The sequence below is a fragment of the Drosophila sechellia genome, unplaced genomic scaffold (genome assembly GCF_004382195.2).
Source record: "Drosophila sechellia strain sech25 unplaced genomic scaffold, ASM438219v1 Y_03, whole genome shotgun sequence".
NCBI classification, from domain to species: domain Eukaryota; kingdom Metazoa; phylum Arthropoda; class Insecta; order Diptera; family Drosophilidae; genus Drosophila; species Drosophila sechellia.
The window spans coordinates 532-72,620 of NW_022611362.1; the positions used below are offsets into that span (position 1 = coordinate 532).

Below are 72,089 nucleotides of genomic sequence, written 5' to 3' on the forward strand. Positions count from 1 at the left end.
TGCTCTCTGTTTCATCGTTCATTTTAGTTCCCTGATCTGGTTCATTTCCCACATAAATATAGGACCCCATTACAATTGTAATGGCCTCCCCGTGGTGTTCCATGTGTACCGATTATGACATATATTACATATAATTAATTATTAACATAAATATAAATATGTAAACGGTAGCTTATTCGAGCGGCGATTTTATCATACGAATTTCAATAACTTTAAAATTATAATAGTCAGGGGGAATTTTTAATTATTATTTTAGATCATCATATTGCTACGAAATTGGCCAAAACTCCAAACATGTAAATTCGTTTCTTAGATCAGAATTGATTTCGGCCCGAAAATGGTCTTCTAGCACAAGTACGCACACATATACACGTTCTCGTCATTTTTTTACTCACACAAACAAGCAAATTATATTTTTAGATTTCTTACGCTCTCAGCATAAGCGAGCGGACAGAGAGCAATTTTGGGCGTAACCAATAATTGCTGTTTCTTATTTAAATAATTAAGATTTTTTAAGAGAGATTGTTGTAAAATATTAATTAGATCAGTATAATGTTATTCAAGTGTACTTGAAAAGATTATTATAACATCCATATAAACATGACCAGTTTTTCAGACTTATTCTCATGTTTTCAGACTTATGATCCATTGCTCTTTGAAAGATCAATGTATTACTGTGCTCGTTAACACTGTTTATCTATTGAGCTTTTTCAATAGCTGTTGCGAATAATAAAAAACCAAAGAAAGATTGTTTTTATGACGACAATCAACATCCTCCCCCGTTGGAAGCTTAGCTTCCAACAGAGTCCTCAAGGGGAAGCAGACACAGCTTGTTCACTGCCCGCCTTATTACTCCAGATGCGGTCCTCAATTCTGCAACTCGAGCGACGCCGTCTCTGCCAGGAATCAACTGCATGACTCTCGCCAAAGGCCATCTCATTGGGGGTAGATTCTCGTCCTTAACAAGAACGACGTTGCCCACGGCTACGCCAGGCTTTGGGGTGCGCAACTTGGAGCGCTGCAGAAGTGAATCAAGATCAACATCAATGCTGTTTCCCTTGCTGGCTGAAGAAGGAATGCGTGAAGCTATTAAGGCGCTACCGCAAGGGCGCGCGCAGCCTCCAGACACGACCCAGCCCAGACGAGTTTTTTGAAGCAGGGGCAGTCCTGGCAACAACTTTATCTGACCTACGCACAGCAGCTCATAAAACAGGCTAGCTCCTATTAACAGGTCAACACGCTGAGCTTTATGAAATTCCGGGTCGGCGAGCTGCAGGTTTTCTGGAATCTTCCAGTCCCCAATGTCCACATTAATCCTTGGCTGGCGATCCGTGATATTGGGAGCGATAACTGCTATTATGCTCGTTGAGAAATCCGAAGTGACAGACCGAATCGAAATTCCTACCGAGAATCAATCAGTCGCGAAATTGGAATCCCCGATTCCAGTGACGGAGCCGGACGACCTCGACCTCTTAAGTTGTAGTTGATTTGCAAACCGAGAGGTGATCAAGTGCCGTTGAGAGCCAGAATCTAACAAGGCCCTGCAGGGAACGAACAGTCCCGACCGATTCTGCACTAGAACGGTTGCAGTGGCTAGTAGCACAGGGTCACTACCGAGATCCTGGGCAATTAGAACAGAAGAAGTCGAAAGCGGGGCAGAAGGCTCAGTGTGGGAGCTTGAAGACACCGGAACATGTGGCTGCGAGGAAGGCGGATCATCTAGATGGAGCAGCGTATGATGCCTGATTCCACAGGTGCGGCAGCGGCTCGAGCTGCATTGCCGTAGCTGATGACCTGTCTTTAGGCAATTTAGGCAAAGTGCTAGTCTCTTTGCCTCGCGCAGACGATCTACTGGCGCTAAGTCTCTAAATTGCGGGCAATAATATATGGCATGCTCTGCACTATGGCAAAGCATGCAACCAAGAGAAATTTGGGTGGTAGCAACTAGTGTCGAACGATCTCTGCCCACCTGAACGCCTGGCGCATAGGTTGCCATGGCGCAATCCACGGCCTCCAAAGTCCTACATCGCTGCTCCAGGAATGCAGCCATCGATTCCCACGACGGAATAAGGTTGGCAAAGACCGGATCCTCCAGGCGCTCCTCCCACTTAGCTTGGCTCGCCGCATCCAGCTTTTGCAGCAGGACTTGCACTATGATGCAGCCAGCGATTTGCTCAGTGGTTCCCAAACCCTTCAACGCACGAATGTGAGCGTTAAATTTGTCCGACAATTCCCGAAGCGATGCCACTGACCCATTCCGTACTACCCTTAAACCCAGAATCTCGGTGATGTGCGCCTGAAAAACGAGACGCCGGTTATCAAACCTTTTTGAAGCAACTCTAAAGCCGCTTCGTAGTTGCTGTTTGAAATCTCCAATGATAGTTTCCAGCGCTGAATCCCTCAAACATGACCGCAGATGTTGAAATTTCTCAATGTTGGAGAGGTCCGGATGGCTGTCGATTATGCTCGTGAACACGGAGTAAAAATCCGCCCAGTTTGCGTAGCCTCCGCCAAACGTCGGCAGCTGGACAGGCGGCAACGGCATCGGCCTCGGCCGCGGCTGCGTTTGAGGACCACTACACCGGTGGGGCACAATACCTTCCGCAAGCGTTGAGTGCGGCGCGAAATGCACATTGCGTTTGGCTATTTCCGCGCGCACACTAGCCTTGAATTCAACGATGAATTCATCGAAAGACTCGCTCATTTCACTGCCAATTTCGTCGAAGTCCAATTCCTCCAGTTCTGTATGCAGAACATTGAAGGCACTTTGCAGCTCATCAATCTGCTCCAGCCTCAGCGTAAGAGTGGGTTCGTCGTATCCGCTTAGCGTCTCATTAGACAGCGACGTTTGTAGCCTCTGAAACCAGCTGAACAGCGCATTGGCTTTGCGCTTTAAAAAGGTCACCCTGTTTTTTTCACCTTCAGCGGGCATAGCAACAAATCGCCTTTGATTCGGTTCAGCGGGAAGATGAGCACAAAATAGATGCCGAAAATGCAAGCGGGGTCAATGCACGCAACGATATATGTAGCAATGTATGTATATATGCAATGCTAGCTCGCTTAAACACAGCCACTATCACCGAAATCTCCACTCACTTGTCCAACCGATTGCGATTTAATGTATTTATATTTATTTATAAACGGGATAAGTGCATTAATTAATGCATGCAAATTAACACGATCACGTCGGGGTCACCAAATGTTTAGCTATTGAGCTTTTTCAATAGCTGTTGAGAATAATAAAAAACCGAAGAAAGCTTGTTTTTATGACGACAGTTTTTATTTTGCGAATTGTTTAAGGCAGCTAAGGCCTAAGCTAAGTCTTTTCCGAAACACGACGAAAGGGCAATTGGCGGGCAGGCAGCCGAAATGCAGCGCACAAGCTTAACGTAGGTAGCTAACAACAACAAACAAGGGATTAGAGCCGTACAGATAAATGCGTGCGAGAGCAGCGGTTTGCACTATGGGCATCGCAACTGCTACCACTGACTAATTTGGCTTAAATATTAACAAGTATGAGATTAGTCTACTGCACAGTTTTGGCGGCTGCATGACCCAACAAACACTTAACGACCAATCGCAGATTTGAAAGAAATAAAAAGCATTTTAGGAATAGGAAGGAGTTAAGGAAATTCAAATTTAAGAAGCATTAATACGATCATAAAAACAAGAGAGAATGCTATATTCGAGTTCCTCGAGTATCAGATACAAGTTACTCAGCTAGTGTGAATGTGAACTCGAAATTTCATCATTGTTGGGTCATGCAGCCGCCAAAACTGTGCAGTAGACTAATCTCATACTTGTTAATATTTAAGCCAAATTAGTCAGTGGTAGCAGTTGCGATGCCCATAGTGCAAACCGCTGCTCTCGCACGCATTTATCTGTACGGCGCTCATCCCTTGTTTGTTGTTGTTAGCTACCTACGTTAAGCTTGGGCGCTGCATTTCGGCTGCCTGCCCGCCAGTTGCCAATACTTCGTGTTTCGGAAAAGACCAAACTTACGCATTCAATTATCGCTATCGTAAAAGAATAAAAATTCACAAAATAAAAACTGTCGTCATAAAAACAAACTTTCTTCGGTTTTTTATTATTCGCAACAGCTATTGAAAAAGCTCAATAGCTAAACAATCATTTTAGAAGACCAGAAAGGTATACTATATATATATGGAATGAACTACGATAAACAGCTATACACCAACGATGAAAAACTAAGCTAATCTTCGCCCCCATATAAAGTAGTAGCTCAACAAATAACAAGGATGATTAAAACTTATATAAGCTTAAGGCATTATAACAGAAAGTAAGACAATAAAATTGTGGATGCGGAACATATAATTTTACCTCAACCCGAAAACATAAAAAAATACTCAAGGGAAATATATATTACCCTATATTTAAATAAAATCGTATACTCCAATCGCTCTGAAGGCTGTTTCCAATGATGCTTGTACAATACAATTGGTTATATAACAGCTAAAGCATAGTCGAAGTACTACATCGATGTCATTATATTTTTTTGGACTAGGATCGCATGCCATTGGTTCTGTGCGTCCGAAAAATAGTACTACAAATGTTATAGCAATAAAAAGTTTTCCTATAAAAATGCAACTTCTTTCCCATTTGCAAAAGGCCAGTCTCTCTGTTCCAAAACGCCATGGTCCAATAATTGGTTGAAATAAGTACCAGTTTCCCATGAAATTTTCCATAGCGTGTAAGAACCGAAGCTTACCGGAATGAATTTTTCCATTATCGGTATTTATCAGAGAAAATGCGTTTGCCGTTTTATAAACTGTTAACACTTTATAACATTGAATCCACTGCTGAATTGAAAATAACTGTCCCTCTTTAGTATGCATATCGCATAGAACAAGATTTCTACAAAAAAAATGTGGATAAACTCCGGAATTATCGTGCCACATAGCAATTCCAGTTGGTATACTGAAATGTATATTTTGTAGTCGGAAAGATATTGTACTATTTCTTTTGAATGTTTTAAAAACTGGGTCTTGATATACTATTATGTCCCGTGTTTGGTTGGAAAATTTGAAGGCAAATATAATATTTGCTGATGTACCAGCGTTATATCTTCCTCCGAAAGTACACATTAAAACAAGATCACCTCGGTAGCATTTTCCTCTTATTGGATAAAGTTCAGTATATAAGTTTTTATCCCAATCAGAAACGGATTGCATGCTATAAAATATATATATTATTACAAATGAAGCTAAAGAGAAAAAGAATATTATTATTTGATAACTTTGGCCCACTATAGGCCGTTCCAGGTGACATTTTAAATTCATTGGGACTACAATTATTGGCATACCATCTGCATCAAAGTCACTAATATAATTACAACGACAATGTATTCCAAAGTATATACTTTTGTTTAATTCAGGCATGCAAGCAAAGTTTTGCCATCTCGGTTCGGGTCGGGCATAGTTCCAAATTCGACAACTACGTATGTCAGTGGTGAAGGCAAAAAAAGCTCCAGAATGGAAAAAGTTATTCCAAGGTTCAGATATATTAGCAGCGCGAAGATAAATATAAACAGGCTGAGATTTATCGCAGCGATTCCTTAATAACAAAGTGGTTGGTTGTAGGACTCCAGCTCTCACTAGACAAGTAGAGCTTTCTCTTTCCATTTCATTTAATTCTGGTATATTAGTCATCCGTATTAGCACGTAATAATCTATATCCGCTTGAGTAAAAGTAACTCCGAGAACTGAATGACCAAATAGTTCAGTTCGATACATACGAACTTCTAAAGGAGTATACACACAATCATGAATGACATTTTCGATATCTTCCTCAGGGTCATCAAAGTCTATACCACGATTAGAGATCTGTCGTGACGGTTCATTTATTGAATCACCTTCCGAAAAATTCATTTTCAATTTTGAAATATATTGAAATGGTTCGGCAACCTCTTGAGATTTTTTCCAAATATTATTTATTGTATATGCATTAACTACGAGTACTTGAGTGTGGGACTCCTGCTCAGGATACCACCAGTATTGACTTTGCTTGTGACTTCGTATAGAAATTAGCACTTCGTCAGTTCGAAGTCGTCGTTTTAATTCATCAAGAAGTTTGTCAGTAAAAATAAGAGTATGCATAGAATCCGCGGATTGAAATTCTATGTTTCTATCTTGGTCTAAGTCAAAACTTTCCATACGCATACTAAAAGTAGATCGCTCTATTAGTTTTGGACCTTCCTCAGGATGAAGACGGCGTGCTGTGCCCATTCCCATATAAAATAGGCAGCTGCTTAACTTCCAATGAGCATGTAACCAGTTATTAATATGCTCTAAACCTTGAGGTCTTAGAACAGACATTTGCTCAAGCCTATTTCTGAAGTTATCAATGTTTAGGCAAGATTCAGATTCTGCACGACATTGAGATTTCGGTATGTACTCCCACTCTGTATTCAATTTGTTAAGAATATCGCACAGTTCGTTCACCATCGTTTCATAATAAATATCCATTAAAGTATTAAGTTCATTACTATTAATTATTAACCTAAAGGTGGAGGAAATTAATTGTAGCATTCTTGCAACTACATTAACTTCCATGTCATCAAGTGGTTCCAAGGACAAAACAACCCTCTTTGTAAGGCGAACGAGGTGAGCGAGCTGGACTGTTGTTTGTGGTTCATAAACGTAAATTGTATCAATAAAGTTAAGAAGCCGTCCTTTTGACTTTATTAGCTTCGCTACTTGATATAATAATAAAAAAGCCTTTTGCCAATCTGCATATTCAAGCCAATGACGTGCCAGAGATAGGGCCTCTTTTACAGTGTTATCTGAATCATCCATTTCCAATCGACGTACCTCTACAGTTACTGTAACGTCGTCACATACAAAAAAATGATCGCATATCTATAAAAAAGTTTACGAAGAATTTTAAAATCTTGTTTAGAAACATATCATTTCGTTGGAATCAGTTAAGAGGAGCTAGAAACTACACACAAAGTCCTACTTGCTGACACATAAGAGGATCTGGAGAACTACAGTTTATAGAAACACTATTTGCGAGCAAATAATAAAACTGAAGTAATAGGAAAAATTTTTGCACACGATCTTTTTTGGTTGCTATAAAGCTGGATCTATTGAATTTTGGTTCCAAAGCTGTCGCAGTCAAGCACACGTGCTGTGACACACTATCGATTTCTTCTCCCTACGAAATAATAAATAATAAATAAATAAATAATAAGTAAGTTATGAATGTTTGCCTTTTCCGGAAGATATTAGGCATATTAACAGCTCTTGATGCGGTCTTCGGCGTTCTTTGCCGTCTACTGTTCAGCGTCGTTCCCTCGTCACCGTTCGTCTTCCTTGATATTCCGAAACTTACCGGCGCAAGCGTAGCTCCAAAACAGTAGTTAGAACACGCGCACAAGTAAGTCGAATAAGAATCAATACGAGAATCAGTTGGTGTCCTGCGATATAATCGGTCCTAACAGACCCCGTTTTCATAGATATGGACAGTGTCTTCCTCATTTCCTAGACTAAGCCGTCCAGCTTTATGAGAAGAGCACTTGCTATGGCGGAAAAGTAACGCATTTGCGGCTTGGCGCGAACTTTTGGTAATGAACTGTTTTTTTTACGTATTACAAACTACAAGTCGATGCGGCTAGCTCAGACATGTTCAAATTAAAAGAATAACATAACCCATCCAGCTTACATACGTCCTCACTAACATCTCGAATGCAACTCCCCCTCCTATTGCTCTTCTTCTTAACACAATAAAAAAAAAATCGAAAAAGAAACGGACGTACGGAAAGACGGGTGAAATGAGAAACAAATTAAAAGGTGTTGAACAGAGTGGGCGTGACTCATACTTGAGTGTTCTTTTTTTGTTTTCGTGTTCAATTTTATTAAAAAAGAATATAAGTTTTTTTATTTGTTGTAGAACGAATGCTCTGATTGAATTCTTTTGCGGCACTAATAAATTTAAATTTCTCTTAATGCGTTTGCTTAAAGTTGCCTATACGCAGAGCTCCTACATTTTTTGAAATTTTCGGTATATAACCGAGTTTATATTCAATTAAAGCCGTTTTGTTGCAGTACTCGATGGTCATATAAATGTAGTAAGTTTATTTTATAGTTTTACTTTATCGTTAAATGACAATTGTTTTTGGTACACTTTATATTGTTTAATGACAATAGTTCTTGCTTATGTAGTAAGTTTATTTTATAGTGTTACTTTATTGTTTAATGACAAGTGTTTTTAGTACACTTTATATTTTTTAATGACAATAGTTCTTGCTTATTATTATTTAATTGTTTGATGACAATTGTTTTGCTCTAGTTGCATAAGTATATAGCGCGATTGAAAAACTCGTGACTGCACTCGTTCACCATTCTACTCCAACTGCTTCTTTTGTTTTTTCCGTTAATAAGCGTTGCCACTGCGCGTTACTCTCTTACTCTCTGTTTCATAGTTCATTTTAGTTCCCTGATCTGGTTCATTTCCCACAATCGGCCGTCCTGATACATAATTCGACCCGAATGAATTTCCCCACGGCTTCATATATTCTGCGACTGTCGATGTCTTAAAAGGTCCATCGCCGTCTCCGAGTTTTTCTACGTCATACCTTCCATGCTTGTTTATCTTAACAACTTTGGAAGTTCCTAGAAATTCTCCTTTCGCTCCAACGTGGAGTTATGCCATCCAGGTGTGGGGAAGTGCCGCCAAATCCCAGCTTAATAGGCTCCGTGTGGTGCAGTCGAGAGCTGCACGTCACGCATCTGGGCTCCCCTGGTACGTGACAAACATGGTCATCGAAAGAGATCTGAAAGTTACCCTTCTTGGGGATCAGATTAATTTCCACACCAGCCGTTATGCCGACAGGCTTATGGCCCACTATCCCAGGGATAGCAACTATCCTAGCTGATCCCATCTCCCTCCGAAGTCTGAAGAGGGTACACCCCAGCGATCTCCTTACCCGGAGGATAATATAACATATTACATTTTAAGTAATTGATAACTAGACTAGATTTTTTTTTCTTTTGTACTTCATAATTAAGATACCACTTGGTCTCATTTATCTTTATCACACATTAGGTTATGTTCAGAGGAATTACTGAACGATTCCTTTTCAAACCTTAATAAATAGAATTAGTTCCCTTTAAAAAAAATTCTCCTTTCAACTTTAACCCAGTTCCGTACTGACTAAATCATCTATTTTATAAATTTTTTCACCTTTGCGCTTTAAATCGAAAACCCTTTTATTTTCTGTCTGCAACTGTTTTATGTTTTCGGATGCTCTCGGAAGCGCACCAGCTCTCTCTCCTCATCCAAATAATTCACTAAGGATTCCATTATCAACAAATTAAGCTCTAGATCATTCGGAAGATGCATTTCAGTGCCAGTCAAGATATTAAAAGGCGACACTAAAGTGCTTCTAGGCGGTGTACTATTGATTATTTGCTGCACTTTACTGACATGCTTATACCAGTCTCCTGCACTCCCATGACTTAACTTCGACAGCATCAACACTACTGTCTTATGAATTCTCTCAACCTGACCATTTCCACGTGGTATACCTGTTGTAATCACTAGATGCTGAATTTTCTGCTCCTGACAATACAACTTAAAAGTCTGTGCAGTGAACGCAGTTCCCCTTTCAGAGATAATACGTAAGGGATTTCCAAAATTAGTAGCCTGACGCTCTAGACAACTTATAACTTCCTTTGCTCCTGTGCTACGGGTGGGATACAACCATACAAATTTAGAAAAACCGTCGACTATTGCTAAAATGTGGTGGTAGCGCTTGCTCGTCATCTCCATTGGCCCAACATGGTCAATGTGATACGTCATCAACGGTCTATCTCCCTTTTCAATCGGGGTCAAGAAACCTTCTTTCTTCCCAGTTTTCGAAATAAATAAAATACACTCCACACAACTGTCCACAGCACGAACAACCTTTTCTTTAAGTTTTGGTATGAAGTAAGATTTCTCAACTAAATCTTGCGTTTTCTTCCCAGCAAAATGTCCATGCCTATGAACAATTGTGATTATTTCATTTTCCATCTGTGACGGTACAACAACAAGCTCGCGATAAGGATCTTTAAAAAGTATTTGGTTTTCTGTATAAAAATCTTCATACCCTTTGTTTTCTACAATGCTTCTCACTACTTTCGTCCATTCATCGAGTAATTGTGCTTGTTTCAAGCGATGTACAAAAGTATCGCTCAGCATAAAACATGATACTCTACTCAACGCATCAACATGTCTCATTCTCGTCCCTGAGCGATGTTCTATTTGATAATCAAAATCTTGAAGGTATAATGCCCAACTAGCTACCCTCAAAGGAACGTCCTTCTTCTTCATGGTCATAGTGAACGCGTTGCAGTCAGTCACAATTTTAAATTTCAAACCTAACACATACACACGCCACTTCATTAATGCACCGATAACTGCAAGAACCTCAAGCTCATAAGAATGATAATTTTCTTCGCATTGATTAGTCTTACGACATGTATTGAACCGGATGAAACAAACAATCTTCTGGGTCTTTTTGTAATAATACGCCACCGAAACAATATTTTGAAGCGTTTGTATGGATTTCCGGTTTTAGAAGTTAGGGCTACTTTTAACTGTTCAAACGCTACCTTCAGCAGCACATCAAATTTTAACTTAGTATTTTGCCTTAACAGGTCCGACAAAGGCTTAGCAGTCACTGCAAAGTCTTTGACAAATCTAGGAAAATACGACGTCAATCCTAAGAATCCTTGAACACCTTTTTTATCATTTGGCAACGGAAATTTAACGATAGCACTTGTCTTCTCTCCAGAAGGCTTAATATTACAACACTCAACTATATACCCCAAAAAGTTAACTTTCTTTTGCAACACGTGACATTTCGACCAATTTATTTTTAATACATTTTTACTGGCAACACTTAACACCTTCTCCAGCTTTACCAATCCTTCATTCACATTTTTACTGGGCACAATCATATCGTCCATTTATACTACTACATCTCCACTGTTGCTTAGTTCCCTTAAGACTGCCATTATGAATCGAGTAAAAACTGCAGGTGAGTTTGTAATACCAAAGGGCACATACAGAAATTCGTACTGTCCCTTTTGTGTTACAAAGGAGGTATATTTTACTTCAAAATAGCAGGCCAAGCAGTAGGTCAGAGTTTATAGTTTTTTGTTCGTGAATTTTTAAACTAAAATCAAATCCAAAATAGTGGCACAAATTGTTAATAGTGACCCTTAAGTCGCTATCTGTGATATTGTAGTGGAACTCAACGTGAATTTGTTTGCACGAAGTGGGGCTCTGCTGCCCAGCGGCCACGCGGTCGCTTGTGTCTTAGACACTCTGCTGCTTGAACTGTAAGCTTTTAGCTGGCAGATTTTGATTATGGATAACGATCCACAGCAAAAATCTATCGATTATGAGTCGATGAAGCTAATTGCTGGCGCTGGCCCTAAAGAGATTCGGAAGGAATTGACAAAGAGCTGGCTGAGTGAAGATCCAGCCTTCGCTACTACCAGTATTTCTAATACCTACTGCAGCTCGACCTTCACACTGACCACCACCAGCTCGACTATCTCGTCTGCGTACATATTCACCTCCTCCTTGAGCGGCAACGTATGCTCTACTACTGCCAGTACAACTCACAACAGTGCATCTGTCAGCTCAATTGCGAAGCCACAATCTGCCTCCGGCTGGCAGGATGTCTCCTTTAAATCTAGGAATAGAGGAAATATAAAGAGAGCAGGTGCGGTCCTCTCCCCTAAAATGGTAAAAAAGGTGGCGTCTGACAAGCCGGCTAAAATCACTGCCAATCGCTTCCAAGCCCTTAGCGACAAGGAAGATATGGTCCTGGGCGTGGAATCTTCGAGTGACAACGACGAGCCATGCTCCTCGAATACCGCCCTCAACCGTGCCGCAAGGAAAGCAGGACAAAAACAACAGCTGAAAGGTGCTCACCAAACTGTACCAGCCCCGAAATCAAGCCGTCACTCTAAGGTACCTAGAATGATGTTTCCCAATGTGGTGAACTTCACATCATTTCGCGACGAGCTGGACGCTCTTGTGGGAGACTCCTATACAATAAAGGCCCTGAATTCGGGAGATTGCGCTGTTCAGTGCAACTCCCCAGAAAGCTACAGGCTGGTGGCCCGTCACTTTCTCGACAAAGGATCCCTTTTCCATCACCATCAGCTACCGGAGGACCGACCCTACAAGATTGTCATGCGCAATATTCACCACGGAGTCCCATCGGTGGATATCATCGCAGCCCTCCAGAACGAAGGACATAACGTTGTACGGATTTATACTCCGCGCAACAAGGCTACCTCTCTTCCTCTTAATATGAGGTTCATTGACCTCAAAAAAGCTGAGAACAACAATCAAGTAAAGGGCATACCGGTTGTCTGTAGGCACAGGGTAACTTGGGAGAAACCCCGTAAACAATCGGAACCGATTCAATGCCACAGGTGCCAAGGCTATGGTCATACCAAGGCATATTGTTCTCGGCACTATATATGCAGAGAATGCGGAGAAAATCACCCCACTGCAGAGTGCAAGCTGGAACAGGACGAGGCCAGATTCTGTTTTCACTGTGGCGGCCCCCATGCAGCAAACTTTAAAGGTTGCAAAAAATACCTGCTAGAGGCTTCTAACCGCAAACATCAACGGAAAGTCAATGAACCCTCTGTTTCTGGTCCTGCAAGAGGAGTACACCAACCCAGTCCACCAGTCCTTATGTCTGGTAAGCCTTCCTTTGCTAGTATAGTCAGAGGAAGTCAGCCCGTCGCCAAGCCTGCCGTTACTGTCCCCCCTGCAAGCGCCAACCTTGAGTCTAAGCTGGAACAACTGTTTTCTAGGCTTGACAGGATGTTGTCACTAGTTGAAACACTAATGCAACTGCTCATGCAAAATCGCACCTTCCCTTCTGCTGCTCAAAATGGGTCCTCTTAAGATAGCAGCTTGGAATGCCAATGGGGCCTCCTCGAAGACCAATGAGATCCTCGCCTTCATCGAGCTTCACGAAATCGACATCCTCCTGCTGTCGGAAACCCACTTCGTTTCCCGGTCCACTTTTAGAATTCCTGGCTTTACCCTCCACACTGCCAACCACCCGGATGACAGCCGTCGCGGAGGTGCGGCGATCCTTATTAGATCACTCATCTCCCATCAACTCTTCTCCACCCTGTCGGAAAATCACATCCAGGCAGCAGTTATCCAGCTGACGGCAAGCAGGGGTACTTTTAACATTGCCTCAGTATACTGCCCTCCTAACCTCAGGTGGACGGAGGCTGACGTTGAGCTTATCATCTCTCAATTTGGCACAAAGTTCCTAGCGGCAGGTGATTGGAACGCAAAGCACAGATGGTGGGGAAACTACAGGATGTGCACTAGAGGCAGGGTGCTGCTCTCCGCTCTGGCGGGCAAAGGTATTGACATTGTTGCAACTGGAGAAGCTACTTGCTATCCCTTTCGAACAAGTGTCACTCCAAGTGCAATTGATTTCGGGATCTCCAAAGGATTCAGACAGCAAGAAATCAACGTGCAAACCCTGACAGAACTGTCGTCTGACCATCTCCCCCTGCTGTTTGTGCTGGATGAAGACGCTCAGCTTTTCAAAGGTGTCACTAAAATGCTGTCACCTACTGCAAATACTGTGGCCTTCAAGGAGCACATCGAGGCCACAGTTGATCTCAACATCCCCATTGACACATGCAGTAGTCTGGAAGCTTATGTAGATTACCTCGTAGCTACAATCGCGGAAGCAGCACGGAGGGCCACACCTCCCCCACATCAAGCTCGTCACACGACCGCAAGGAGGGCTCCCATCTTGAGCTTGGAGGCTAGGGAGCTGCTCTCCCACAAAAGGAGCCTCAGGAGACGGTATATCGCCACAGGAGATCCGAACATCAAGCAGCTATACTCTAGTACCACAAACAGACTGCATCGTTTGCTAGCCAGGACCCGACGAGATAATCTGGATACCCTGCTTGAGGGTATTGGCCCAGATAACAACAGCAACTTCTCGTTATGGAGGCTCACAAGAAATATCAAGAGGCAGCCGATGTTTCAATCTCCCATCCTGAGTCAAAGTGGCCTCTGGCTCAAGACGGACGATGAAAAAGCGAGGGCATTTGCTTTGCACCTGACCTCCACCTTCTTGCCCTTCAACCTAACAGACGACTCAAACCGCGTAGAAATCAATAATTTTCTGGACGCTCCGACTGTACCGGCTCGCCCCATTAGGCATACCACTCCGCAGGAAGTCATGATGCAGCTGAAGGCGCTACACATCAAGAAAACCCCTGGTTACGATATCATCGACAACCGTGCTGCGAAGTCTCTGCCACGCAAAGGAGTCCTAGCCTTAGTAAAAATTTTTAATGCCATGCTAAGGCTAGGGCACTTTCCAAGGCAATGGAAGCGAGCACGTATCATTATGATACCTAAAGCCGGAAAGCCGCCAACGCAGATCGATGCATATCGCCCAATCAGCCTGCTATCAACATTCTCTAAGATTTTTGAGAGAATACTCTTAGCCCGCCTGATGGAACTGCCGCAAGTAGTGAACCATATACCTCCACACCAATTTGGTTTCAGGAAGTCCCACGGCTGCCCTGAACAAATACATCGACTGGTAAACCAGGTGACGCATGGCTTCGAGCACAAACTCTACACGGTCGGCGTCTTTCTAGACGTGAAGCAAGCGTTTGACAAGGTGTGGCATGAGGGCCTTCTATACAAGATGAAAACTCTCCTTCCTGCTCCCTACTATGCCATCCTGAGATCGTTCATCTCTAATCGGACGTTCGACGTTGCAGTGCGTGATGCTCGATCCAGCCTGGAGGAGATTCATGCAGGAGTTCCACAGGGAAGTGTTCTTGGGCCCTTCCTATACACCCTGTACACTGCTGACATGCCATCTCCCGCAAACAACGCCGAAGTCCCCCGGCTCAGCTGCTCCTGGCCACTTACGCCGATGACACTGCCATGCTGGCGTCTCATCCTTCACTGCAAACTGCCTCCAACGCGGTCCAGGATTGGCTGCACGCAATCGAAAAATGGACTGCCAAATGGAATGTGGCCATTAACTCCTCAAAGTCAGCCTGTGTAACTTTTTCCCTGCGACCCGGAACCTGCACAGATCTGACCTTCAATGGAAGCCCTATCACCAATGCTAGATCGCACTGCTACCTAGGAGTTCATCTAGATCGGAGACTGACCTGGGGGGCCCACATCACGTCGGTCAAATCAAAGTCACTGGCGAAGCTAAAAAAGCTCGACTGGCTCTTCCACTCCAGCAAACTTCAAATGAGCTCTAAGGCTCTTTTAATCAAAGCCATTCTCGCTCCAACGTGGAGTTATGCCATCCAGGTGTGGGGAACTGCCGCCAAATCCCAGCTTAATAGGCTCCGTGTGGTCCAGTCAAGAGCTGCACGTCACGCATCTGGGCTCCCCTGGTACGTGACGAACATAGTCATCGAAAGAGATCTGAAAGTTACCCTTCTTGGGGATCAGATTAATTTCCACAGCAGCCGTTATGCCGACAGGCTTATGGCCCACCAGAACCGACTAGCAACTATCCTAGCTGATCCCATCTCTCTCCGAAGACTGAAGAGGGTACACCCCAGCGATCTCCTTACCCGGAGGATAACATAACATATTACATTTTCTTTTGTACTTTATAATTAAGATACCACTTGGTCTCATTTATCTTTATCACACATTAGGTTAAGTTCAGAGGAATTACTGAACGATTCCTTTTGAAATCTTAATAAATAGAATTAGTTACTCCAAAAAAAAAAAAACTGCAAAGTCTTTGACAAATCTACGAAAATACGACGTCAATCCTAAGAATCTTTGAACACCTTTTTTATCATTTGGCAACGGAAATTTAACGATAGCACTTGTCTTCTCTCCAGAAGGCTTAATATTACCACACTCAACTATATACCCCAAAAAGTTAACTTTCTTTTGCAACACGTGACATTTCGACCAATTTATTTTTAATATATTTTTACTGGCAACACTTAACACCTTCTCCAGCTTTACCAATCCTTCATTCACATTTTTACTGGGCACAATCATATCGTCCATTTATACTACTACATCTCCACTGTTGCTTAGTTCCCTTAAGACTGCCATTATGAATCGAGTAAAAACTGCAGGTGAGTTTGTAATACCAAAGGGCACATACAGAAATTCGTACTGTCCCTTTTGTGTTACAAAGGAGGTATATTTCTGGGATTCCAACTCAACGGGCACATGAAAGAAACCGTTAGTTTTATCCAAAGTCGTATACACCAAAGCACTCTGAAGCTTTTCGATAACAACCTGCGGCATTGGAAAGTGATCACGAATTATCTTTTCATTTAATTTCCGATAGTTACAACACAATCGTTTTTTCCCATTCTTTTTCGAAACAAACACCACTGGTGATGCGTATTCAGACACACTCGGCTTTATAATCTTGTCTCGCAACCATTCCTGAACTTGATCATCCACAATCTTTTGTTCACACTATGCCAAACGTCTTGGTTGTTGGAATACTGGTAAATCATCGGTTAAAAGTATTTTCATCTTCACTGGTGTCGAACAATTTCGAATTAGCTTATAATCTCCAACTAGGCTGAAAGCTTTTTTTTTGTACACTACTCAAATGTGATAAATCAACCTCATCAAATATGCCAGCCTGCTCCACCCCCAAAATGCACATACTTTTAAATTCAACAAAAAACTCAGCACATGATCCTTTGTCCAATGGCTGGATTCTCTGACTCTCAACCTTTTTTTGGTTTACAACTCGACTTATAAACTCTGTGCCACCATTGGTTACTTTCATATCCACGCTGTTTAAGATTGTTCTTCCTAAAATCGAATCAAAACCCATATCCTCATCAGGAACTACGTGAAATAAAACTTGCATGTCTATACCATCTACCTCAACCGAAATTACAAAGCTACCGAATGTAAGCACCTGGCTATCACCTATGCCAGTCAAACACTTCGCTAAGCCTGTCAACTTATTTCTGACCAACTTAGTATAAACACTTCTGCGTATAAGCCAAAGGCAGCACCTGTATCAACTAATCCTTGAAACATCATTGACTTATACTGCACAGTTTTCAACTCTAAACCTGAAGGAGTGCTTAATGTCTTTAACTCTTTCTTCGTATCTTGTACGACATTTGTATTTTGATCCACTTAACTTTTCCATATATTTGACCTGGTTGGTTACACTTAAAACAAACAAAATCTTTCTTCCTACAATCTTTTAGCAAATGGGTATCATCACCGCACTTGAAACATTTACGTGTCTTGTTGTCACTGCTAATCTTCTTGGACTCAGAACTCTGTTTATCAACGAATGATCCAGGCCTGTTTGATGACTTGCTTGAACTACAAACTTTTTGTAAACATCCAAACTAAGTTTTAGCTCTTTTATGTTATTGCTTGATACATCACTACTTTGTTTGCAGGGTAATTCTGAATGCCACTAATGAAATAATCTATAATACTCTCATCTTCAAGCTTTACCAATCCTTCATACACATTTTTACTGGGCACAATCATATCGTCCATTTATACTACTACATCTCCACTGTTGCTTAGTTCCCTTAAGACTGCCATTATGAATCGAGTAAAAACTGCAGGTGAGTTTGTAATACCAAAGGGCACATACAGAAATTCGTACTGTCCCTTTTGTGTTACAAAGGAGGTATATTTCTGGGATTCCAACTCAACGGGCACATGAAAGAAACCGTTAGTTTAAGCCAAAGTCGTATACACCAAAGCACTCTGAAGCTTTTCGATAAGTTAATTTCCGATAGTTACAACACAATCGTTTTTTCCCATTCTTTTTCGAAACAAGCACCACTGTTGATGCGTATTCAGACACACTCGGCTTTATAATCTTGTCTCGCAACCATTCCTGAACTTGATCATCCACAATCCTTTGTTCACACTATGCCAAACGTCTTGGTTGTTGGAATACTGGTAAATCATCGGTTAAAAGTATTTTCATCTTCACTGGTGTCGAACAATTTCGAATTGGCTTATAATCTCCAACTAGGCTTAAAGCTTTTTTTTTTTGTACACTACTCAAATGTGATAAATCAACCTCATCAAATATGCCAGCCTGCTCCACCCCCAAAATGCACATACTTTTAAATTCAACAAACAACTCAGCACATGATCCTTTGACCAATGGCTGGATTCTCTGACTCTCAACCATTTTTTGGTTTACAACTCGACTTATAAACTCTGTGCCACCATTGGTTACTTTCATATCCACGCTGTTTAAGATTGTTCTTCCTAAAATCGAATCAAAACCCATATCCTCATCAGGAACTACGTGAAATTCAACTTGCATGTCTATACCATCTACCTCAACCGAAATTACAAAGCTACCGAATGTAAGCACCTGGCTATCACCTATGCCAGTCAAACACTTCGCTAAGCCTGTCAACTTATTTCTGACCAACTTAGTATAAACACTTCTGCGTATAAGCCAAAGGCAGCACCTGTATCAACTAATCCTTGAAACATCATTGACTTATACTGCACAGTTTTCAACTCTAAACCTGAAGGAGTGCTTAATGGCTTTAACTCTTTCTTCCTATCTTGTACGACATTTGTATTTTGATCCTGCTTAACTTTTCCATATATTTTACAGTCTGATGCGCGATGACCTGGTTGGTTACACTTAAAACAAACCAAATCTTTCTTCCTACAATCTTTTAGCAAATGGGTATTATCACCGCACTTGAAACATTTACGTGTCTTGTTGTCACTGCTAATCTTCTTGGACTCAGAACTCTGTTTATCAACGAATGATCCAGGCCTGTTTGATGACTTGCTTGAACTACAAACTTTTTGTAAACATCCAAACTAAGTTTTAGCTCTTTTAATGTTATTGCTTGATACATCACTACTTTGTTTGCATCACTACTTTGAATGCCACTAAATAAATCTATAATACTCTCATCTTCAATCTTTGCTGGCTTAGCTATTTCCAACAGTGCGTACAAGAATTCATGTAAACTCTCATCTTTTTTATTTTGTCGTCAATTTAATCTTAGATGTTTTTCTGCTGATGACATTTTAACTTCGAACTCATCTAGCAATACAGTTTTCAATATTTCCCAACTTCGAATGTTTTGATGACTTTTGACAAACGATCTAGCACCACCTCGTAAAAGCTGCATCGCATAGACAAACATTTGTAATTGGTTCCACTGAACTGTACTCCCACATTCTTCTACCTCATTTATCCACTGATCAACATCAACACTACCTATAGTACCTGAGAATTCAGAAATACTACCTTTGACGTCTTTTAGAGTAAACCATGACCTATTATTTTCATTTGTCATCATTGGTGCAGTTGCTACTGTAGTGAGCAAGGAACCGCTGTTGTAGCATGCTTTTAGTACCACTTGTCTGCAAATTTAACTAAGACAGCTTATTTCGTAGGTCATCAACGCGCGACGCAAGAATTTCAATCCGATCCTCTCTTTAAAGTTTTCAACACTACTCAGCCAACTCTGTTAAGTCTATGTTAACAGCAAGCGAAACACAACTTGCAGCGTCGTTTTCGCCTCTTCGTTGTCCTCGCCTCTTTCGTTCCTCATGCTTCGCTTCTCTCGTCGCTGTTGTTGCTCGTTCGCCTTCGTATATGTGGCGGCGTATTTTGTTCCGCCGTTATTCTTCTACTGCTTTTTTTTTGCTACTGAAGCGACTGTCGTTTTTCTTTTAATTGATGCGGCGTCACATTCTGTCTCGCTCGCACTCATTAACATCGCACTTATGCATACACAACTTGGGCCATCCCAGACGTGCCCACAAAATTGTAGTAAGTTTACTTTATAGTGTTACTTTATTGTTTAATGACAATTGTTTTTAGTACACTTAATATTGTTTAATGACAATAGTTCTTGCTTATGTTCAAATTACGTGGTTTGGACTGTCACCCGCTCTGCGCTCCCTCTCACGCTCTCCACTCCCTCTTGCGCTCCCCCGCTCTTCACCACAGAGTCTCCGAGGAGTCTCCGCTGCGCTTGGGAGAACCCAACTCATTAGAATAAGCTTTAGTGTAAAACTAACCACGAAGAATAAACATACGCCGGTCGCGCCCGCGCATTTACAAAGTCAAGTGTTCGCTTTTCTCCGAGTGGTCTATTTTCAGCAAACTAGGAAATTTCCAGGACCAGCAACCCCATCACCCTAACATTTTGGTCCTTCGAAGACGGATATCCTGGATTTTTCAAGTTTGTCCATCAGCGACCAACTTATAAGATAAGTACGAAATCATCATTCCTTTTAATTGCCGGTCTGCAGCAAAAGGTTCGAAAATCCAATTTCGTTCAATTTGCTGTAAGATTTATTGTCAAATCTAACGGATTTCTCCGACAAAAGGCAATTAAAGGAAATTACTTATCCATTTTCACGGGCGCCGTCATATTACCCACCGTTCTAAATTTCTAGGTCCCATTTTCCGAATATATTTAAATATTCATCCAGTCCGAACAGTGCAAAATTCCAAATGTGAAAAAAGTGAACTTAATTTGTGCCAAGTTCAGTGAAAATTTCTAAAGTCCAAGACTCTGCCAAAAGTGGCAAAAATTCAGTTCTCGTTTCACTGTGTCCAACGCAAGCCCAATTCTTTTCGCAACACATTTTTTTGCTTTAACTCCGCAGTCCGCTTAATATAATTTGCTTTGCTATACATACAAATACAACAACGAAACAAACAACACATACCCTCTGGCCATTCCAAATAAAATATTGATTAAATATTTTACCCGCCAGTTTCATATACATTGCATGCATTACATCTACATATACATCTGCATATACATACATATACATATACATCTCCATATACATTACATATATTATATCCACATATATTACCGACATACATTGCGAATATTATCTTCATTCCTTGTAAGCAAAGTTTACCAAAGTTTCCCGTCGGCAAATCCAAACCACAAATAAAATTTATTCCAAGTGCCGATACGGAAAGGCGTTTTGTTTTCCATCAATTTTTTCCGTAAATTTCCAAATTAATTTCCGAGCAATAAATTAAAATTTTAAATTAAATTAAACATTTTCAATCTTTATTAAATTATTTTTTAAATTTTTTTTGAAAACTTTAAAAAAAAAATAATCATCCATAAATAATACGACCGCCAAATATAAGTCGTTCACCCGACAAATATTATTTTTTCGTATTGCTTGGATATTAGTTTGTGGGTGTTTTAGAAGTATTTACAACGCGGAGAAAAGACTCCAATTCCACCATTCCATTTTCTCCGTTTTCCAGTTGTAAGCAAAAGAATAAAATTGTCTTCGTTCTGATAAACATTTTATATCACCGTGTTCCACATTCCAAGGGTTCCAACCGTAAATAAGGTGGACCCAATTACCATAAATCACAGGTCATTTATACAATTCGCTGTTCACTCCGAGTCACCTGTCCGATTAGTCTAAGCTACGGCGTTTCCACTTCGTAAATTTTACACCACTTAAATTATTAAGTGCAGTCTGAGGAATCTGTCTACTTTTTCAAAAGTGTGACCGGGCTCGAAAACCGCTTCCCTTCCATTTCGTATTTTTTCGATTATGCCCATCGGGGACGATAAGAAGAAATTGTCCGCTGACAAACCCAGGTCTATTTTTTCACCACAAGGGCCCAAGAGTCCAAGAATCCCAAGCATTTCGGTGAGAACGCCTGCGCAGATTTCCGACGACTGTGCTACTCCATCCAAAGCCACAGTACAGCGCACAGCTAAAAAAATGGCTGCTTCCGATCTAGCGCTAGCCAAATTCATTTCGGTTTCTGACCGCTTAAGCGAATTTGAGGCTCAGATCAACACTCCGGAATCCGCAGCTCCAACCGTCACGATGCTTGGCGTCCGTCGTCACGTTGAAAAGGAATTCGACCTCTGCTCAGAGTGCTTTGCTTTCTATTCTCAGGGCTAAATACTGTTATTGCTATTCAGTCTATGAAATGTGTGTTGCCCAGCTCGTTGATAAAATCGAGCAGGGCACGTCTCAGTCCATCCCAACCGCGAACGCTGCGCCCCAGGCCTACATTTCCTCTGGCTGTCGGTTGCCTCCGTGCGATACAGAAGATTTCGCAGGCGACTATCTTCGCTGGCCGACTTTCCGGGATCTTTTCACAGCCATTTATATCAATAATCCACGGCTGACTCCGGTTGAAAAGTGCGCGACGCGCATGCCATAGTTTCGATTTCGCCTCTAACCAACGAGGGTTTCCGCTCTGCGTGGGAAAACCTGATAGAGCGCTTCGAAAATAAACGATTGTTGGTAAATAGTCCATTGAAAATACTGTGCTGCAAAGTACTGTTCAAGGTTGCTTGACTGCCTTAGAACTGTCAGTCATCACTGTGAACTGGGACTGCCTGCTGGTATATCTGTGTTCGTCCAAGCTCCCGAAGATAACTCTCTCCTTATGGGAGCAGTCGCTACATAAGAAAGCCGACATCCCGACATGGGGAGAGCTGAACACCTTCCTCACAGAACGTCATCGAACCCTAGAGGCCATCGATGATGTGAGACCGTCCGTACCAAGTCAGTCGCATTCCAAAGCGATAAACTCAAGTGGGCCCTCTAGAAAATTAAATTCCTATGAGACGAAAGTGGCCCCAAAATCGAAAAGTTGCGACTTGTGCAAGAAGGAGAACCATCCTGTCCGTGTATGTCCGCGTTTTCTCCAAATGTCGGTTGACAACCGGTCAGCCTACATTAAACGGAAGCAGCTATGCTTAAACTGCTTTGCAAAGGGCCATCAGCTTCGTGAGTGCAAAAGCACGCACAATTGTTTTACTTGCCATGGCATCACACGTTGTTGCACCGAAACAACCTATTTTCTAGCAATTCAAGCCCTTCAAATCCTGCTAATCAGGCCAATTTTGTTCCAAATGAGCAAGCCGGTGTTCAAAATTATTTCGCCACGGGCTCAAGAGCTATCCTTCTTGGCACTGCCATAATCAATATTTCCCATCTTGGCACTAACTTTAAGGCACGCGCCCTGATCGACTCCGGATCAGAAGCGACATTCATAACCGAGCGACTGTTCAATCTAATTAGATTGCCATTCCAGGTGGTTAAATCCCAAGTCTCGGGCTTAAACCAAACAGTAGCTGCTCAGTCAAAGAAGCTCTGCAGTTTCACCATCCGATCTCCGACTAGGCCCGCGTTGCAGTTGGAGACGACGGCCTATGTCCTCCCTCAACTAGCCGGAAATCTGCCTTCCTACCCAATTCCGCAAAATTTCCTTCGTGATCTTCCCGATTTTCCACTGGCGGATCCAAAATTCTATGAGAGCGCACAAATAGATGTACTTATCGGACCCGACATCCTGCCTTCGGTGCTTCTGAGTGGAGCAAAAACCAACATCTGTGGTTCTCTCTTGGGGCAAGAGACCATTTTCGGCTGGGTACTAACTGGGCCAGTGTCAGCCTCAGCCCAAAGCAGAATTTCCTCTTTTTCGACAAAGATCTCCCACGCTTACGATAATTCACTGGACAAACTCCTCACAAAATTTTGGGAGGTGGAGGATATACCAACAAAGTTGGTAAAAGAATCCAATTCCATGTGCGAGAAGAATTTCCTTCAAACGACCACGAGAAACGAGTGCGGCAAATATGTCGTTACCCCGCCTTTTCGCGACACACAACATATCGGTTCCGCGCTAGGGCATTCTAGGTCTTTCGCGTTGGCTCAGTTTTTAAGAAATGAGCAGCGTCTAAAAAGAGATGAGGCCTTAAAAGCGAGATACGATTCGGTGATCCAGGAATATCTCGACTTAAAGCACATGCGACAAGTTCTTCCTGCCCATGATTGCAACGCCTATTATATGCCACATCACGCCGTCTTAAAACCGGAGAGCGTAACTACTAAACTCCGTGTAGTATTCAATGCCTCCAGCCCTTCATCGAATTTTACCAGTTTAAATGATATCCTTCATGCTGGCCCTGTCTTACAGTCCGACTTGACCATTCAAATTCTGAAGTGGTGCTATTTCCGATACGTGTTCAACGCCGATACGCCGTTCAAATGTATCGGCAGATCTGGGTAGATCCGAAACACACTCCATTCCAGCGAATACTTCTCCGTAACCATAGAGGGGAAATCAGAGATTTCGAATTGAAAACAGTAACCTTTGGAGTCAATTGCGCGCCTTACCTGGACATCCGAGTACTGCAGCAGCTATCAGCTGACGTAGAACTCAGCCATCCAAAAGCTAGCAATGTCATTCGAAATTTCATGTATGTGGATGATGTTCTAGCCGGAGCGGACTCCACGGATGAAGCTCAGCTCATGGTGCAAGAGCTCCGAGACGCTCTGAATTCCGCCGGATTTCCATTGAGGAAATGGACCTCCAACCAAAAGGAAGTTTTAGCGGCCATTCAGAGCAACCATCTTTTAAATACTCATTTTCTCGAGATCGATGCAGAAAGTACTGCCAAAACCCTCGGTATTCGCTGGAAGGCAACCTCCGACGAATTCTTCTTCGTCCCGCCAGAGTTGGCTATCGAAACGTCCTTTACAAAACGCCAAGTCCTGTCCCAAATTGCCGAATTGTGCGACCCTGCAGACTGGTTAGCGCCGTTTATCGTTCGAGCCAAAATTTTCATGCAGGAGATTTGGAAGATACGCCAGAAGACCCCAACCACCTGGCCATCAATCTGCTAGACAACAGCCAATCCACAAGACGCCTACAGAGAACGCACCCGCTTGACCTCACGCAACATTAATGTATATTTGTAACCCCTACCCAAGTACATTCTAAGTACTCCCCGTATGTCAATGTTCCCCCACATAAAATTTAATTATTGTCCAATAGGACAGATTTTAAATAAATAAAACAGACTATCAAAAAAAAAAAAAAAAAAAAAAGGAGATTTGGCTGCAGGATCTTGGGTGGGACGAAAACATTCCAAATGAGCTTTTTCAGCGATGGCTTAATTTTCTTCAAAGTTATTCAGTGTTAGAGCAGATACGCATTCCACGCTGGCTATTGTTTCGTCCAGATTTCGAGGTCGAGCATCATGGCTTTTGCGATGCGTCGCAAAAGGCTTATGGGGCGGCCATAAATGTCCGCGTAGAAGTGGGCAGCACCATTATGGTGCAACTCCTAACCGCGAAAACCCGGGTAGCACCAGTCAAAACGGTTGTTTTGTAGCAAACTACAGAGGCTGTCCAATCTACAAAGAGCTGAAAATCCGTCTTCACAAAAGAATGAACACGGCGCGGGCACACCAAGGAACAGCTACGCTGATACCATCAGCTGAAAGCAGCAAGTTTCGCTCCCTGGCCTACATCCAACACTAACAAGACAACATTTGCAAACGTTTTAAAATCAGGTATGACGCCTCCAACCCAGATTTCCCGTACTCCACATGAAGTGCACACAAAATTAGACACACAACAAAACTATAACCCAGCTGCGCAGCAGGAAACAAAAACTGAAGCTATGATGCAAGCCTTACAACAGAGCATGATGGAATTTATGACATTTATGAAGACCACCATTCAAGACATGATGCGTAATCAAAACCTTTTGATACAAATGCTTGTAGCCCAACAATCAAATAAATAATGGCTACCTTACGCATAGCTACGTGGAACGCCAATGGCGTTTCAAAGCGCAAACTTGTGCTAGCTCAATTCCTACATGAGAAGCATATCGACGTAATATAGAGAGCTGCACGTGTGCATTGCAATCCATCCTTACTGCAGCAGCTCTTACTGCAACACCCAAAATAACAAATAATACAATTAATTCAAAAAAGACCAACGTACAAATCGAGCAACTCGTCCACGTAAAACGACGCTTACGCAGAGAATGGCAATCTTCCAGATCCCCAACTGCAAAAAAAAAGCTAAAAGTAGCCACACGGAAACTGGCCAACGCTCTGAAACAAGAAGCTGATCCGACTTAATCAAAATCTGATATACCACAATATAATCCCAGCCCACCAATTTGGATTTCGCGAAAGCCATGGAACCATTGAACAGGTGAATCGTATTACAACGGAAATAAGAACTGCATTTGAATATCGCGAATACTGCACAGCAGTATTTTTAGACGTATCCCAAGCATTTGACAGAGTCTGGCTCGACGGCCTAATGTTTAAAATTAAAACATCCCTACCCGAAAGCACACCCTTACAAAGTCTTACCTCTATGACAGAAAGTTTACAGTGCGGTGCAACACTGCCACTTTCACTGATCATACGATTGAGGCTGGAGTCCCCCAAGGCAGCGTTCTTGGGCCAACCTTATACCTCATCTATACAGCCGACATTCCTACAAATAGTCGCTTAACAGTATCCACATTTGCCGACGATACAGCTATCCTTAGCCGTTCAAGGTCCCCTATCCAAGCTACAGCACAGTTGGCACTGTACCTCATCGACATTGAGAAGTGGCTCTCTGACTGGCGAATAAAAGTAAACGAGCAAAAATGCAAGCACGTGACGTTTACGCTAAACAGACAAGACTGTCCTCCGCTCTTGTTGAACAACATACCACTCCCGAAAGCAGATGAGGTAGCGTACCTAGGAGTACACCTTGACAGAAGACTCACATGGCGCAGGCATATTGAAGCCAAAAAAACCCAACTTAAACTCAAAGCCAACAACTTACACTGGCTCATCAACTCTGGTTCTCCGCTCAGCATAGATCACAAGGTCTTGCTCTACAATTCTATATTGAAACCTATCTGGACCTATGGCTCACAGTTATGGGGCAATGCCAGCAACAGCAATATTGACATCATACAGCGAGCACAATCAAAGATCCTGAGAACCATCACTGGGGCACCGTGGTACGTTCGGAGTGAAAACATCCAAAGAGACTTAAATATCCCATCAGTTACCAACGCAATCACGGAACTTAAGGAAAAATACCATAGCAAGCTTTAAACGCACCCCAACCACCTAGCGCGATGTCTAATCCAGCTCAGCAGACGTTCCCGTCTCCGGCGAAAGGACCTACCAACCCAGCGAATAAATTATTAGGGCCGTTTAATCATAGAACAGTTGGAAAAATAATACAACTGTTCAAAAAATACTTTTTATAGTTAAGATTTTTAAACTTATTGTTAGTTCTTATACAAGAAGATTCAATAAATAAAAAGCAAAGTAATAAAAAAAAAAAAAAAACAAGATCTAGCCGATAGCCAGTTATGGTGGCACGGACCGACTTGGTTGCAAAATCCACACAACCAATGGCCAACTCAGGTCGACAACGCTCCGGTGACCGACCTGGAGAAGCGTGCTCTAAAAGTCCATCTCGCAAAAGCTCCTTCTGAAGAGTTGTTGGCACGTTTCTCCAAGCTAGAGAAAGCTCTACGAGTCCTTGCTTATGTTCATCGCTTCATTCAGCGGTGCAGGAAGCAGACATCTCCATCTGATGTGCATTTGCTGGCCACTGAAATCGCCGACGCCGAGCGGTTCCTACTTTCGAACACTCAGCGCAGAGAATTCCCTGTTGAATATCACTGCCTAAGTGAAAAGCGTCCAGTGCCAAGTTCAAGTGCCATACTAAGCATGAACCCGTTTCTAGATCCACAAGGACTGATCAGGGCATGCGGCCGTGTGGCGGCTTCCGAAAGCCTTCAATACAATGAACGTCATCTTGTGATTCTTCCGTATAACTGCCTGCTTTCTCGCCTCCTTGCGAATTTCAGTCATCGCATAACTCTCCATGGTGGTAACCAGTTAATGGTGCGCCTCATCCGGTCGAAATACTGGATTCCGAGAATTGAGAACCTGATGAAAGCAGTAGTAAATTGGTGCAAATAATGTGTGATCCACAAAAAGCGTTTGCAAAGACAACTGATGGGTGTCCTGCCCAAAGAAAGAGCATCGTTCTCCCGACCATTCACGTATACTGGCATGGATTATGCCGGTCCGTTCGATATAAAGAACTATACGGGAAGAGCATGTCTTATTACAAAGGGGTATGTGTTAGTTTTTGTTTGTTTCTCCACCAAGGCCATCCACTTAGAGCCTACATCTGACTTAACGACCGAAAAGTTTCTTGCCGCTTTCTCTCGTTTTGTATCCAGAAGAGGGTGTCCACGTCAAGTCCAGTCAGACAATGGCAAAACCTTTGTTGGCGCTGCCACCCTGCTTTCCCGCGATTTCCTTCAAGCCGTAAAAGAGTCGGTGACGAATGCCTATATTCATCGAGAGATGCAATGGCAATTTATTCCTCCGGGGGCACCCCATATGGGAGGTTTAAGACGCTATTTTACAATGCACTGCCACACGAAAATACACGTTCGAAGAGCTCTCCACGCTCTTGGCAAAAATAGAAGCGTGCCTTAACTCCAGGCCGCTCTCTCCGATGTCTGAGGATACGACAGATTTGCTGGCTCTGACGCCAGGGCATTTCCTTGTCGGGGACCCCTTATGTCCACGGTGGAACCCGAAGTAAAGGGGGAAACGAAATCCCGAACAAAACGCACGCAGTGCTCGTGCCGTGGAGAGCAGACGTACCCGAGGTATTCAATCCTACCGATGCCGAGTCTGCCGCGGTATCCATCCTCTTCGGAAGTGCGCGACGTTCCTAAAGCTCAGCGCTGAAAAGCGTTTGAGAGCAGTCAGCGTCAACTCAGCGTAGGAGTTCACCATCGCTCTCGTCGCTGCTGCAACGACACAGCGTGAACATCCTTCCGACAGCGCTGGTCAAGTTGGAGACCGGGACGAAGACCTTCGAGACCGCAGCACTTATCGATCCGTGCAGCCCCATGAGCTGCATCGACGCTTCGTTGGCGTCAGCCTTTAAGCTTCCGATGACCAATTTTGGCCACGAGAAGGTCTGCACGACGACGATTCGCTACAGGAGCGACGCGAACACGAAGCTGGAGGTCGTGCTCAAGATCGAGCCCAGAGTGCGGATCCGCCTGTCCGGGCATAGAGCGACACCGTAGTGTCCAAGTACCGGGACATTATGCTGGCTGATGACCTGTTCCATCGGCCTGCTACCGTCTCCATGGTCTTAGGAGCAGATATTTATCCTAAGGTTATCCGATCCGCATTCCTGACCTTCGACGAGGGAATGCCGGTCGCTCAAAAGACCGTGTTTGGGTGGATCGTGTCCGGTGCCTGCAGCCTGCCGTAGGATGGCTATGTTGCAACAACAGTGATTGCAAGGGGGGCGGAATGTTCAAGTTACGGGGTTTGGACTGTCTCCCGCTCTCCGCTCCCTCTTACGCTCTCCACTCCCTCTTGCGCTCTTCCGCTCTTCACCACAGAGTCTCCGAGGAGTCTCCGCTGCGCTTGGGAGAACCCAACACATTAGAATAAAGATACGCCCGGTCGCGCCCGCGCATTTACAAAAGTCAAGTGTTCGCTTTTCTCCGAGTGTTCCATTTTCAGCAAACTAGGAATTTTCCAGGACCAGCAACCCCCAGCATCCCAACACTTATGCAGTAAGTTTATTATATAGTGTTACTTTATTATTTACTTGTAAAGTGACCGCCGAAGTGTGAAGACGTTTTTTATCGAGCTCCGCACAAAATCGGTTGTTTTGAGTGAAGTGAACGCCAAATAAAGTAAACTAAAAAAAAAAAACAAAAAAAAAAAAAAAAAAAACCGAAAGAGAAAGAGACGCTCTATGCGATGCAAGATCGCTTAAATATATAGTGATTTGTTATCTTAAATTATAAAACTATGAGTCTGAACGACACTCGCGCTCAGCGACAGCGCGAGCAAGACGAACGCCGGCTCTCAATTCAACGCAACAACGCGTACTTCTCCTACGTCTCACCGATAACCCCAAACGCAGACATCGAGCGGTCAATAACACATAGCCAAAGTAACCTTGTTCTACCAACAAATCAAGAAAGAGCGCGAGTTACCTCCGGGGAGCTTCGCAGGAGGTAGCTACAGTGATCTTCGGAGAGCTTCGTGGGATGTTCAGATGCAGAGAAGAGAGGAGCCGGTCTTGGAAGTAGCTACGGCTGTCAGGGAATTCGATCGGATTCAATATTGGATGCGTCTACAAATGTTTGCTGCTAAAACTCGACTGCTGGTCGTCTTTATTTTTGGTCTTAAATAAGCTAACAGTGAATATGTATATGTGTATTACAATGTTGGAGTTCTTAGAAATAAAGAATCTGATGCAGCAGAAAGTATGTTAACAAGTATGTATATGGGATTGTATGCGCTGCGTTGTCTGTGTGAAGGGAATGCGGTGTCAGCTTTTTGGCGGATGTCGGCGGCTGACTCGTCGTTGATGTTTATGTTGCGACTTTGTATCGCAACGCTTCCCGGTTCGATGTCTTCACTTGTGAAGGCGTGGGGGTTTAGAAGGAGGGGTGGTGTATTGTACCGATGGGTCGGTAACTCCTCCCCCCCCAGTTTGGAGCGACGGCCATAGCGGAGGAATTGGTGGAGCGACGATTGGAAGAATGTGTTCGGACCCGGTATGGAAGATGTGGGTGTCTCTACGAAGTGTCCAGGTGAGTATTACGGCGACTAGGGATACGGTGAAGAGAATGTATAAGGTTGTCGAGTGTCGAAAGTTTCCTGCCGTGACAACCCGTAGTTTGTTGGATGTTATGAGTGTATCCAGGTGAAGTCTTTCCAAGGTGAGTATGTTAATAGTGGCATTTTTTATTAATTTCCGTATTGGTGGTAGGAAGAAGTCGGCGTGTTCTTCTGTTGATACCGCCGTGTTGTCGTAGTTTATTTCATTGATTTGTAATGTGCAATTGTCATACTTTATTATAGCTGATCCATTGATATTAGTTATGGTCCGGTTGGAGGATGTGATTGGGAGGTTGTTCCCGTTAAATACAAATATGAAGCCTTTTTCCGGCTCGAACACATCGGTCGTGAGTCCCGTTTCCTTTATGTCGCAGTAGCTGGTTTTATTCTGGGTAAGGTGTCCCAGGCAAGTATTATTTTTGAGATTATTGATAGAATCGATTTCACAGACGAATTGTTCTTCTATTACAGGGCATTTATACATAGTTGAAAACATACTATTATTTTTGTTATTATATATAAAGTACTTAGGTGCTATTACAAATTGTGTGGAATTTATTGGGAGTGGAATTAATCTTGCCATTTCGTAGTTAGGATTTAGAAAAATAGGAATTTTGACACTGAAAATTATTTTGTCTTGGTAATTAAGTGTGTTCATTTTTAACAGATTATAAATGTGTTGCTCGGATTTTATTGTGTAGTTTTGGGTTTCAAAATTTGTTTGATTTTGTTTATTTCTGTCTTATCTAAAATGAGTTTTGGGATAACATTAATTTTGGCAAGCAGTGTACTTTCTATAATGTCGCTTAGGTGACTAAGTAATAAGTCTATATTATAGTTAAGCCTATTTATATATTGTAGTTTCTTTAGTTCTCCTTCGTAGTTATATATTTTTTTGTAGATTGTATTTTGAGTGTTTTCGAAGAAGTTTTTAATCAAATCTTGTTCATTGTTAATGTGTCTTGTTAAGTTTTTGAACCGTAGTTGAATTTCATCATTGAGCGTGTTCTGTATTTCGAAGTTATCTGAGATGGTGGTGACTTGGCTTTTTAGGTGGTTAATTTCTGTTTCTATATTCTTTGCATCATTGGCGTCCATGTTGCCAGTGACGACTTTGACTAAACTACCTAACCCGTTAATAAGACCTCTTTTGTGGCGTGAAAAGGGTGTTAGTGCGTCTATTTTAGTTTGAGTTTGGGCAAGTTTAGCGTTTAGTATTGATATAGGGTCGGTGAGTGTTTCATCGTGTCTTAGGGTATTGATGGTGTGGTATAATTTTTCAATACAGTTGGTGTATTCGGAAAGATCGATTATGTGGCTAATTTTCTTATAGTTTCCTATCACGAGTGTTTTCCCTAGCGGCACTTTTGCTAAGAGGTTGGTGCTATTGAAGTTGTGGATGAAGATAGATTTGTATGCCCCATGGCAAGATCTGGAATGCAGGTTGAAAGGCTTAAGTCATTTGGGGGTTTGAATGTTTTCTTAACTTTTGATTTGTGGATTTTTTGATTTTTTGTGGTTACTAAGGTTTTTCCTTTGTCTTTTGCTGTTCTGTGTAAGGAGAACCGTGGTGTTAATTTATTGCTCCTGTTTTCTTTTCTGAAAATTGTGCTGTTAGGTTGTAGTGTTGTTGGTTCTACTCTGCTTGTGTTTAGCTTTTCTGTTCTTTGTTGGGCGTTTGTGGACAATTTTTCCTTTATTTCGGAGTAGAGTTTATCTTGGAACATATTTACTTTATTTAAATAGTCATGCTCATTATTGGGTATTATTATTTTGTCAAATAAATGGGTCCTACCATTAAAAAGTTCAAAAGGGGTGTGTTTAGTGGTGGAGTGGATTGCGTTATTATAGGTTATTACAGTTTCTGACATTATTTCTTCGTGGTCTGTAGGTAGTTTGTGTTTTTTTCGTGTGTCTAGTATTATTCTTTAAATCTCTGTCAAAGAGGAGTGTAATCGTTCTACTGGAGAATTACTTGAAGATTGCTGGAAGGATGTGACATGGAGAAGTATATTATATTGAGAGCAAAACTTGCGGAATATGTCGTTGCAGAATTCTACTCCTTGGTCGTGTATTAGTTTTTTGGGTAGTCCGAATTGACTGAAAAGGTTTTTGATTGCTTTGGTGCAATTGATACCGTTTCTATTTGGAATGGGGTAGACAGCTGCGAATTTTGAAAACTTGTCTATGATTGTCAGGCTAAAATTATTGTTAATGGTGTAGATGTCTATGTGTATTATATCGAGGGGTTTCGTTGGGGTTTCTGGAATTTCAAATACAATGTTTTGTGGTTGTCTGTCGTATTTGAGTTTTAGACAGGTTTCGCAATTCCTAATTAGTTCAGAGATTTTGCTTTTCATATTGGGGAAGTAGGTTTCTCGTTTGAGGTGAAGGAATGTTTCATCGATGCCTCTGTGATTGTTATTAGTGTGATATTCCTGAATGAATTTGTTTTGTTCGGGGTTTTCTACAATTTCGTGGAGAAGTGATTTGCATCTGATAATTTTAAAGTGTTTTTTGTGTGCAAAGTACGTTAAGAATGCTTTTTCGATTAATGCGAAATTATTATCGTCTGCCAAGAATGCCCAAATCCTGTTAGGTTTTAGGGTTCCTTTCAAGATTTTAGCAATATTATCGAAATCGAAAGAGGGCTGTGAATATTTTTTCCTAAGCTTTTGTTTGAATGGTGTTGTAGTTTGGCAAGACGTATTTGTATCTATTTCTAGTATGAGTTGCGTGTTAAATTCGTTAATAGGTTTTTCGGATGTGGGACAAGGCTTAACAGTCAGTGTTTCGCTGTGGTTTAAATTTGGGTCTGCTCTACTTAGGGCGTCTGCGATTACATTTTGTGAACCTTTCTTGTGGATTATTTCGAAATTGTATTCCATGAGTTGGAGTCTCCAACGAATTATTTTCGAATTGGGTTCTTTGAAATTCATAAGCCATATTAGTGGCTTGTGATCTGTAACAATAGTAAATTTTACGCCATAAATATATGGTCTGAAGTACTTTACTGCCCATATTATTGCCAACATTTCTTTTTCTATGGTTGAATAGTTAACTTCGGTGTCAGAGAGGGTCCTGCTGGCAAAGCATACAGGTCTATCGTTCTGTAAGGAGCCTTGGGATAGTACGGCCCCTAACGCGAAGTTACTAGCATCCGTAGTAACGATGAATGGTTTTTTGAAGTCTGGGTGTATGAGTATCGGGTCATTGGAAAGAAGAGTTTTGCACTGTTCGAATGCGTCTACAAAATCTTTATCTGTAGTAACTCGTCTTTTTCCTTTCAGCTGTTTAGTCATGGGTTTCGTTATTCGAGCGAAGTCTCTTATAAACTTCCTATAATACCCCAGTAAACCGAGAAAAGATTTGATAGCTTTTCTGTTGGTGGGGCAAGGAAATTCTTTGATCGCACTTATCTTGTTCGGGTTTGGTTTTATTCCGTCTTGTGTGACTATGTGGCCTAGGAATTCTTTCTCTTTCCTCAGGAATTCTGATTTCGAGGGTTGTAGTTTAAAGTTTGCCGCTCTAAGTTTTTCGAATACCATTTTTATGTCCACTAGGTGTTTTTGTAAGGAAGGCGAGAAAATGATAATATCGTCGAGATAGACTAAGCAAATGGTGCCGTTAAGGTCGCCGAGGACGTTGTCCATAACCCGTTGAAAGGTAGCCGGTGCGTTTTTTAAGCCGAAGGGCATCCGTATGAATTCGTAATGGCCCCCTTCGACTGTAAAAGCTGTTTTGGCGATATCTTTTGGTTCCATCTCAATTTGATGGAAACCGCTAGTTAGGTCGAGTGTTGAGAAATATTTTGCTTTGCCTATGCTATCTAATATGTCGTTTATGTTTTTCTAGTTTTTTTTGGGACCACCCATACCGGGCGCTCCAAGGGGAGTGGCTAGATCTAATAATTTGTTGATTTAACATGGAATCAATTTGTTTTTTGACTTCTGTTTTATGGACAAAAGGTATCTGTAGGATTTTGCGTGGATAGGAGTGTTGTCTATGGTGGGGATGGAGTGTGTGATTTTGTTGGTGAAAGTTAATGGTGTTTCTGGGTTGTAGAATATGTCGCGAAATTGTTTACATAGGGTTATTAAGGCTGCTTTTTCTTCTGGATTGAGATGTTCTGTTGGGATTTGTAATGGGGCTTGGAGGTTATCGTTATTAAGGGGTGTAGCTGATATGTTAAAGAATTCGATATAATCGTTTTTGTTGTAGGGGTGGTTTCTAGGGGGTATTCTAGGTATAGGTATATAGTAGTTTATCCGAGTTGGATTTGTTAGAGATTTCGACATTGGCAATATTATTGTTTGCTTTATATAGTCCTTCTGACAAGGTTAACTCATTATTCAGCTGTGTAGCGCAACAATAGAATTCGCCATGATTAGTCTTTACCGGTAGTGGTAAGATAACTTTACTGTAGGCGGGGATGTTAAAAATTTTTGAAGCCTGGTTAGTGTACAAGGATATTGGGAGTGTAGACTTTGAGGTTACTAGTTGTAAGTTTACTAGGTCTATTTTTGCTTCTAGGTGTGATAATAGGTCCATTCCTATGAGGCCGTTAAAATGAGAGTGAAATTTGAATTTAAGTAGGGTAATTTGACCTTCGGTTTTGAACTCGGGTGGCATTGGGAATATTGCTTTTTCCTCAATTTTGAAACTATTTAATGCTGTTGTAATTGAAGTGGATGTTGGTAGAGTTGTGCACTCTAGTTGGTTTGCAGATTCTGGGTCGATGAAGGAGTTATTGGATCCTGTATCGATAAGAAATGACAAGGGGAATTTTTGTTGTAGGTTTAGGGTTATGTATGGAAGGGATGTTGCATGTGTGGTGGGGTTTATGTATCCTGTCGGGTTCCTGAGGCGGGTGCCTGAAAATTTAGGTCGGTAGGGCAGTGTTGGGTGAGTTTTTCTTCTTCTATGTTGTGTAGCCCATAATTTGGTGTTTTATTGTTTTTAAACGGGTTACTATTTCTGTTGCCATTGTTTGATTGACGATATTGGGAGTTGGGGTTTGAATAATGGTATGAGTGGTTTTGGGAGTAAGATGAATTACTGTTGTTGCGGTTGTTGTCGTCTCTGTGATTGTTGCTGTTATTGTTATTGTAATTGTTAGTTCGTCGTTCGGTATTGTTTGGTGTTGGGGGGTATGGGTTTCTGTTCTGGTAACGAGCTCTTTCTCTTTGACATAGCTCGTAAGCTGTTTCGATAGTTTGGGGTCTTTCAATCTGATGACTGTTTTAAGTGGTTCTCTGATTCTTGAAATGAAGGCATTTAGACAGACTTCGTCATATAGTGTTTTCTTGGCTTCGATGATTGTGGCCGACTGTCCACTATTGGAAGTAGTGGATATAAGTTGGCTCCTAATCCTCGATAAGCCGAAGAACAATTGCTCTAGGGTTAGGTTGTCCGGGAGAGATTGGAGCTCGCCTAGGAGGGTAGCTTCGCTTTTCTTGCTAGAATATAAACGTAGTAGGTTGCTTTTGATATCGTCCCATATAAGTTTGGTGTTAGCTAGGTTTAGGGCTTCATCTGCTCTTCCAACTATTTTGTTCCTAATTGCCCTAAGTGTTAGAAGCCCGTACGGTGTTTGGTCGGTACCCCTAATGAGCATGATTATTTCTTCAACGCTAGTTATATATTTGTCGAGTTGGCTTGGAGTACCATCGAAAGTCGGGAGTTCTTTAACGAAGGCTAAAATATCGGTGGCACTAATTGCCGTAGCAATACTGCTGAAGCCACTGACGGTAGGTGTTAAGGGGCGGAATTACCTACGGAGGCGTTGCCTGAATCCATATTTATAGGTTGAAAGGTCGGTGAGAGGGTATTTTCTCTAATTACGGGGAGGGTGTTTGTTTTAGTAACTGAACGTGTGACTCTTTTTGGAAGTGTGTGTGATTCTAATACGGAACGAGTTGTTTGTTTTATAGTTTGTGTTAATTTCTTTGACATTTAAGAGAGAAAGGGAGTATACAATTTATAATGTACTTAGTGGTTCTTAATTATTTGTTTATTGTTGAATGGTGTGTGTTTTTTTTTGTGCGTTAATTTCTGTAATATAGTGGTATTAGTGTATGTATGTAATATTTGAATACTTCATTTGTGTTGAAAGAGTGAGAATATGGGTGCATGTTTCAAAGATTTTTCTTTTTATTAAGGTGTGCAGTTTATATGTGATTTTGTGGTTCTGTGCCAGTCTTAGAAAACATACACTTCACCGTTCGTATAAATTCGTATTTGCATATATATATGTGCACATGAGAGTACTGATGTGGTACTTGGCCTTACTAAGCTTCGGCGGTGATTATCAGCGATTGATTTCACACAAGTACATTACACGTCACTCTTACACATTTGTATATATGGTTTTGTTGTGTATATTTTCGATGTATATATAAGTATTTTGTGGTGTAGTACCGGGCCTTTAATGTTTCGGCAGTGGTTTATCAGCGATTGATGCCACGTAAGTACACTACATCTTCTTTTTTTCCTTATTGCATTTGAAATATTTGTGTGTGTGAATTGTTTTAATTGTTTTTGCATATATATGTACACATGAAAGTAGTGATGTGGTACTTGGCCTTATTAAGTTTCGGCAGTGATTATCAGCGATTGATTTCACACAAGTACATTCCATATCATTTTTCGCGATTTCGCCATTTTTCCTTTTTTTTTTTATTATTTAATTATTTATATATATTATTTTTTTTGAAATTATATATGGGTGTTTTGTATGTTAATTAAGGCGGTTTATGTATTGTAGTAGGACTTTTGTTGTATTCACTTTTAGACATTACTGCACTTCATTCTCACTCTTTTCCTACAACTACTTACAGTAGGACTAATAGAAGGTTTAATAGAATATTTTCCATTCCAGTTTCCGGCTGCGCCAGTTACCTCCGGGGAGCTTCGCGGGGTATTTAAATGCAGGAAAGAGAGGAGCTGGACCAGGAGGTAGCTACAGTGATCTTCGGAGAGCTTCGTGGGATGTTCAGATGCAGAGAAGAGAGGAGCCGGTCTTGGAAGTAGCTACGGCTGTCAGGGAATTCGATCGGATTCAATATTGGATGCGTCTACAATGTTTGCTGCTAAAACTCGACTGCTGGTCGTCTTTATTTTTGGTCTTAAATAAGCTAACAGTGAATATGTATATGTGTATTACAATGTTGGAGTTCTTAGAAATAAAGAATCTGATGCAGCAGAAAGTATGTTAACAAGTATGTATATGGGATTGTATGCGCTGCGTTGTCTGTGTGAAGGGAATGCGGTGTCAGCTTTTTGGCGGATGTCGGCGGCTGACTCGTCGTTGATGTTTATGTTGCGACTTTGTATCGCAACGCTTCCCGGTTCGATGTCTTCACTTGTGAAGGCGTGGGGGTTTAGAAGGAGGGGTGGTGTATTGTACCGATGGGTCGGTAACTCCTCCCCCCCCAGTTTGGAGCGACGGCCATAGCGGTGGAGCGACGATTGGAAGAATGTGTTCGGACCCGGTATGGAAGATGTGGGTGTCTCTACGAAGTGTCCAGGTGAGTATTACGGCGACTAGGGATACGGTGAAGAGAATGTATAAGGTTGTCGAGTGTCGAAAGTTTCCTGCCGTGACAACCCGTAGCTTGTTGGATGTTATGAGTGTATCCAGGTGAAGTCTTTCCAAGGTGAGTATGTTAATAGTGGCATTTTTTATTAATTTCCGTATTGGTGGTAGGAAGAAGTCGGCGTGTTCTTCTGTTGATACCGCCGTGTTGTCGTAGTTTATTTCATTGATTTGTAATGTGCAATTGTCATACTTTATTATAGCTGATCCATTGATATTAGTTATGGTCCGGTTGGAGGATGTGATTGGGAGGTTGTTCCCGTTAAATACAAATATGAAGCCTTTTTCCGGCTCGAACACATCGGTCGTGAGTCCCGTTTCCTTTATGTCGCAGGAGCTGGTTTTATTCTGGGTAAGGTGTCCCAGGCAAGTATTATTTTTGAGATTATTGATAGAATCGATTTCACAGACGAATTGTTCTTCTATTACAGGGCATTTATACATAGTTGAAAACATACTATTATTTTTGTTATTATATATAAAGTACTTAGGTGCTATTACAAATTGTGTGGAATTTATTGGGAGTGGAATTAATCTTGCCATTTCGTAGTTAGGATTTAGAAAAATAGGAATTTTGACACTGAAAATTATTTTGTCTTGGTAATTAAGTGTGTTCATTTTTAACAGATTATAAATGTGTTGCTCGGATTTTATTGTGTAGTTTTGGGTTTCAAAAATTTGTTTGATTTTGTTTATTGCTGTCTTATCTAAAATGAGTTTTGGGATAACATTAATTTTGGCAAGCAGTGTACTTTCTATAATGTCGCTTAGGTGACTAAGTAATAAGTCTATATTATAGTTAAGCCTATTTATATATTGTAGTTTCTTTAGTTCTCCTTCGTAGTTATATATTTTTTTGTAGATTGTATTTTGAGTGTTTTCGAAGAAGTTTTTAATCAAATCTTGTTCATTGTTAATGTGTCTTGTTAAGTTTTTGAACCGTAGTTGAATTTCATCATTGAGCGTGTTCTGTATTTCGAAGTTATCTGAGATGGTGGTGACTTGGCTTTTTAGGTGGTTAATTTCTGTTTCTATATTCTTTGCATCATTGGCGTCCATGTTGCCAGTGACGACTTTGACTAAACTACCTAACCCGTTAATAAGACCTCTTTTGTGGCGTGAAAAGGGTGTTAGTGCGTCTATTTTAGTTTGAGTTTGGGCAAGTTTAGCGTTTAGTATTGATATAGAGTCGGTGAGTGTTTCATCGTGTCTTAGGGTATTGATGGTGTGGTATAATTTTTCAATACAGTTGGTGTATTCGGACAGATCGATTATGTGGCTAATTTTCTTATAGTTTCCTATCATGAGTGTTTTCCCTAGCGGCACTTTTGCTAAGAGGTTGGTGCTATTGAAGTTGTGGATGAAGATAGATTTGTATGCCCCATGGCAAGATCTGGAATGCAGGTTGAAAGGCTTAAGTCATTTGGGGGTTTGAATGTTTTCCTAACTTTTGATTTGTGGATTTTTTGATTTTTTGTGGTTACTAAGGTTTTTCCTTTGTCTTTTGCTGTTCTGTGTAAGGAGAACCGTGGTGTTAGTTTATTCCTCCTGTTTTCTTTTCTGAAAATTGTGCTGTTAGGTTGTAGTGTTGTTGGTTCTACTCTGCTTGTGTTTAGCTTTTCTGTTCTTTGTTGGGCGTTTGTGGACAATTTTTCCTTTATTTCGGAGTAGAGTTTATCTTGGAACATATTTACTTTATTTAAATAGTCATGCTCATTATTGGGTATTATTATTTTGTCAAATAAATGGGTCCTACCATTAAAAAGTTCAAAAGGGGTGTGTTTAGTGGTGGAGTGGATTGCGTTATTATAGGTTATTACAGTTTCTGACATTATTTCTTCGTGGTCTGTAGGTAGTTTGTGTTTTTTTCGTGTGTCTAGTATTATTCTGTAAATCTCTGTCAAAGAGGAGTGTAATCGTTCTACTGGAGAATTACTTGAAGATTGCTGGAAGGATGTGACATGGAGAAGTATATTATATTGAGAGCAAAACTTGCGGAATATGTCGTTGCAGAATTCTACTCCTTGGTCGTATATTAGTTTTTTGGGTAGTCCGAAGTGACTGAAAAAGTTTTTGATTGCTTTGGTGCAATTGATACCGTTTCTATTTGGAATGGGGTAGACAGCTGCGAATTTTGAGAACTTGTCTCTGATTGTCAGGTTAAAATTATTGTTAATGGTGTAGATGTCTATGTGTATTATATCGAGGGGTTTCGATGGGGTTTCTGGAATTTCAAATACAATGTTTTGTGGTTGTCTGTCGTATTTGAGTTTTAGACAGGTTTCGCAATTCCTAATTAGTTCAGAGATTTTGCTTTTCATATTGGGGAAGGTTGGTGGGGAGGTTTCTCGTTTGAGGTGAAGGAATGTTTCATCGATGCCTCTGTGATTGTTATTAGTGTGATATTCCTGAATGAATTTGTTTTGTTCGGGGTTTCTACAATTTCGTGGAGAAGTGATTTGCATCTGATAATTTTAAAGTGTTTTTTGTGTGCAAAGTACGTTAAGAATGCTTTTTCGATTAATGCGGAATTATTATCGTCTGCCAAGAATGCCCAAATCCTGTTAGGTTTTAGGGTTCCTTTCAAGATTTTAGCAATATTATCGAAATCGAAAGAGGGCTGTGAATATTTTTTCCTAAGCTTTTGTTTGAATGGTGTTGTAGTTTGGCAAGACGTATTTGTATCTATTTCTAGTATGAGTTGCGTGTTAAATTCGTTAATAGGTTTTTCGGATGTGGGACAAGGCTTAACAGTCAGTGTTTCGCTGTGGTTTAAATTTGGGTCTGCTCTACTTAGGGCGTCTGCGATTACATTTTGTGAACCTTTCTTGTGGATTATTTCGAAATTGTATTCCATGAGTTGGAGTCTCCAACGAATTATTTTCGAATTGGGTTCTTTGAAATTCATAAGCCATATTAGTGGCTTGTGATCTGTAACAATAGTAAATTTTACGCCATAAATATATGGTCTGAAGTACTTTACTGCCCATATTATTGCCAACATTTCTTTTTCTATGGTTGAATAGTTGACTTCGGTGTCAGAGAGGGTCCTGCTGGCAAAGCATACAGGTCTATCGTTCTGTAAGGAGCCTTGGGATAGTACGGCCCCTAACGCGAAGTTACTAGCATCCGTAGTAACGATGAATGGTTTTTTGAAGTCTGGGTGTATGAGTATCGGGTCATTGGAAAGAAGAGTTTTGCACTGTTCGAATGCGTCTACAAAATCTTTATCTGTAGTAACTTGTCTTTTTCCTTTCAGCTGTTTAGTCATGGGTTTCGTTATTCGAGCGAAGTCTCTTATAAACTTCCTATAATACCCCAGTAAACCGAGAAAAGATTTGATAGCTTTTCTGTTGGTGGGGCAAGGAAATTCTTTGATCGCACTTATCTTGTTCGGGTTTGGTTTTATTCCGTCTTGTGTGACTATGTGGCCTAGGAATTCTTTCTCTTTCCTAAGGAATTCTGATTTCGAGGGTTGTAGTTTAAAGTTTGCCGCTCTAAGTTTTTCGAATACCATTTTTATGTCCACTAGGTGTTTTTGTAAGGAAGGCGAGAAAATGATAATATCGTCGAGATAGACTAAGCAAATGGTGCCGTTAAGGTCGCCGAGGACGTTGTCCATAACCCGTTGAAAGGTAGCCGGTGCGTTTTTTAAGCCGAAGGGCATCCGTATGAATTCGTAATGGCCCCCTTCGACTGTAAAAGCTGTTTTGGCGATATCTTTTGGTTCCATCTCAATTTGATGGAAACCGCTAGTTAGGTCGAGTGTTGAGAAATATTTTGCTTTGCCTATGCTATCTAATATGTCGTTTATGTTTTTCTAGTTTTTTTGGGACCACCCATACCGGGCGCTCCAAGGGGAGTGGCTAGATCTAATAATTTGTTGATTTAACATGGAATCAATTTGTTTTTTGACTTCTGTTTTATGGACAAAAGGGTATCTGTAGGATTTTGCGTGGATAGGAGTGTTGTCTATGGTGGGGATGGAGTGTGTGATTTTGTTGGTGAAAGTTAATGGTGTTTCTGGGTTGTAGAATATGTCGCGAAATTGTTTACATAGGGTTATTAAGGCTGCTTTTTCTTCTGGATTGAGATGTTCTGTTGGGATTTGTAATGGGGCTTGGAGGTTATCGTTATTAAGGGGTGTAGCTGATATGTTAAAGAATTCGATATAATCGTTTTTGTTGTAGGGGTGGTTTCTAGGGGGTATTCTAGGTATAGGTATATAGTAGTTTATCCGAGTTGGATTTGTTAGAGATTTCGACATTGGCAATATTATTGTTTGCTTTATATAGTCCTTCTGACAAGGTTAACTCATTATTCAGCTGTGTAGCGCAACAATAGAATTCGCCATGATTAGTCTTTACCGGTAGTGGTAAGATAACTTTACTGTAGGCGGGGATGTTAAAAATTTTTGAAGCCTGGTTAGTGTACAAGGATATTGGGAGTGTAGACTTTGAGGTTACTAGTTGTAAGTTTACTAGGTCTATTTTTGCTTCTAGGTGTGATAATAGGTCCATTCCTATGAGGCCGTTAAAATGAGAGTGAAATTTGAATTTAAGTAGGGTAATTTGACCTTCGGTTTTGAACTCGGGTGGCATTGGGAATATTGCTTTTTCCTCAATTTTGAAACTATTTAATGCTGTTGTAATTGAAGTGGATGTTGGTAGAGTTGTGCACTCTAGTTGGTTTGCTGATTCTGGGTCGATGAAGGAGTTATTGGATCCTGTATCGATAAGAAATGACAAGGGGAATTTTTGTTGTAGGTTTAGGGTTATGTATGGAAGGGATGTTGCATGTGTGGTGGGGTTTATGTATCCTGTCGGGTTCCTGAGGCGGGTGCCTGAAAATTTAGGTCGGTAGGGCAGTGTTGGGTGAGTTTTTCTTCTTCTATGTTGTGTAGCCCATAATTTGGTGTTTTATTGTTTTTAAACGGGTTACTATTTCTGTTGCCATTGTTTGATTGACGATATTGGGAGTTGGGGTTTGAATAATGGTATGAGTGGTTTTGGGAGTAAGATGAATTACTGTTGTTGCGGTTGTTGTCGTCTCTGTGATTGTTGCTGTTATTGTTATTGTAATTGTTAGTTCGTCGTTCGGTATTGTTTGGTGTTGGGGGGTATGGGTTTCTGTTCTGGTAACGAGCTCTTTCTCTTTGACATAGCTCGTAAGCTGTTTCGATAGTTTTGGGGTCTTTCAATCTGATGACTGTTTTAAGTGGTTCTCTGATTCTTGAAATGAAGGCATTTAGACAGACTTCGTCATATAGAGTTTTCTTGGCTTCGATGATTGTGGCCGACTGTCCACTATTGGAAGTAGTGGATATAAGTTGGCTCCTAATCCTCGATAAGCCGAAGAACAATTGCCCTAGGGTTAGGTTGTCCGGGAGAGATTGGAGCTCGCCTAGGAGGGTAGCTTCGCTTTTCTTGCTAGAATATAAACGTAGTAGGTTGCTTTTGATATCGTCCCATATAAGTTTGGTGTTAGCTAGGTTTAGGGCTTCATCTGCTCTTCCAACTATTTTGTTCCTAATTGCCCTAAGTGTTAGAAGCCCGTACGGTGTTTGGTCGGTACCCCTAATGAGCATGATTATTTCTTCAACGCTAGTTATATATTTGTCGAGTTGGCTTGGAGTACCATCGAAAGTCGGGAGTTCTTTAACGAAGGCTAAAATATCGGTGGCACTAAGTGCCGTAGCAATACTGCTGAAGCCACTGACGGTAGGTGTTAAGGGGGCGGAATTACCTACGGAGGCGTTGCCTGAATCCATATTTATAGGTTGAAAGGTCGGTGAGAGGGTATTTTCTCTAATTACGGGGAGGGTGTTTGTTTTAGTAACTGAACGTGTGACTCTTTTTGGAAGTGTGTGTGATTCTAATACGGAACGAGTTGTTTGTTTTATAGTTTGTGTTAATTTCTTTGACATTTAAGAGAGAAAGGGAGTATACAATTTATAATGTACTTAGTGGTTCTTAATTATTTGTTTATTGTTGAATGGTTTTTTTTTTTTTTTTTTGCTTTTCTTTTATTTATTGAATCTTCTTGTATAAGAACTAACAATAAGTTTAAAAATCTTAACTATAACAAGTATTTTTTGAACAGTTGTATTATTTTTCCAACTGTTCTATGATTAAGCGGCCCTAATAATTTATTCGCTGGGTTGGTAGGTCCTTTCGCCGGAGTCGGGAACGGCTGCTGAGCTGGATTAGACCTCGCGCTAGGTGGTTGGGGTGCGTGTAAAGCTTGCTATGGTATTTTTCCTTAAGTTCCGTGATTGCGTTGGTAACTGATGGGATATTTAAGTCTCTTTGGATGTTTTCACTCCGAACGTACCACGGTGCCCCAGTGATGGTTCTCAGGATCTTTGATTGTGCTCGCTGTATGATGTCAATATTGCTGTTGCTGGCATTGCCCCATAACTGTGAGCCATAGGTCCAGATAGGTTTCAATACAGAATTGTAGAGCAAGACCTTGTGGTCTAGGCTGAGCGGAGAACCAGAGTTGATGAGCCAGTGTAAGTTGTTGGCTTTGAGTTTAAGTTGGGTTTTTTTGGCTTCAATGTGCCTGCGCCATGTGAGTCTTCTGTCAAGGTGTACTCCTAGGTATGCTACCTCATCTGCTTTCGGGAGTGGTATGTTGTTCAACAAGAGCGGAGGACAGTCTTGTCTGTTTAGCGTAAACGTCACGTGCTTGCATTTTTGCTCGTTTACTTTTATTCGCCAGTCAGAGAGCCACTTCTCAATGTCGATGAGGTACAGTGCCAACTGTGCTGTGGCTTGGATAGGGGACCTTGAACGGCTAAGGATAGCTGTGTCGTCGGCAAATGTGGATACCGTTAAGCGACTATTTGTAGGGATGTCGGCTGTATATATGAGGTATAATGTTGGCCCAAGAACGCTGCCTTGGGGGACTCCAGCCTCAATTGTATGATCAGTGGAAGTGGCAGTGTTGCACCGCACTGCAAACTTTCTGTTATAGAGGTAAGACTTTAGAAGTTTGTGTGTGCTTTCGGGTAGGGATGTTTTAATTTTAAACATTAGGCCGTCGAGCCAGACTCTGTCGAATGCTTGGGATACGTCTAAAAATACTGCTGTACAGTATTCGCGATATTCAAATGCAGTTCTTATTTCCGTTGTAATACGATTCACCTGTTCAATGGTTCCATGGCTTTCGCGAAATCCAAATTGGTGGGCTGGGATTATATTGTGGTATATCAGATGTTGATTAAGTCGGATCAGCAGGCATTTTTCAAATAGTTTCGAAATACATGAGAGTAGACTTATTGGTCTGTAAGATGAAGCGACTGTGTGGTTCTTACCAGGCTTTGGAATCATTATGATAATCGACCTCTTCCATCGTTGTGGAAAGTAACCAAGTTTGGTGATGGCATTAAAGAGCTTGGTTATGTAGCGAACTGCAGAATGTGGCAGCTGGATGATCATTTCCGGTGTTATAAGGTCGCAGCCGGGGGATTTTTTCGGGCTGAGATTGTCTTTGATTATTTTAGTTACTTCTTTAGGGCGAAACACAATTGGGGTGTGTTGCTGGTGGCAGTTTACGGGATAGGACGGTAGCGCGAATGTGCTAGTAGCCTGGTTTGGCGTGAACACATTTTGTAGGTGAGCGGCAAATGTGGTGGCTCTGTCTTCATCACTACGGGCCCAGCCACCTGAGGAATTCCTTATCGGCAAAACGGTTTCAGTCGGTGGGCGAAGAGTTGAGAGGGCTCGCCACAGTGACTTTTGTTTTGTGCCTGTTGGTGTGAGTTGCTCTATGTATCGGCGCTGATCGTCGTCCTCTTCTTGTTTCAGAGCGTTGGCCAGTTTCCGTGTGGCTACTTTTAGCTTTTGTTTTGCAGTTGGGGATCTGGAGGATTGCCATTCTCTGCGTAAGCGTCGTTTTACGTGGACGAGTTGCTCGATTTGTACGTTGGTCTTTTTTGAATTAATTGTATTATTTGTTATTTTGGGCGTTGCAGTAAGAGCTGCTGCAGTAAGGATGGATTGCAATGCACACGTGCAGCTCTCTATATCAGATTCAGTATTGAGTTTTGGGTTTAGCTCAATATGTGAACTTATATATTTTTTATACCTGAGCCAGTTTGTTTTGTGGGAAGTCAGTCTGGATGGTGGTTTAACGTTTTCTGCGTGCCGGCGGAGGTGAATTAGTACAGGCGAGTGGTCAGATGACAGATCCGGCAGACATTCAGCTTTAACCAAACTGCGGGAAATATTTTTCGTAACTGCGAAGTCGATCAGGTCAGGCAGCTTATTGAGGTCTGATGGCCAGTATGTAGGACTCCCGGGGGAAACATGGTCGAGTTTATTAGTGGCTTTAATTATAGTCTTATAAAGCTGTTTTCCTTTTGGGTTCACAAGTCGCGATCCCCAGTGAGTGTGTTTAGCGTTGTAGTCGCCTGCTGCAATGAAGTGTGGCCCTAGTGCTTGGAAGAAATCCAGGAATTGATCTTCTAATACTGTGAAACGGGGGGGGCAGTATACGGCCGCTAGTGTAAGGAGAGTGTTGTCTTCCAGCTGAATGTTGATGGATGTGGCCTGAAGATGATTTTCCGCAAATTCTTTGTAAAAGTGGTGCTTCATACGGTTCCTTATGAGTATGGCGGTGCCACCGTGTGCTTTTCCGTCGGGATGATTTGTACCGTAGAATTGTTGAATGGTGTGTGTTTTTTTTTTGTGCGTTAATTTCTGTAATATAGTGGTATTAGTGTATGTATGTAATATTTGAATACTTCATTTGTGTTGAAAGAGTGAGAATATGGGTGCATGTTTCAAAGATTTTTCTTTTTATTAAGGTGTGCAGTTTATATGTGATTTTGTGGTTCTGTGCCAGTCTTAGAAAACATACACTTCACCGTTCGTATAAATTCGTATTTGCATATATATATGTGCACATGAGAGTACTGATGTGGTACTTGGCCTTACTAAGCTTCGGCGGTGATTATCAGCGATTGATTTCACACAAGTACATTACACGTCACTCTTACACATTTGTATATATGGTTTTGTTGTGTATATTTTCGATGTATATATAAGTATTTTGTGGTGTAGTACCGGGCCTTTAATGTTTCGGCAGTGGTTTATCAGCGATTGATGCCACGTAAGTACACTACATCTTCTTTTTTTCCTTATTGCATTTGAAATATTTGTGTGTGTGAATTGTTTTAATTGTTTTTGCATATATATGTACACATGAAAGTAGTGATGTGGTACTTGGCCTTATTAAGTTTCGGCAGTGATTATCAGCGATTGATTTCACACAAGTACATTCCATATCATTTTTCGCGATTTCGCCATTTTTTCCTTTTTTTTTTTTTTTATTATTTAATTATTTATATATATTATTTTTTTTGAAATTATATATGGGTGTTTTGTATGTTAATTAAGGCGGTTTATGTATTGTAGTAGGGCTTTTGTTGTATTCACTTTTAGACATTACTGCACTTCATTCTCACTCTTTTCCTACAACTACTTACAGTAGGACTAATAGAAGGTTTAATAGAATATTTTCTATTCCAGTTTCCGGCTGCGCCAGTTACCTCCGGGGAGCTTCGCGGGGTATTTAAATGCAGGAAAGAGAGGAGCTGGACCAGGAGGTAGCTACAGTGATCTTCGGAGAGCTTCGTGGGATGTTCAGATGCAGAGAAGAGAGGAGCCGGTCTTGGAAGTAGCTACGGCTGTCAGGGAATTCGATCGGATTCAATATTGGATGCGTCTACAAATGTTTGCTGCTAAAACTCGACTGCTGGTCGTCTTTATTTTTGGTCTTAAATAAGCTAACAGTGAATATTTATATGTGTATTACAATGTTGGAGTTCTTAGAAATAAAGAATCTGATGCAGCAGAAAGTATGTTAACAAGTATGTATATGGGATTGTATGCGCTGCGTTGTCTGTGTGAAGGGAATGCGGTGTCAGCTTTTTGGCGGATGTCGGCGGCTGACTCGTCGTTGATGTTTATGTTGCGACTTTGTATCGCAACGCTTCCCGGTTCGATGTCTTCACTTGTGAAGGCGTGGGGGTTTAGAAGGAGGGGTGGTGTATTGTACCGATGGGTCGGTAACTCGCGCTCCTGCTCTCCCGATCTCTTAGCTCCGACAGAAGCCCCGCTACCTCCAACAACAACAGCTGGAGATAGACCGACAGCCCGCTCTACCTCTCTACCTTATTGGAAAAGATAGCTTTCATATAATTCCCCTCGTAAGAGGTACTATCAATGAAATCAAACTTCAGACGAAAACGGAGGACAACTACAGAAAAGTCACAAACTATTTTACCGCACAAAAAATAGGCTTCTACACTTACCAGCTTAAAAGCAGCAAGGGCCTGCAAGTAGTCCTGAAGGGCATTGAGTCTGATGTTACGCCCAAAGAGATAACTGAGGCGCTAAAGGAAAAGGGATTTTACGCCAAAAGCGTGTTTAATATCAAAAACAGAAACAGGCAGCCCCAACCACTCTTCAAGATTGAGCTTGAACCAGAAAACAAGCCTCCTAGAAAAAACGAGGTTCACCCAATTTACAAACTCCAGCTCCTCCTGCACCGTAGGATCACGGTAGAAGAGCCGCACAAACGTAACGCTCCTGTACAATGTACAAACTGCCAAGAGTATGGCCACACGAGGTCGTATTGCACACTTCGCCCGGTGTGCGTAGTCTGTGGAGATCTCCACGACTCCAAACAGTGTCAAACTAACAAAAAAAATGCATGCGAGAAAAAATGCAATAACTGTGGGGGCAATCACACAGCAAACTACAGAGGCTGTCCAATCTACAAAGAGCTGAAAATCCGTCTTCACAAAAGAATGAACACGGCGCGGGCACACCAAGGAACAGCTACGCTGATACCATCAGAGACAAATCCTGAAGTAATGTTCTCGAAAGCAGCAAGTTTCGCTCCCTGGTCTACATCCAACACTAACAAGACAACATTTTAAAATCAGGTATGACGCCTCCAACCCAGAATTCCCGTACTCCACATGAAGTGCACACAAAATTAGACACACAACAAAACTATAACCCAGCTGCGCAGCAGGAAACAAAAACTGAAGCTATGATGCAAGCCTTACAACAGAGCATGATGGAATTTATGACATTTATGAAGACCACCATTCAAGACATGATGCGTAATCAAAACCTTTTGATAAAAATGCTTGTAGCCCAACAATCAAATAAATAATGGCTACCTTACGCATAGCTACGTGGAACGCCAATGGCGTTTCACAGCGCAAACTTGAGCTAGCTCAATTCCTACATGAGAAGCATATCGACGTAATGCTTCTTTCGGAAACTCATCTCACAAGCAAACACAATTTTCAAATAAGAGACTACCATTTCTACGGTACAAATCATCCCGACGGAAAAGCACACGGTGGCACCGCCATACTCATAAGGAACCGTATGAAGCACCACTTTTACAAAGAATTTGCGGAAAATAATCTTCAGGCCACATCTATCAACATTCAGCTGGATGACAACACTCTCCTAACACTGCCCCCCCCCCCCCCCAGTTTCACAGTATTAGAAGCTCAATTCCTGGATTTCTTCCAAGCACTAGGGCCACACTTCATTGCAGCAGGCGACTACAACGCTAAACATACTCACTGGGGATCGCGACTTGTGAACCCAAAAGGAAAACAGCTTTATAAGACTATAATAAAAGCCACTAATAAACTTGACCATGTTTCCCCCGGGAGTCCTACATACTGGCCATCAGACCTCAATAAGCTGCCTGACCTGATCGACTTCGCAGTTACGAAAAATATTTCCCGCAGTTTGGTTAAAGCTGAATGTCTGCCGGATCTGTCATCTGATCACTCGCCTGTACTAATTCACCTCCGCCGGTACGCAGAAAACGTGAAACCACCATTCAGATTAACTTCTCACAAAACAAACTGGCTCAGGTATAAAAAATATATAAGTTCACATATTGAGCTAAGCCCAAAACTTAATACTGAATCTGATATAGAGAGCTGCACGTGTGCATTGCAATCCATCCTTACTGCAGCAGCTCTTACTGCAACACCCAAAATAACAAATAATACAATTAATTCAAAAAAGACCAACGTACAAATCGAGCAACTCGTCCACGTAAAACGACGCTTACGCAGAGAATGGCAATCTTCCAGATCCCCAACTGCAAAAAAAAAGCTAAAAGTAGCCACACGGAAACTGGCCAACGCTCTGAAACAAGAAGCTGATCCGACTTAATCAAAATCTGATATACCACAATATAATCCCAGCCCACCAATTTGGATTTCGCGAAAGCCATGGAACCATTGAACAGGTGAATCGTATTACAACGGAAATAAGAACTGCATTTGAATATCGCGAATACTGCACAGCAGTATTTTTACACGTATCCCAAGCATTTGACAGAGTCTGGCTCGACGGCCTAATGTTTAAAATTAAAACATCCCTACCCGAAAGCACACCCTTCCAAAGTCTTACCTCTATGACAGAAAGTTTACAGTGCGGTGCAACACTGCCACTTTCACTGATCATACGATTGAGGCTGGAGTCCCCCAAGGCAGCGTTCTTGGGCCAACCTTATACCTCATCTATACAGCCGACATCCCTACAAATAGTCGCTTAACAGTATCCACATTTGCCGACGATACAGCTATCCTTAGCCGTTCAAGGTCCCCTATCCAAGCTACAGCACAGTTGGCACTGTACCTCATCGACATTGAGAAGTGGCTCTCTGACTGGCGAATAAAAGTAAACGAGCAAAAATGCAAGCACGTGACGTTTACGCTAAACAGACAAGACTGTCCTCCGCTCTTGTTGAACAACATACCACTCCCGAAAGCAGATGAGGTGGCGTACCTAGGAGTACACCTTGACAGAAGACTCACATGGCGCAGGCACATTGAAGCCAAAAAAACCCAACTTAAACTCAAAGCCAACAACTTACACTGGCTCATCAACTCTGGTTCTCCGCTCAGCCTAGATCACAAGGTTTTGCTCTACAATTCTATATTGAAACCTATCTGGACCTATGGCTCACAGTTATGGGGCAATGCCAGCAACAGCAATATTGACATCATACAGCGAGCACAATCAAAGATCCTGAGAACCATCACTGGGGCACCGTGGTACGTTCGGAGTGAAAACATCCAAAGAGACTTAAATATCCCATCAGTTACCAACGCAATCACGGAACTTAAGCAAAAATTCCATAGCAAGCTTTACACGCACCCCAACCACCTAGCGCGAGGTCTAATCCAGCTCAGCAGCCGTTCCCGTCTCCGTCGAAAGGATCTACCAACCCAGCGAATAAATTATTAGGGCCGTTTAATCATAGAACAGTTGGAAAAATAATACAACTGTTCAAAAAATACTTGTTATAGTTAAGATTTTTAAACTAATTGTTAGTTCTTATACAAGAAGATTCAATAAATAAAAAGCAAAGTAAAAAAAAAAAACTTTATTATTTAATGACAATGGTTGTCAGTACACTTAATATTGTTTAATGACAATAGTTCTTGCTTATTATTATTTAATTGGTTGATGACAATTGTTTAGCTATAGTTGCATAAGTATATAGCGTGATTGAAAAACTCGTGACTGCACTCGTTCACCATTCTACTCCAACTGCTTCTTTTGTCTTTTCCGTTAATAAGCGTTGCCACTGCGCGTTACTCTCTTGCTCTCTGTTTAATCGTTTTTAGTTTTAGTTCCCTGATCTGGTTCATTTCCCACATAAATATAGGACCCCTTTACAATTGTAATTGCCTCCCCGTGGTGTTCCATGTGTACCGATTATGACATATATTACATATAATTAATTATTAACATAAATATAAATATGTAAACGGTAGCTTATTCGAGCGGCGATTTTATCATACGAATTTCAAAAACTTTAAAATTATAATAGTCAGGGGGGAATTTTTAATTATTATTTTAGTTCATCATATTGCTACGAAATTGGCAAAAACTCCAAACATGTAAATTCGTTTCCTTGATCAGAATTGATTTCGGCCCGAAAATGGTCTTCTAGCACAAGTACGCACACAGATACACGTTCTCTTGTTTTTTTTACTCACACAAACAAGCAAATTATATTTTTGGATTTCTTACGCTCTCAGCATAAGCGAGCGGAGATAGAGCAATTTTGGGCGTAACCAATAATTGCTGTTTCTTATTTAAATAATTAAGATTTTTTAAGAGAGATTGTTGTAAAATATGAATTATTTGAATTAGATCAGTATAATGTTATTCAAGTGTACTTGAAAAGAGAAGAGAAGAGAAGAGAAGAGAAGAGAAGAGAAGAGAAGAGAAGAGAAGAGAAGAGAAGAGAAGAGACGAGACGAGACGAGACGAGACCGAGACGAGACGAGACGAGACGAGACGAGACGAGACGAGACGAGACGAGACGAGACGAGACGAGACGAGACGAGACGAGACGAGACGAGACGAGACGGAGACGAGACGAGACGAGACGAGACGAGACGAGACGAGACGAGACGAGACGAGACGAGACGAGACGAGACGAGACGAGACGAGAAACGAGACGAGACGAGACGAGACGAGACGAGACGAGACGAGACGAGACGAGACGAGACGAGACGAGACGAGACGAGACGAGACGAGACGAGACGAAGAACGAGACGAGACGAGAACGAGACGAGACGAGACGAGACGAGACGAGACGAGACGAGACGAGACGAGACGAGACGAGAAAAACGAGACGAAGACGAGAAAGAACGAAAAGACGAGACGAACAAAAAAAGAGACGAGACGAGACGAGACGAGACGAAGAACGAGACGAGACGAGACGAGACGAGAAAAAAAAAAAAAAAAGACGAGACGAGACGAGACGAGACGAAAGACGAGACGAGACGAGACGAGACGAGACGAGACGAGACGAGACGAGACCGAGACGAGACGAGACGAGACGAGACGAGACGAGACGAGACGAGACGAGACGAGACGAGACGAGACGAGACGAGACGAAGACGAGACGAGACGAGACGAGACGAGACGAGACGAGACGAGACGAGACGAGACGAGACGAGACGAGACGAGAGAACGAGACGAGACGAGACGAGACGGAGGACGAGACGAGACGAGACGAGACGAGACGAGACGAGACGAGACGAGACGAGACGACGAGACGAGACGAGACGAAAGACGAGACGAAAGACGAGACGAGACGAGAACGAGACGAGACGAGACGAGACGAAGAACGAGACGAGACGAGACGAGACGAGACGAACGAGACGAGACAGAAAACGAGACGAGACGAAAAAAAAAAAGACGAGACGAGACGAACGAGACGAGACGAGACGAGACGAGACGAGACGAGACGAGACGAGACGAGACGAGACGAGGACGAGACGAGACGAGACGAGACGAGACGAGACGAGACGAGACGAGACGAGACGAGACGAGACGAGACGAGACGAGACGAGACGAGACGAGACGAGACGAGACGAGACGAGACGAGACGAGACGAGACGAGACGAGACGAGACGAGACGAGACGAGACGAGACGAGACGAGACCGAGACGAGACGAGACGAGACGAGACGAGACGAGACGAGACGAGACGAGACGAGACGAGACGAGACGAGACGAGACGAGACGAGACGAGACGAGACGAAAGACGAGACGAACGAAAGACGAGACGAGACGAGACGAGACGAGACGAGACGAGACGAGACGAGACGAGACGAGACGAGACGAGACGAGACCGAGACGAGACGAGACGAGACGAGACGAGACGAGACCGAGACGAGACGAGACGAGACGAGACGAGACGAGACGAGACGAGACGAGACGAGAAGACGAGACGAGACGAGACGAGACGAGACGAGACGAGACGAGACGAGACGAGACGAGACCGAGACGAGACGAGACGAGACGAGACGAGACGAGACGAGACGAGACCGAGACGAGACGAGACGAGACGAGACGAGACGAGACGAGACGAGACGAGACGAGACGAGACGAGACGAGACGAGACGAGACGAGACGAGACGAGACGAAGAACGAGACGAGACGAGACGAGACGAGACGAGACGAGACCGAGACGAGACGAGACGAGACGAGACGAGACGAGACGAGACGAGACGAGACGAGACGAAGAACGAGACGAGACGAGACGAGACGAGACGAGACGAGACGAGACGAGACGAGACGAGACGAGACGAGAACGAGACGAGACGAGACGAGACGAGACGAGACGAGACGAGACGAGACGAGACGAGACGAGACGAGACGAGACGAGACGAGACGAGACGAGACGAGACGAGACGAGACGAGACGAGACGAGACGAGACGAGACGAGACGAGACGAGACGAGACGAGACGAGACGAGACGAGACGAGACGAGACGAGACGAGACGAGACGAGACGAGACGAGACGAGACGAGACGAGACGAGACGAGACGAGACGAGACGAGACGAGACGAGACGAGACGAGACGAGACGAGACGAGACGAGACGAGACGAGACGAGACGAGACGAGACGAGACGAGACGAGACGAGACGAGACGAGACGAGACGAGACGAGACGAGACGAGACCGAGACGAGACGAAAGACGAGACGAGACGAGACGAAGACGAGACGAGACGAGACGAGACGAGACGAGACGAGACGAGACGAGAACGAGACGAGACGAGACGAGACGAGACGAGACGAGACGAGACGAGACGAGACGAGACGAGACGAGACGAGACGAGACGAGACGAGACGAAAGACGAGACGAGACGAGACGAGACGAGACGAGACGAGACGAGACGAGACGAAGAACGAGACGAGACGAGACGAGACGAAGAACGAGACGAGACGAGACGAGACGAGACGAGACGAGACGAGACGAGACGAGACGAGAAACGAGACGAGACGAGACGAGACGAGACGAGACGAGACGAGACGAGACGAGACGAGACGAGACCGAGACGAGACGAGACGAGACGAGACGAGACGAGACGAGACGAGACGAGACGAGACGAGACGAGACGAGACGAGAACGAAAGACGAGACGAGACGAGACGAGACGAGACGAGAAACGAGACGAAAACAAGAACGAAGAACAAAAGAACGAGACGAAAAAAGAACAAAGAGACGAGACGAAGAACGAGACGAGACGAAAAAAAAAAAGACGAAGAAAACGAGACGAAGAAGAACGAGACGAGACGAAGAACGAGACGAGACGAGACGAAAGACGAGAGAACGAACGAGACGAACAGAGAACGAGACGAACGAGACGAGACGAGACGAAGAACGAGACGAGACGAAGAAAAAAAAACGAGACGAGACGAAAGACGAGACGAGACGAGACGAGACGAGACGAGACGAGACGAGACCGAGACGAGACGAGACGAGACGAGACGAGACGAGAATTATAGAATTAAAAAATAAGTTCAAAATTTGAAGCCTCGCAGGTTTGTCCGCTTTATAAGGAGAAGAAAGCAGTACATTATTACTTACCATAACAACTACGTGTTCTGTGGGGGGAAGACGGACTTGTATATCTTCGTCGGATTTGCATTCATCGACTAAAAAATTTTCTACTCCAATACAGTACTGTAGTGGCTTAAATCTTGCTTGACTTTGATTGCATTGTAATAAAAATTGGGTCTCGTGCGCGTTTCCTACCCTAGGACTAATGGTGCACATAGTATCAGCAGGTCCCATGTTTTTTTCCAAGAAGACCCAAGATGTGCCGTAATAACTAAATTTTGAGTTATACCGATTCACAGCCTCTACATTAAGATGTATTCCAAGCAAGCGCTTTTTGGTTTCTTTAACATCAAATATTAGTCTTTTTGAGGCTCCTTCCACAGGTAAACCCTCAACGCGCCAGATCCACTTCGTAATTTTTTTATTTTGGCAACGCAAACATTGTCCCTTTAGATGAATTGGCATCTGTATAGTGTATTTGTTGCCATTGCAATTGCTCACGCATGCAATATTTACATTTATTAGGTGACGAGATGAAGAAAACACTATACTTTGTTTTGTAGTGGCAGTACGAAGAGGATCGAACGTAGACCTTACTAACAGCATGACGCGTAATGTCTGGTTATTAGGTTGACTATATGCAGGTATAATTACCCTATTACCTGTAGAGTAAGCCCTATTAAAACTCATGCATTGAAAACGTATACATAACTTACATGTGCCCATATTTTGTTGACATACTCTTGTATTTTGTTTTTGATTTGAAGTGCAAGACCATTTATATCCCAAGTGTTGCGAACTCGACCGAGTCAAAGATAAATCTCTACTGGGACCAGCACTTACAGAGATACTTTTTCCGCGAAATACTTTACGATAATTTCCACCTCGAATAGAAGCGAATAGGCGTTGAGAAGCCAAAGCCAAGTAACACTAAAAATAAATTAAATTAAATTAATTTGACGGACATCGACAGATCAATTTGGATCATCAAGAATATATATATGTACGAATTCAGACCGAGAGTGGTTTATCGGTAAATCTATTGATCCGGTTTGAAAGATTAGGTAGACGTTTTTGGCCTGGGTAGGGGTTACTTCAAGGTATTGTGTGTTAATTGTCGATAGGAGGCAGAACAAGAGTATCCTGTTTGGGAGTAGGCCATCGTTATTATATTTACTTTTACTAATTTTCTTTTTCTTTTTAAAATTAGACTTATAGTGTATTATCTTTCTACCTCTATTTGTTTCTTTAAAATGTTTATCATCTATTTGTCTTAAATTTCCTGTCTTTTTGCATGGGTTAGTCGTTTTTGATCTAACTAGAGGGGATTCTTTGAAGGTTGTGTCTATATTAAAGTCGTGTCTATTTTCATTGAGTTTGTCAATTTTGTTTACTTTATTTTGTTGAGTGTTAGAGGCATTGGTTCCTGCAAAAATTAAGATGTCTGCTGGGGTTCGACCAGTTGTGTTTTGTTTTGTAATGGTAAATGTAAAGTATTTTTTCAAATTTTGTGAATTGGTTTTCATGTTCATTTTCGCTTGTTATTATTCTTAATTTTTCATTAATGGTTTTATGAAATCGCTCTATGTCAGATATTCCATTTTTACTTGTTGTTATTAAAGTTACTCCTTCTGATTCTAACCAAAGTTTAAGTGCAATGCACACTAAGACGGAGTCCTTGTCGGCTTTTATTTCTATAGGTTTACAGATCTCGTAGAATATGCGTAAAATAGCTCTTTTAGTTTCAAGCCAATTTCTACTGCTTACTTCTATCAGGGAGGCGTATTTAGAATAAATGTCAATACATGATAGGAATTGTTTATTGTTTACAAAGTAAAAATCCATGACATACTTGTCTCTGGGACTAAAGGTTTCTGGGGTCGTTTCAAGGGTTAATTTTGTGTTTCTATGTTCAGTTTTAGCGATGTTACAGATTTCACATTTGTTTATGATGTTTTGGATAACTTTTTGATAATCAGGGTAATAGTAAAGTTCTTTGAACTGAAGTGTGAGTTTTTCTATACCAGGGTGTAACAATTCTTTATGTGCTTTGAGAATGATTTCCTTGAATTGGGCGTATGTTTGAATGTCTATTAGTTTTCTGCTGGTTTTCATAGTTTTAGTGAAACTGTCGGGATTTATGATTTGAATATACGCATTTTGAAATATTTGAAAGTCGATCTCATCAGGAAAGTAAATAACACTTTTCTTAGTGCAAATGTGTTCTTTAATGATATCTTTAGCAAGGGTATCAGTCATTTCTTTATAACTGATTTTAATTCTGGTTTTATGGAAATCTTTTATCAATTCGAATTGTTGCTAAATGTGTGCTTTAATTTAAAAATATATCGAAATTATGAGCCATGAGCCAGAAGGACATTGGCAAAGGTCATTGTTGACATAAAGGAGGCAGCATAGTTAAAAGCTTTTAATTAGATCGCAATTTATGGTGGACATTATCAAATGGAATACCATAGCTACTTGTATTTATCAGAATTAGAAATTGCAACCAAAAAAGCTAACAAAGCCAAATCAATTGGCCTACAAACAGTTGTGTTCAAATAAATAGATCTTAGATATCTTAGATATCTTAGATCAGTTGGAAAATAAATATTATTATATATCATATATTTGGACAGTTTTAGAATTTCCACAACTTTTGCAGTGTAGTATGTGCCTATGCAATATTAGTATAAGAGCATTGCCCACTCGAAGGCAAAAAGTATAAGTGCATGGTCAGCATCCACACGCCGACCAAATGCATATTACATACGTACATACATATCTCGCTCTCCCGATAAGCTCAGATATAAGCTCAGATAAGCTCCGCCGCTGGCGTACCCGGCAGCGCAGCTACGCTAATTAGCCTAAGTCCAAATATATTGAATACTGTAAGATCAGACACTCTGTAGACCTTGAGCTGGCAGAACCATTTCTGCCCACTCTACTCTTGAGCTGGCTGAACCATTTCTGCCTACTCTAAGATATAAGAAGAAAAGTGAAGAAATAAAAAGGTGGCCTGACGGCTGCACTTAAGAACAAGGCAAACACGTGTTTTAACTTGGTGGACCTTTTTCTTTACATGGCGACCGTGACAGTCGTCCAACGCTGGACGAATTGACCCAAGTTAGTGTCAAGACACACAAGGAATAATTAAATGGAACCAAAACTAGCCTAAAAACTAAGGAAGAATTGACCAAGCTGGAATACTGGACTGGAAGAAGACACCTTTTCTTTACATGGAATTGGAATTCCCAAAACTAAGGAAGAATCTGAGTGAGTAGAGTTCTATTGAGTATGGGAAAACACCGTGGCGGTTTGAAAACTAAGCTGAATAAACGTATAGCCCACTTAAAGTGGCTAATATACGGTCAGCAAACGCCACCGGTTTGGTCGACAGCTCTAAAGCTACAAGCAGAGCTAGACCACTTGCGGGAATATCAGCAAGAATTAAGGACCCATAAACTCGAGAAAACTCACTCAGATAACATTAAAAATATACCCGAAATTAATGAAATTCCAAAACACCAGGCATGTCCAGCACCAGCACCAGCATTAACAAAGCCAAAAAAGTCCTGCCCCCCTGGCTGCGAAGGAATCTGGAGTCCCCACTGCCTGGCGACTTGTGAGCGACCATCGACGTCTTCAGCGGCGAAGAAATAGACAGCAGCGAGGGAGTGTCAGCGTGCCACCCCCGGCGACGCCCAGCTGACACCCAACAGATAGACAGCAGCGAGGGAGTGTCAGCGTGCCACCCCCGGCGACGCCCAGCTGACACCTGATGAGCATCATCAACAGCAGAATATAATAATAAATATATATAAATATATAGTAAATATAAAATATACAGATAAGAAAAATTGTAAGAAATATTGTAAAACGGAGCATATACTATTATGCCCTGTTAACCCAATATGGCCCGTGAAGCCATAGCTAGAATCAGGCAGGCAACAATGTAAAATACAATTTTTTTTTTTTACTCTTGCGAACATTGAAAGATTTTATAAATAGATAATTCCAAACATAAATGTCTATAGAGACAAATGAAATAAGTAAAACTGAAATCCAATGCATTAATAAAAATATACAAACTGCATAAAGTGTCTTAAGAAACGATACCGTAGCACTGCTTACGGTATAGATAATATTTAAGGAAGATCTTTAATAAAGTCAATTATGAATGAAAAAACGAGAAAAATTATATGAAGAAAAAATAATAAATAAAAAAAAAATATAAAACGTAATATTGAATTTATCTGGATTAGAACAAAAAAAAATATACAAATGCATAAATTTGAAGTTATGAGTATACCAAAGCATGGACTGGGAAAAGCTTGTTGATCAGATAAAAGATCCAAATGAAAATTTCAGAAAATCCTATAAGTGCTTAACGCAAAACAGATCAATACAAGCTGTAACAATTAATAAGAATGCCCAAGTCTTGGTAAATAGTTATAATGAAATCAGAGAGTTGATCCAACAAAATAGAAAGAATTTGGAACGCAAACAGTGTGCTAAGGCTTTGGAACTACTGGTGACATTAAGAGGAAAATTAATACTTATAAAAAATAAATTCAGTCTCCAGATAGAAATTCCAACCATAGTAAACACCCCACTAAGAGCAAATTTGAATGAAGACAGCACTAACTCTGACGAGGAAGATAGGACTATAGTCAAGGAAGACATTAAAGAGGAAGATCTTCACGATCTAACTATACCAGCAAAATTAATGCTGAAGAACGACGATAAAACAAATAACGCAGCCGACTCCGAAAATAACTTAACCATGGCAGAAGAAGCAGCTGCCATTAGGTCTTACATTAGGGAAGTCGCTTGCACAGTGCCAGAATTTGATGGGCAAAAGATCCATTTACAAAGATTCATTAAGGCAATCAAATTGGTAGACCTAGCTAAGGGACCATTTGAAGACATTGCAGTTGAGGTCATTAAGTCAAAAATGGTTGGCACAATTTTGAACTCAGTTGACAATGAAACGACAATTCCAGCAATTATAAACAAATTGCAGAAAGTAGTTGTCGGTGAGACATCCAGTAATGTCAAAGCAAAGCTAGCAACAGTTCAGCAGAGAGGTAAAACTGCAACGCAATTTACCGCTGAAGTTGATAGCCTGAGAAAACTTTTAGAAGCCTCCTATATCGATGAGGGTATACCTCTAGAACATGCCACTGGTCTAAGCACCAGAGAGGCAATTGAAACCATGATACATCGTGCTGAGCACGAAAGTATCAAAACAGTACTGGAAGCAGGGACTTGCACCACTATGGATGCAGCGATAAGCGCATACATAAGACCGAGCACAAGAGTTACCGGTGACATCAATAAAGTGATGTATTTTAGAGGTAACAGACCCAACAGAGGATACGGAAATGCCAATAGAGGTAGTAACCGCGGTAGAGGCTTTAATAACAATAGTATTAGAGGCAACTACCATAACGGTTACCAAAATAACGGTTACCAAAATAACGGTTACCAGAATAACGGTTATCAAAACCGCTATAATGGAAATAATAACCGTTATAATGGCTATAACAGAGGCCGTTATAATGGAAACAGAGGCCGTAACAACAGTCAGAATAACTACAACAGAAACAATGCCAATGTACGAGTAATCCAAGAACAGGAAAACTCGCAACACCCTTTAGGTACTCAGTAGAAGAAGATCATAGAGTATACACCATCAATTATAATCTCAACATATTTTCTACATTCATTCATGCCAAAACAGGCGTAAAACTAGTTTTTCTACTTGATACAGGTGCAGATATCTCTATTCTCAAAGAGAACTCTGACACATTTTCTAATATTCAAATAACCAATAAAATAAACATTCAAGGCATAAGCCAACAGAAAATTCAGTCTCGAGGACAGACTTTTATTGAGATACAGACAGGTAAATACATTATCCCACACGATTTTCATTTAGTAGATAAAAACTTTCCAATACCGTGTGATGGAATAATCGGAATAGATTTCATAAAAAAATATAATTGCCAAATCGATTTAAACCAAGAAGAAGATTGGTTTATAATTAGACCAAACAATTTGAAATTTCCAATATATATTCCCATAGCATACAGCTCTGGTATTAACACAACGTTATTACCAGCAAGATCCCAAGTTGTCCGAAGATTAATAGTATCATCAAAAGATGATAACATTTTAATTCCAAACCAGGAAATTCAAACTGGTATTTATGTTGCAAACACAATCGCAACATCAAGTAATACATTTGTCCGAATTTTAAATACAACCGATTCCGACCAATTAGTCAATATGGACACTCTAAAATATGAGCCACTTTCGAACTACAATGTAGTTCAGGCAAATAGTGAACACAGAAATAAAACTGTCTTATCTCAATTAAAGAAAAATTTCCCCGAATTGTTTAAATCACAATTAGAAAATATATGCAGCGAATATATAGATATATTTGCATTAGAATCAGAACCTATAACAGTTAATAATTTTTATAAACAACAGTTGAGATTAAAAGATGATGAGCCAGTATACACGAAAAATTATAGAAGTCCTCATAGTCAAGTGGAAGAAATACAAGCCCAAGTTCGGAAATTAATAAAAGATAAAATAGTTGAACCATCAGTTTCACAGTACAATAGCCCTTTGCTATTAGTACCCAAAAAGTCAAGCCCGAATTCTGATAAAAAGAAATGGAGATTAGTAATAGACTATCGCCAAATTAATAAGAAACTTTTAGCTGACAAATTTCCACTACCGAGAATAGATGATATTTTGGACCAACTTGGTCGAGCAAAATATTTCTCCTGCCTTGATTTAATGTCAGGTTTTCATCAAATCGAACTGGATGAAGGCTCGAGAGATATAACATCTTTCTCAACCAGCAATGGCTCATATCGTTTCACGCGATTGCCATTTGGCTTAAAAATAGCGCCTAATTCATTCCAAAGAATGATGACTATAGCATTCTCCGGAATAGAACCGTCTCAAGCATTCCTTTATATGGATGACTTAATAGTCATAGGTTGTTCCGAAAAACATATGCTTAAAAACCTCACTGAAGTTTTTGGTAAATGCAGGGAATACAACCTAAAGTTACATCCTGAAAAATGTTCATTTTTCATGCATGAAGTCACATTTTTGGGACACAAATGCACAGACAAAGGAATTTTGCCGGATGACAAAAAATATGATGTCATTCAGAACTACCCAGTTCCACATGATGCGGACAGCGCTAGACGTTTTGTAGCATTTTGCAATTACTACAGACGTTTTATCAAAAATTTCGCCGACTATTCGCGGCACATAACAAGATTATGTAAAAAGAATGTTCCATTCGAGTGGACAGATGAATGTCAAAAAGCATTCATACATTTAAAATCTCAGCTAATTAACCCAACACTCTTGCAGTACCCAGACTTCAACAAAGAATTTTGCATAACAACAGATGCAAGCAAGCAAGCGTGTGGCGCAGTTTTAACTCAAAACCATAATGGCCACCAACTCCCAGTTGCTTATGCATCCAGAGCTTTTACGAAAGGTGAAAGCAATAAGAGTACAACAGAACAAGAGTTAGCAGCAATTCATTGGGCAATAGTACATTTCAGACCATACATTTACGGAAAACATTTCACTGTGAAAACAGACCATAGACCATTGACATATTTATTCTCGATGGTGAACCCCAGCTCTAAATTAACTAGAATAAGGCTTGAACTAGAGGAATATAATTTTACAGTAGAGTATCTAAAGGGAAAGGACAATCATGTAGCAGATGCGTTATCAAGAATAACCATCAAAGAGCTAAAAGATATAACTGGAAATATATTAAGTCACTACAAGATATCAAAGTAGACAAAAATCCTGCGCAGGAAAAGAACAATTGGATTTGCAAAAGCAAACCAAAGAAATAGCTTCAGAGCCCAACGTATACGAAGTCATAGCAAATGACGAGGTACGAAAAGTAGTGACATTGCAATTGAATGACACGATATGTTTATTTAAACATGGAAAGAAAATCATTGCAAGATATGATGTTGGTGATCTTTATACTAATGGAATTCTTGATTTAGATCAATTTCTCCAAAGGCTTGAATTGCAAGCCGGTATATATGATATCAGCCAAATCAAAATGGCACCGTGGAAGAAAATCTTTGAACACGTTTCAATAGATAAATTTAAAAATATGGGCAATAAAATATTAAAGAATTTAAAAGTAGCGCTACTTATCCCGGTGACCCAAATAAATAATGAAAAAGAAAAAGAAGCTATATTGTCTACATTACATGACGATCCAATACAAGGAGGGCATACAGGCATTACAAAAACCTTGGCCAAGGTCAAAACCATTTCTGCCTACTCTAAGATATAAGAAGAAAAGTGAAGAAATAAAAAGGTGGCCTGACGGCTGCACTTAAGAACAAGGCAAACACGTGTTTTAACTTGGTGGACCTTTTTCTTTACATGGCGACCGTGACAGTCGTCCAACGCTGGACGAATTGACCCAAGTTAGTGTCAAGACACACAAGGAATAATTAAATGGAACCAAAACTAGCCTAAAAACTAAGGAAGAATTGACCAAGCTGGAATACTGGACTGGAAGAAGACACCTTTTCTTTACATGGAATTGGAATTCCCAAAACTAAGGAAGAATCTGAGTGAGTAGAGTTCTATTGAGTATGGGAAAACACCGTGGCGGTTTGAAAACTAAGCTGAATAAACGTATAGCCCACTTAAAGTGGCTAATATACGGTCAGCAAACGCCACCGGTTTGGTCGACAGCTCTAAAGCTACAAGCAGAGCTAGACCACTTGCGGGAATATCAGCAAGAATTAAGGACCCATAAACTCGAGAAAACTCACTCAGATAACATTAAAAATATACCCGAAATTAATGAAATTCCAAAACACCAGGCATGTCCAGCACCAGCACCAGCATTAACAAAGCCAAAAAAGTCCTGCCCCCCTGGCTGCGAAGGAATCTGGAGTCCCCACTGCCTGGCGACTTGTGAGCGACCATCGACGTCTTCAGCGGCGAAGAAATAGACAGCAGCGAGGGAGTGTCAGCGTGCCACCCCCGGCGACGCCCAGCTGACACCCAACAGATAGACAGCAGCGAGGGAGTGTCAGCGTGCCACCCCCGGCGACGCCCAGCTGACACCTGATGAGCATCATCAACAGCAGAATATAATAATAAATATATATAAATATATAGTAAATATAAAATATACAGATAAGAAAAATTGTAAGAAATATTGTAAAACGGAGCATATACTATTATGCCCTGTTAACCCAATATGGCCCGTGAAGCCATAGCTAGAATCAGGCAGGCAACAATGTAAAATACAATTTTTTTTTTTTACTCTTGCGAACATTGAAAGATTTTATAAATAGATAATTCCAAACATAAATGTCTATAGAGACAAATGAAATAAGTAAAACTGAAATCCAATGCATTAATAAAAATATACAAACTGCATAAAGTGTCTTAAGAAACGATACCGTAGCACTGCTTACGGTATAGATAATATTTAAGGAAGATCTTTAATAAAGTCAATTATGAATGAAAAAACGAGAAAAATTATATGAAGAAAAAATAATAAATAAAAAAAAAATATAAAACGTAATATTGAATTTATCTGGATTAGAACAAAAAAAAATATACAAATGCATAAATTTGAAGTTATGAGTATACCAAAGCATGGACTGGGAAAAGCTTGTTGATCAGATAAAAGATCCAAATGAAAATTTCAGAAAATCCTATAAGTGCTTAACGCAAAACAGATCAATACAAGCTGTAACAATTAATAAGAATGCCCAAGTCTTGGTAAATAGTTATAATGAAATCAGAGAGTTGATCCAACAAAATAGAAAGAATTTGGAACGCAAACAGTGTGCTAAGGCTTTGGAACTACTGGTGACATTAAGAGGAAAATTAATACTTATAAAAAATAAATTCAGTCTCCAGATAGAAATTCCAACCATAGTAAACACCCCACTAAGAGCAAATTTGAATGAAGACAGCACTAACTCTGACGAGGAAGATAGGACTATAGTCAAGGAAGACATTAAAGAGGAAGATCTTCACGATCTAACTATACCAGCAAAATTAATGCTGAAGAACGACGATAAAACAAATAACGCAGCCGACTCCGAAAATAACTTAACCATGGCAGAAGAAGCAGCTGCCATTAGGTCTTACATTAGGGAAGTCGCTTGCACAGTGCCAGAATTTGATGGGCAAAAGATCCATTTACAAAGATTCATTAAGGCAATCAAATTGGTAGACCTAGCTAAGGGACCATTTGAAGACATTGCAGTTGAGGTCATTAAGTCAAAAATGGTTGGCACAATTTTGAACTCAGTTGACAATGAAACGACAATTCCAGCAATTATAAACAAATTGCAGAAAGTAGTTGTCGGTGAGACATCCAGTAATGTCAAAGCAAAGCTAGCAACAGTTCAGCAGAGAGGTAAAACTGCAACGCAATTTACCGCTGAAGTTGATAGCCTGAGAAAACTTTTAGAAGCCTCCTATATCGATGAGGGTATACCTCTAGAACATGCCACTGGTCTAAGCACCAGAGAGGCAATTGAAACCATGATACATCGTGCTGAGCACGAAAGTATCAAAACAGTACTGGAAGCAGGGACTTGCACCACTATGGATGCAGCGATAAGCGCATACATAAGACCGAGCACAAGAGTTACCGGTGACATCAATAAAGTGATGTATTTTAGAGGTAACAGACCCAACAGAGGATACGGAAATGCCAATAGAGGTAGTAACCGCGGTAGAGGCTTTAATAACAATAGTATTAGAGGCAACTACCATAACGGTTACCAAATAACGGTTACCAAAATAACGGTTACCAGAATAACGGTTATCAAAACCGCTATAATGGAAATAATAACCGTTATAATGGCTATAACAGAGGCCGTTATAATGGAAACAGAGGCCGTAACAACAGTCAGAATAACTACAACAGAAACAATGCCAATGTACGAGTAATCCAAGAACAGGAAAACTCGCAACACCCTTTAGGTACTCAGTAGAAGAAGATCATAGAGTATACACCATCAATTATAATCTCAACATATTTTCTACATTCATTCATGCCAAAACAGGCGTAAAACTAGTTTTTCTACTTGATACAGGTGCAGATATCTCTATTCTCAAAGAGAACTCTGACACATTTTCTAATATTCAAATAACCAATAAAATAAACATTCAAGGCATAAGCCAACAGAAAATTCAGTCTCGAGGACAGACTTTTATTGAGATACAGACAGGTAAATACATTATCCCACACGATTTTCATTTAGTAGATAAAAACTTTCCAATACCGTGTGATGGAATAATCGGAATAGATTTCATAAAAAAATATAATTGCCAAATCGATTTAAACCAAGAAGAAGATTGGTTTATAATTAGACCAAACAATTTGAAATTTCCAATATATATTCCCATAGCATACAGCTCTGGTATTAACACAACGTTATTACCAGCAAGATCCCAAGTTGTCCGAAGATTAATAGTATCATCAAAAGATGATAACATTTTAATTCCAAACCAGGAAATTCAAACTGGTATTTATGTTGCAAACACAATCGCAACATCAAGTAATACATTTGTCCGAATTTTAAATACAACCGATTCCGACCAATTAGTCAATATGGACACTCTAAAATATGAGCCACTTTCGAACTACAATGTAGTTCAGGCAAATAGTGAACACAGAAATAAAACTGTCTTATCTCAATTAAAGAAAAATTTCCCCGAATTGTTTAAATCACAATTAGAAAATATATGCAGCGAATATATAGATATATTTGCATTAGAATCAGAACCTATAACAGTTAATAATTTTTATAAACAACAGTTGAGATTAAAAGATGATGAGCCAGTATACACGAAAAATTATAGAAGTCCTCATAGTCAAGTGGAAGAAATACAAGCCCAAGTTCGGAAATTAATAAAAGATAAAATAGTTGAACCATCAGTTTCACAGTACAATAGCCCTTTGCTATTAGTACCCAAAAAGTCAAGCCCGAATTCTGATAAAAAGAAATGGAGATTAGTAATAGACTATCGCCAAATTAATAAGAAACTTTTAGCTGACAAATTTCCACTACCGAGAATAGATGATATTTTGGACCAACTTGGTCGAGCAAAATATTTCTCCTGCCTTGATTTAATGTCAGGTTTTCATCAAATCGAACTGGATGAAGGCTCGAGAGATATAACATCTTTCTCAACCAGCAATGGCTCATATCGTTTCACGCGATTGCCATTTGGCTTAAAAATAGCGCCTAATTCATTCCAAAGAATGATGACTATAGCATTCTCCGGAATAGAACCGTCTCAAGCATTCCTTTATATGGATGACTTAATAGTCATAGGTTGTTCCGAAAAACATATGCTTAAAAACCTCACTGAAGTTTTTGGTAAATGCAGGGAATACAACCTAAAGTTACATCCTGAAAAATGTTCATTTTTCATGCATGAAGTCACATTTTTGGGACACAAATGCACAGACAAAGGAATTTTGCCGGATGACAAAAAATATGATGTCATTCAGAACTACCCAGTTCCACATGATGCGGACAGCGCTAGACGTTTTGTAGCATTTTGCAATTACTACAGACGTTTTATCAAAAATTTCGCCGACTATTCGCGGCACATAACAAGATTATGTAAAAAGAATGTTCCATTCGAGTGGACAGATGAATGTCAAAAAGCATTCATACATTTAAAATCTCAGCTAATTAACCCAACACTCTTGCAGTACCCAGACTTCAACAAAGAATTTTGCATAACAACAGATGCAAGCAAGCAAGCGTGTGGCGCAGTTTTAACTCAAAACCATAATGGCCACCAACTCCCAGTTGCTTATGCATCCAGAGCTTTTACGAAAGGTGAAAGCAATAAGAGTACAACAGAACAAGAGTTAGCAGCAATTCATTGGGCAATAGTACATTTCAGACCATACATTTACGGAAAACATTTCACTGTGAAAACAGACCATAGACCATTGACATATTTATTCTCGATGGTGAACCCCAGCTCTAAATTAACTAGAATAAGGCTTGAACTAGAGGAATATAATTTTACAGTAGAGTATCTAAAGGGAAAGGACAATCATGTAGCAGATGCGTTATCAAGAATAACCATCAAAGAGCTAAAAGATATAACTGGAAATATATTAAGTCACTACAAGATATCAAAGTAGACAAAAATCCTGCGCAGGAAAAGAACAATTGGATTTGCAAAAGCAAACCAAAGAAATAGCTTCAGAGCCCAACGTATACGAAGTCATAGCAAATGACGAGGTACGAAAAGTAGTGACATTGCAATTGAATGACACGATATGTTTATTTAAACATGGAAAGAAAATCATTGCAAGATATGATGTTGGTGATCTTTATACTAATGGAATTCTTGATTTAGATCAATTTCTCCAAAGGCTTGAATTGCAAGCCGGTATATATGATATCAGCCAAATCAAAATGGCACCGTGGAAGAAAATCTTTGAACACGTTTCAATAGATAAATTTAAAAATATGGGCAATAAAATATTAAAGAATTTAAAAGTAGCGCTACTTATCCCGGTGACCCAAATAAATAATGAAAAAGAAAAAGAAGCTATATTGTCTACATTACATGACGATCCAATACAAGGAGGGCATACAGGCATTACAAAAACCTTGGCCAAGGTCAAAAAACATTGTTCACGCCAGAAGGGCGCAAACAGTTGAGCGGCAGTGTAAGCGGCCAATGCTTTTACTCGAAGCTTCTCCACGGCTCGCAAGCACCGCTGCTCGCGCTCTCCTTCTCTTCTCTCGCTCTCCTCCCTTCCCGCAATGTATTCACCACTCCGCGGTCCCGCTGTATTTCCACTGTTAGTGTTAAGGTAGTCTTAAGTTACAAGTGCGCGAATAAAGAGCGGAACTCTCGTGAAGTCGATCCCGAGTGTTTCATTTCAGGGAAAAAATCAGCAGCAGCCGCAGCAACCACCACCCCAGGATTTTCCGCCCACTCCACTTCATGGTCCTTCGAGCCGGATGAGCTCTGATCCTGCCAGCGCTCCTTGCGGAAAATTCAAGATAAGTACGGCTTTAAATCCTATTCCGTCCGTGGTCGCCATTTTCGTTTTTCCAACGGCGTTTATTCTTTCCGTCCATCCGTATCAAGTGAAAAGTGAAAATATATAAGTACATGCGCCCAGCCACCGTGATTACTTTTTTTTAAGTGCATAAACAAGCACTTTGCCAATACCGGCCTCCTAATTACGGTGCTCCGCTGATATCCAAGCGCATGTACACACATATATACACTGTCCAAAATTCACTGTTATCGTCCGCTGCTAAACTGCTGTTTTTTTTGTGTGTGCCTCAATAAAATACAATCCACAAATACAATTAAATTAAATTAAATATACACATATATATTAAATATATAATTATTGTAAATTAAATATATACATACATATATTCACCAAATATATTCACATACAAAATATCCCAAATAAAGTTCACATACACACAAATATACATAGCCATATACATACATTACGACATATCCATTGTCAGACCTAGCTTCCAACGATATTGACATACACACAGTCGCGACTTACGCAGACTTTCCAAGTGCAAGGTCTTTCGTCTCCTCTTTGTTCGTTATTGCCCTGACAAAAACCAGCGCATAGCGACGAGAGAATACCCTATTGTCGAGACATAAAATAAAATAAATAAGTCCGACGATAAAATTTAAAAATAAATAATTTAAAAAAAAAAAAAAAAAAAGGGAAATAAACGATTGTTTTAATTATTATTATTATTGATTATTATTTAATAATTATTATTTAATAATTATTTAACCCAAATAATAATTTTTTTTTTTTTTACAAGCTATTTCTGGCTCCCATTTCTGGTTACTAAATTAAAATAATAAAATTGTGGTCCTAAATCCGGTAGCTATTTTTATAAATTTAAACTTGAATTTTCTAGCTATTTTCCATATATTAGCTATTTTTTTCGGGTTTTCCAGTCGATAGCGATTTTTTATAAATCCTTGGCAATTTTCCAGACTCCAGCCGGTAGCTATTTTTATAAATTTAAACTTGAGTTTTCTAGCTATAGCTAGCTATTAGCTAGCCAATTTCTAGCTATTTTCTAGCTATTTTCTAGCCATTTTCTATATATTAGCGATTTTTTGGGATTTCCAGTCGATAGCGATTTTTTATAAATCCTTGGCTATTTTCCAGACTCCAGCTGGTAGCAATTTTTTAGCAATTTTTTCAGAAATTGCAATTCATAGTTTTTTTTTTATATAAATTTGAGCTATTGTTTTTCTGGACCACCAATATAGCTATATCTTCTTGTGGACTTCACTCTAGCTGTTGGTTTTCTTTTGTGAATCCTCCTAGCTATTTTTTTTTCACACTGAATTTTAGCTATATTGTGCTTCATTTAAGCTTTTTTCAAGTTGATTGAAGATCTATTGGGCCTTATTTCACAAAGACTGCGATTTTTGTTTCTTTCGTGCTCCAATCTCCAGATCCCAATTGCAACTTTCTCCCGAATTCCGACGGGATCCTTTGTCCATCCAGATTTGGTGCCCTCTGTGTCTGGTTCTTGTTCTTTTTTTCTCAATTCCACACTTTTTTTGTTTGCGGCGTGCAGGCCTTCGTGACTTCCTTCTCTTAGGGCATAGCTGAGCATGCCCCTAGAGGGAGACAAGAAAAAGACCACCGCACCTGGAAAAGAACAAAAGTTCAACCCGCAATCTCCGCTATCCACTCGCGGTAAGCCAGCACCCAAGTCCGTTAGTCCTAGGGTCAAACCCGCGACTCCCACTCCGAAAGCAAAGGGTTTGCCATCGACCAGTTCGAAGACAACTCCTAGGTTGGTCATTTCCCGACCAGTGACGCGAGCGTCTAGTGAGTCTTCTCTATCGAGAAAATCCGAGAGTCCCTCCGCTGTCGGGACTGATTTCCTCCGCGTCACACGCGCTAACACAAGAAAAATGGCATCCTCTGAGCAGCCAACGCCCGCAAACGCAGCGTTGCATAAATTCATCGCCGTCAGCGATCGCGTAAGCCTTTTCGAAGCGAAGATCAACACTCCTGATCAAGCCTCTCCGTCCCTACACACGTTACAAGTCCGTCTGCAACAGGTGCGAGCCTTATGGGACAAAGTGGAAAGAGAGTACGAAACATGCTCTGACCTAATGGCCCAACAAGGATCCCTCGACACAGTGCCTATTCTCCAGGCCAAATATGACTACTGCTACTCAGTATACGAGTCATGTGCAGCACAAATTGGCGAAACAATCGACAGAGCAACGCCTCAAGTCGCGCAAGCACCCTCTCAGCCGCTAATTTCGTCCGGCTGCCGCTTACCTCCATGCGACACGGAAGTCTTCGATGGCGACTACCTCCGATGGCCCACTTTCCGGGACCTATTCACGGCAATTTACGTAAACAACCCCAGGTTGACTCCGGTCGAGAAGCTATTCCACCTCCTTACCAAAACAAGTGGCGAA

The 72,089-nt window shown here is 41.1% G+C and overlaps 1 protein-coding gene across 1 annotated transcript; it reads right to left on the reverse strand.

Moving 5' to 3' along the window:
* Positions 1-4,394: 4,394 nt before the first annotated feature.
* On the reverse strand, positions 4,395-56,237 carry LOC116803386. Its single transcript, XM_032727128.1, has 2 exons — positions 55,575-56,237; positions 4,395-6,878 (listed from the first exon to the last, which is right to left on the reverse strand). The coding sequence occupies exons 1-2, from the start codon at positions 56,235-56,237 to the stop codon at positions 4,395-4,397; spliced, it is 3,147 nt and encodes a 1,048-aa protein (XP_032583019.1).
* Positions 56,238-72,089: the final 15,852 nt, after the last annotated feature.

Bases quoted from the DNA above. Each gene is read 5' to 3' on its own strand.
- LOC116803386 (XM_032727128.1), bottom strand. From the start codon at position 56,237: ATGAGTTTTAATAGGGCTTACTCTACAGGTAATAGGGTAATTATACCT. The intron at 6,879-55,574 runs GTAAGTAATAAT...ACTTTTTTATAG, and splicing joins CAGAACACGTAGTTGTTATG to ATATGCGATCATTTTTTTGT.